At 41.4% G+C, this 58,273-nt stretch overlaps 1 protein-coding gene across 1 annotated transcript; it reads right to left on the minus strand.

Moving 5' to 3' along the window:
• LOC109837298 lies at positions 13,106 to 33,646 on the minus strand. The gene is made up of 9 exons (XM_020405488.1): positions 33,604 to 33,646; positions 33,511 to 33,525; positions 15,278 to 17,923; positions 15,022 to 15,195; positions 14,866 to 14,925; positions 14,595 to 14,792; positions 14,268 to 14,516; positions 14,042 to 14,191; positions 13,106 to 13,971 (listed from the first exon to the last, which is right to left on the minus strand). The coding sequence occupies exons 1-9, from the start codon at positions 33,644 to 33,646 to the stop codon at positions 13,229 to 13,231; spliced, it is 4,278 nt and encodes a 1,425-aa protein (XP_020261077.1). The 3' UTR covers positions 13,106 to 13,228.

Here is a 58,273-nt window from a genome sequence, read left to right on the forward strand (position 1 = left end):
GTCCCCTTTCGATAAACGAAAAAACTCCCTTCTCTTTCTCTTTGGTCAAGCCTTCCCATGGTTATAGCCGAAGTTGAAATTTCACTTCGATAAACAAAGAACCCATTTTCAGTTTAGATAACCCATCCTATAAAAGGCAAGTTTATCTAAATTTTTCAGACTCTCGGAGTGGACACCCCACTTTTAGTTTCTTCTTCACTGGAAATAGAATATAAAATTCTTCCTTTCCAGAATCAAGGAATAGAATATAAAATTCTTCCTTCCTTGTTATTCGGGTTTGCCTTCACCCTAAAAGAAGACCGGGAAATAGAATATAAAATTCTTCCTTTCCCGCACCAACCTTTTCTAAGAATCTATCAATCTAGGATTCATCCTAGGAAGTTTATCCCGAATCCTAAGCAGGGATAAGTCTGCGCCTAACACGCGCTGCCGGTTTAGTCTTTTTCCGCACAAAAAGACACCAGAATTAGATTCTGGGGTATTCTATCCTAAAACCTAAGTAAGGATAAGTCTGCGCCTAACACGCGCTGCCGGTTAGTTCTTAACCGTTAAAAAGAACACACCATCACATATTCAACATTGTGGCAGGTCGTTATTAATAACACCAAAATCCATGCTTTACACGCATGGGGAATTTCATCCTGAATCCTAAGAAAGGATATGCCGACGCCTAACACGCGTCGCCAGTTTAGTCTTTTTTCGCAGAAAAAGACACCAGAGTTCGATTCTGGGGTATCTCATCCCGAAGCCTAAGTAGGGATAAGTCAACGTCTAATACACGTTGCCGGGTAGCCTATTCCCGTAACAAATGGTAAAGCCTATGTATTCAACATCATAGCACAAAGTCTAAGAGAATTCACTCTCTTAGCACAACGTTACATGCGGAACGGATTTAGACAATCCGCATGCTAGCCCGACTCAAACGGTAGTCGGTAAAGGCTAATCAAACCCGTTGAAGGCTGGGGGTTAGCCAAAAATCCTAAAGTCAACACCTAACACGTGTCGCCGGGTAGCCTATTCCCGTAACAATGGCGAAGTCTATGTATTCGACATCATAGCACGAAGTCTAAGGGAGTTCATTCCCTTAGCACAACGTTACATGCGGAACGGATTCCGACAATCCGCATGCTAGCCCGACTCAAACGGTAGTCGGTAAAGGCGCATCAAACCCGTTGATGGCTGAGGATTTGCCAAAAATCCTATAAATACGAAAGTCACTGACGCATCAGCTTCTTTAGTTGGTCTCGTGACCTGAGCAACATACGACGTTCAAAACCCTAAGGTCTACACCGGACAACGCGTAACCTTAGGTAGCCAGTCAACGCGTTGCGATCAAAAAATCAACGTACGACGTTCAAAGGATGGAACTGCAGCCTCGACATCCTCAGGTGCTGGTGCCGCTGATTTTCCCTTCGAACCACGAGTCTTCTTTGGAGACATGGTGAAATCAACCTGGAATCAAAGAAAATTAGGGTTTAGAGATGAAATCTCGAATTAAATAGCAAAATAAACATGAAATACAAGGGATAGGCTCGGTTCTTACCAGGGGAGAATAGAATCAAGTTTGATCAAGGGAAAAGATCAAAATCAAAGAGAACTCAAAACCCTAGATCTTAAAACCCTAGGTTTTGTTTGAGCAAACGCAAAGATGAAGAGGTGGAAAGGGGAAAAACCAGAAAAAATCCTTTTATAGGGTTTTGGAAGAGGTTTCGAACTCAAAGAGGCGGGGAAAGGTGACCCGAAGAAGCCCAAACGTCAGAGTTATAATCTGACTGGCCGAAGCGCTGCGCGGCACTCGACACTGTCGCGCTCGAGCGCGACAGTCTATGTTGCCGCGCTAAAGCGCGACAGTGTAAGCTGCCGCGGCAGCTAACACACCATGGTTCACTCTGGCATGTATAAATACTGTGCATGCACGATAATTCTTCGACGTTTGAACACATACATCTCTTGCTGTATTTGGAATACACATCTGAACACTCCGATGAGTATATGAGTATAAACTGCATCTCCTTGAACCTCCCAACGGGTACATGAGGTTAAACTGTTTCCCGAACACTCCAATAGAGCATATGAGTATAAACTATTTCTCCATTCTTCAACAACAGTTCTGATTCAAGACTTCGACGACGGGCACGCGATAAACGCAGCACCGGAGGAATCTTAGCTATTCTACAAAGCATTGAGTAGACTAAGAGATAAAGAAGTCAAGGATTGAAGCCATTCACAGACCATTCTACGCAATTTCCTCAACAAAGAACTGGAGAAATTGCAGGGAAAGCCTATCATATCCAAAGTGTCCCAGACTCCTCTCTAAAAGAAATGATGAGTCTGAGATACTTTGGAGGGGGTATCTGTAGGCGTCAAAAATGCTTATAGACATTCAAACACCATGCAAGACAACATAGAAGAACGATATACACGTCATCAGACAGCACTGTGGCGCTGCAGCCAATGGTGTCGCGGCTTAGGCGCGGCAATCCAAAGCGTCGTGGCTAAGGCGCGGCAGACCAAGGCGCCGCGGCTATAGCGTGGCAGACCAAGGCGCCGCGGCTATGGCGCGGCAGACCAAGGTGCCGCGGCTTAGGCGCGGCGGCCTATAGTGTCGCGGTTGTTATAAGAGGATGACGTGGCAGTTATAAGACAGTTATTTGATGATTTTTTGAAGCCCACGTGGCAGCATATCAAAGATAGAACGTGTGCTGACGTGGAAAAGCGGTTAAACCACGAAAAAGGTGGTTAAAGTTCGTGGGAGAGTAGTTTTGAGCGCGATGGAACGTGCTCATAACCGTCTCTTTGGCCGCGGCAGCCTATACTGCCGCGCCAATAGCCGCGGCAGTGTAGACTGCAGCGGCCAAAGAGAAAACGGCCAGTCAGTTATTTCGCCTCCGTTTCAACTGTGGTGCACTGAGAGCCCTATAAATACCTCCCTAGGCACGAATTAAAGGACAGAGAGCATTTTTGGAGCAGAAGATACTTGAGTCTTTGGTGATTTTGAGAAAGAAAGAGAGAATTTTCACCCTCTGACAAGCATCATTTGGTGAATCCTAGAGATCTAAGCTCAGACTTGATCTTTGGAAGAACGGACATCTTACATCGATAAGATATTCGTTTTCAAATCTTTACTTCGATAAACGAAGGAGAGATCCTTAAACAACCTCTCGATCTACGAATCGGTGGTCCACGAACTAAAGCATTCCCGGCACAGGCAAAGTCCCACAAAAGCAGGAGTTGATAAACAATTTCTGTGTTATTTTCTCGAGAGTTGTATTTTCTTTTATTTTCATTGTAATTCTTTGTAAACGATCGAAGTTTTAATGGAATCTGCAATGGAAACAACTTTCGCTGAAAACAAACTGGCGACCACAGTGGGAGCCAGCGGCCTCGCTGCCGAGGCCGCAGTGTCGCAGCCGATTAAGATCATCGTCACCGAAGAGATCGAATATGAATTCGATCAGGCAAAATACGAGGAGTATATGTCATCCTCGTCATCAAAATCCTCCTCACCCCGCAAGTGCAGGAAGATTTCTTCTCCCAAGAAAGTTCCCGAGTCTTCAGTTCCAATGAAGACCGCAGGTAGAGATTCTTGCCAAGTCATTGCAAAAGAATCAACCTGCGACATCTCTGTTCCGAATGACCCTTCACCAGTTCAAGGGTCCTTAAACCAAGATGCTCCGGTATTGACAAAGAGAGCTCGTCAGAGACAACGTCAACGCCGCGCTCGTCAATTGGCTAAGGCCATGCAACAGACCGACGGGGTCCATTATTACACGGACCTAAAGTCGAGGAATCAAAAGATGGTTCAGTTGCCCCAAAGGCAAAATAATCACATCTCTGCACAGCTTACGACAGAGGAATGGACTCTGGTCAAAAGAGCCCGTTCTACCCTGAAGGAGCGTATACAAAGGCGTCAAGCAAAAGCTGCTCACGCTCGTGCCCTTCGTCAACAAGTGCAGGAAAACAAAAAGGAAGTGGTAGATGGAAAACCACAAAAGAACTGTAGAGTTTGGGTTCCCAAAAACGAGAACACCCAAAGAATACAGAGGAAGTCAGTCTTCAACCGCGGCAGCACAGACTGTCGCGGCTCATCATATAACCGCGGCAGCACGTACTGCCGCGGCTCATCATATAACCGCGGCAGCCCATACTGCCGCGGCCCATCAAACAACCGCGACAGTTATGGCTGCCGCGGCAAAGAGAAGGTCAATGAAGACCCCATTTCAACTCCTTCAGCATCCGTCCCAAGCCCGTCTGCTGCGTCACCAGTGAAGATTCAGGACAAGCCGGACATATTGAAAGTCAAACTCACAGAATTAGATCTCCTTAGTTTGGCATTTGATAATCAGGGCAAAGCCCCAACCAAAGAGCAGTCAAACCCAGCAAGTAAACCCTTAGTGGTTTCTTATACAGGGGGTCGTAAACATCCTCCTGTCAGAACTGCACAAGTCCAGAACGAGAGAATACCAGTTCATTCTCGTCTAGGACCGATGATGACACCATTCCCGCAAGGGGGTGGATTTAAAAATCCAACCTTGGATCGCTCAGAAGCGACAACAAGTCGTCCTGCGCACGTTAACAAGGTTCAGAAGAAAGAGATAGGTTGCTCAAATCGTAACAACGATGAGCTGTACTATCAGAAAAATAACTCAAGAAAAAGAGTTGTACAAGAAAACGAGTCTCACTGCTCCTGTGAGAGACTCATCAAGGCAGTGCTGACAGAATGCGGATGCTCTAAAGCGAATTCAACAAGAGTCTCCGTATTTCAAAGACTTTCAAGTGAAACGTCAAGACCCAAGATGAGACGTTTCAACAAGAAGAAACCGGCAGTCCGACAAGATGAGTTCCCTGAGGTCACTATTAATATGACCAACAAAGGGAAGCAAAAGTCAGTCAATCCCGACCCTGATTTCTCTCCAGGGGGGAGAGTTGAGCGGGGTCTTTCTCAAAGGATGGCGCGGTTACAAAGAAGAGCCAACCTACGACGAGACTACAGGAAAATGCACGAGGGGCTATCTTCAGATGAAGAAATGTCAGATACTTGTTCAGCCATTGCATCGGACGATACCGCATCCAGTGTTGGACAAGCCAGAGAATCATTTGCAATTACGCCAGACCAATTGGCTCACATGCTGCAAGAAGCATTGGCTAAACAACGCGAAGAAATCAGAGCTGAGTTCAAGACTGAGATGGAGTTGACTATGCAGCAAATGCGGGATTTGCAGGTTCAGCAACACCAACCGGAATCAAGCCAAAGAGCGGAATCCAGTCGGCGTAATGAAGAGGATGAGACGATATTTGAAGATCATCCTCTAGATAAAGACAACTCCGGAAGCGATCCGACCAAGTCAGCCACTCAACCTCCACAGATCTATTTGAAGAAAAGCGAGGAAGAGGACAAGAAGATGCACGATCTTGAGAGCAAAGTCAACGCTTTGATGACGGCTCAAGAAGTGAAGAAAACGGGCATTCCATACCCGTACCCGAGGGAGTGGGACCTGATTCCTTATCCCCAGAAATTTAATTTGATTAACTTTACTCCTTTTGATGGCAGGGGTTCACCAACTCAGCACTTGATTTATTTTAAGTCGCATCTCGGCGCAATATCCGGGAACGAAGCCCTGATGGTTCGGTCATTCGTGGGGACCCTTCGCGGGCCTGCCTTCGATTGGTACCGACGTCTTAAGCCCGGGAGTATCACTAGCTGGGAGGATATGGAAGAACTATTCCTCACCAACTTCTTCGACGACGACACAGAAGTCTCGATCGGCACGTTGTTGGACGAAAAGCAGAAGGACGGGGAATCTGTTGATGTCTTTGTCAAGCGATTCCGGGACAAAGCAGTGAACTGCAGAGATCCACTTACTGAGGAATTTATTCTACAAACATGTCATAATAACCTGTCCTTGGATGTATTAGAAGTGGTAGGGGTTGTTCACTCTAAGACTTGGAAAGAATTGAAAATGAGGGGTGAACAGGCTGAGCGCTTTCTCAAGAGAAAGAATTTGGAGAGAGGTTTGCCACCAGCCAATAATCAGAATCAGAAGCAGAACTTTAATCCTCGAGGCAGAGGAAGAGGGTCGGTGGCCGCTGTCGATGCACATCAAACGTCACAACAGCCACCGCAGCAACAACCGCAACAATCATCCTTCCAGTTGGCGCCAAGCCAGAATCAACAGCCTCAGAAACAGTTTAAGAATTCTGAGCCCAGATTCCCGAAGGAATACTCTTTCAAAGATGATGAAGTTCCGGTCATCTTCAAATACTTGTTAGAGAACAACAAGATCAAGCTTCCACCGGTCACAAACCAAGAAGAAGCAACGAAGATCAATGACCCAAAATATTGTGCATACCACAGAAGGGTCCACCATCCTACTAAGACATGTTATGTCTTAAAGGATAAAATACAAACATTAATTGATGTTGGTATTGTGACGCCGAAGCCAAAGGAGAAGAAGGTAGGCGCAAACGCGGTCTCTATTAGCTTCGGATCGGTTCCTTTGTCCTGGTTTCAAGCCGAGCCAGTATCAAAGGTCAAGATGCAAACCATCAACGATGACCCTCATGGACAGCGCCAGAAGGGGCTCGTATCTCACACAGCCCCCAACGGCGAAATCCTTTGGGTTCATCCGGATTTGCTTGAAGATGAACAGTGGACGACATCCAAATCAAAGAAGAAGTCAAAAAACAAGGGAAAAGAGAAGTCCTGTTATGGAGTCTCAGCAATCCCCGAGAAGAATGATGAACGGATAGCAGCTTTATCCCTTTCTGATGAGGAGCAGGAAGTTTTCGCTACACGAAGTGGAAATGAATACCATTACAAATATCCGGAAACTTCTAACCCAAACGCTACAACTTTGAAAGAGTTGGGGATAGCTACAACTCCTCCAGTACCTGCTGAAAAGCCGCAACAACCGGCTAAGCAAAAGGAGAAGGAACCTCAACCCAAAGAGGTTCAAATTCCGAAGCAGTCTCGTTTTAGTCGACCGATTGGACGAGACAAACCGGAAAGCTCGAACGCACCATATCGTTTCGACGTTATGGCTCAGCTGGCTAATATCCCAGCAAGAATCACATTGTACGAGTTGCTGCGCCTCTCGAAGGAAACCAGGGAAGCTTTACAAGAAGCTTTGGCTGATTCTGAGGTATTCCTCACTCAGATCAAGCCAACTCCCGAAAAGCCAGAGTCATCAGTACAGCATTGCAATCTGGCAGCCACAAAATTCCCTTGCATCGCTTTCACAAAAGAAGATATGCAAGTTAGGAATTCGAAGCATGATAGGCCTCTATATTTCACCGGATATATTGGCTCGAGCATGGTCAACCGGATCCAAGTCGATCCGGGTTCCGCTGTTAGCATCATGCCACTTCGATTGATGTACCACCTCGGAATTCCCGCTAACAAGTTAGCCTCTACAGGAACGGTTATCTATGGTTTCAACACAAGCGGGTCACGACCGTTGGGAAAAATCCGGGTGAAGTGTCAACTCGGAGATCTGAAGTCTGAAGTCACCTGCTATGTGATCGATGCGGAGACTTCCTATAACTTACTGTTGGGTCGTCCATGGATCCACGGTAATCTTATAGTTCCCTCCACCCTCCATCAGTGTTTGAAGTATGTCGACACTAATGAGGAGGTCAAGACGGTGGTCGCGGATAAGCAACCATTCAAGGGGTTAGAAAATTACTTTACTGACTCCCTTCTTTATGGTGCCGAATCCGAAACTGAACCATCGGCCCATGGCACGGACAGCGGAGAAGAAGCTGATACCGAAGCCGGGTTCGATTATAGTGAAGGTCTTGTACTAAATGACATTGAACCTCTTGTAATCGATCTTGACGGTGATGAATCGTCGGACGAAAGTTGTAACTGGCAGCTTGCCGATGAAATAATAAAGGGTGATTTAGAGTATTTGCCTTGTCTTGATAATGTAATGCAGGAACTGTATAACAACCCTAATCTACATATGCCGCTTCGTTCGTCTTGTACGACGACGAAACGCCTCCAAGATTCATGCGGAACAACTGTAATCTTACCCGCAAAAGTATGGGGTGAAAAAGAGATAATCTTTGGAAAAGGGGAACTATCCCCTACTCCAGATCATTTCTTAGACAGTAATTCGGATGAAGAAAAACCCGGGCGACACTTCTCCCGGTATAGTTCTCAAGCGAATGACTATATGGCGAGTCAAGGCTATGACCTTTCACTTGGTGAAGGCCTCTATTTTGGTCAAGGTGTTAGGGTTCCACCCCGTCCTGCCTATGTACCAAAAGGAAAACCAGATAATTATTACAGTCGTAATAGGGGTCTGGGTTATGCCTCATCATCCGATGACGATTATGGCCAACGGATAATTAACCAATTAATAGACAGGAGTGGGCATTCATCTGACACTTCAAATTGGGATTCTGATGTAAGCATTGGAGAAAAATTCAAAAGTCTCATGTCAAACATGGCAACAGTCGATCCTTCTACAACAGAAGAAGACGATCAGTTGCCCACTTGGGAAGATCCTTGGACACATTACATGAATGTCCAATACGGGGATCGATTCGAGCAAAGAGAACCTCCTACTGAAGATAAGGTAGAGCAAGTTAATATGGGTGACGAAAATAATCCAAAACCTATATTTATCAGTGGGGATCTTCCACCAGACGAGAAAGATGAACTAATCGCCCTCATCCGAGAGTATATCGACGTGTTCGCTTGGAATTACGAAGATATGCCTGGACTCGACCCAAACGTAGCAATGCACACCCTTAATATAAAATCGGATGCTAAACCTGTCAAACAACAACAAAGACGGTTTCGGCCGCAAATTATGGAGGCAATAGAAGTTGAGGTCAAGAAGCTAATTGATTCAGGTTTTGTCAGAGAAGAACAACATCCCGAATGGTTGGCCAATATAGTCCCAGTTCTTAAAAAGAATGGAAAGATCAGAATCTGTATTGACTTCAGAGATCTGAATACCGCCTGTCCTAAAGACGATTTTCCCCTACCAATTACGGATGTCATTATCGACAACACATGCGGGTTTGAGAGAATGTCGTTCATGGACGGATTTTCTGGGTATAATCAGATAAAGATGCATCCAGATGATGAAAAACATACAGCATTCAGAACACCCCTGGGTGTTTTCTGCTACACTGTTATGCCATTCGGCTTGAAGAATGCCGGCGCTACGTACCAACGAGCGATGACGAAAATCTTTCAAGAGCACCTCCGGAAAACTGTCGAATGCTACGTTGATGACCTGGTCGTTAAGAGTCGCGATAAAAATGACCACATTAACGATCTGAAGACGATGTTCGAGCTTATGAGAACTCATCAGCTGAAAATGAATCCGACTAAATCCTTCCTTGGAATGTCGAGCGGTAAATTTCTTGGGTTCGTCGTCACTACAAAGGGTATTCATATTGATCCTGATAAGGTGAAAGCGATACATGAGCTACAACCACCGAAGAATCTTAAAGAACTCAGGGGGTTGCAAGGCCGATTGGCATATATCCGTCGGTTTATATCAAATCTTTCCGGAAAATGTCAACCATTCTCTAAACTTGCGAAGAAAGGCGTGTCATTCGTTTGGGATGAAGCATGCCAAAGGGCATTCGAAGATATTAAGAAATATCTAGCGAATCCTCCTATTCTCGTTGCACCGAAATCGGGCAGACCGTTTTTGATTTATGTCAAAGCGACGAGCCATTCGTTAAGTGCATTACTTGCACAAGACGACGATAACGGTCACGAACAAGCTGTGTATTATCTGAGTCGTACATTGGTAGGAGCTGAGTCTCGTTATCCGATAATTGAGAAGGAATGCCTCGCTTTGGTATTCGCGATTCAGAAAATGCGACATTATTTAGTCGGACAGACGATTTATGTCATTTCCAACATAAATCCCGTACGAGTATTCATGACCCAACCGGCTTCCATGAATTGGCGGTTGGCTAGATGGGCCTTACTCCTATCGCAATATGACTTGTACTTCAAGCAACAGAAATCTGTTAAAGGACGAGCTATTTGCGATTTTTTGGCGGAAAACCCTACGAAGGATGTAGTCGAATTGTACGACGATCTGCCAGATGAAACTCACGAAGTTAATACCACCTCGCATCAACAAGTGTGGCAATTGTACTTCGATGGGGCTTCTCGATCAACCAACGTGGCAAGTGCACCCGGATGTTCTAAAATTTCCTCAGGTGTGGGGGTCGTTTTAGTTTCCCCGGAAAAGCACATCTTGCCTAGAGCATATTCACTAACTGAGCCATGCTCTAATAACGTGGCTGAATACAATGCATTAATAATCGGACTTAATTTCGCCAAAGAACTGGGGGTCGAATACCTCGAGGCTTTTGGAGATTCTCAACTGGTAGTTAATCAAATACGAGGGGAGTATGAAGTCAGAAATCGAGACCTGATTCCATACCACCAGGTGGCCATCGAGATGGCAAGCTCGTTTGAAGAATTTTTTATCGAGTACGTTCCGCGTCTCCAAAATGCATATGCAGACGCATTGGCAGCATTGTCAGTATCCTTGGCTCAACCTCCCAAAACAGAGCAATTGATTACAGTGAGGACTCACCAGCTTATTGTCCCAATCTACGATTCGAATGCCAAAGAGGTTTACTCAATAGGAGTTGAACCTGAAGTTCGAGATTGGCGTTTTCCTATTATCGACTATGTCTTACATGGTATATTACCTGAAGATGTAAGAGAAAGGGAATCGATTCGACGAAGAGCACCGAGATTTTATTACAATGCCGCAGCGCAAATGTTGTATCGACGATCGTATGATGGTCTTTTACTCCGTTGTCTATCCGGAAAAGAAGCGGAACAAGCACTCAAAGAAGCGCATGATGGAATATGCGGTGCACATCAGCCCGGTCCTAAGCTCTGTGATCGACTTAGGAGAATCGGGTATTACTGGCCAACTATGGTAAAAGACGCAGTCGACTACGCACGAAAATGTGAAGCGTGTCAATTACATGCGAATTATATGCACATACCCCCTGAGTATCTACATCCTTCGGCGACATCATGGCCGTTTGAGACATGGGGAATGGACATTGTAGGTCCTATTTTTCCGCCTTCGGTTAAAGGGGACCGTTTTATTTTAGCAATCACCGATTATTTCTCGAAATGGGCAGAAGCAGTTCCACTTAGAGAAGTAAAGACGACTAATGTCATCAAATTTATCAAACACCATATCATATATCGATACGGTGTGCCAAGGCGAATAGTACACGACAACGGTCCTCAGTTCGTGAGCAACGCATTCATCAAGTTCTGCGGTAAATTCGGGATTAAGGACGTTTCGTCAACCGCTTATAATCCTACAGCTAACGGACTGGCCGAAGCTTTTAACAAGACTATCATCAAAATTCTGGCGAAATTGGTGAAAACCAATAAACGAGATTGGGACGACAAACTCGGCGAAGCTCTCTGGGCTTATCGTACGACCGTCCGCACGCCTACAGGAGCCACCCCGTATGCTTTAACGTATGGGTGTGAAGCCGTTCTTCCATTGGAAGTGCAGATTCCTTCTCTCCGTATCGCTCTCGTAACGGGAATGACGACGGAAGAACATCATCAGAAACGTCTCGAGGAATTAGAGATATTAGATGAGAAACGCTTGGAAGCTCAACAACAGATCGAGTTTTATCAAGCTAGAATTTCTCGGGCTTTCGATAAAAAAGTCCGACGACGAAGCTTTAAAGAAGGAGATTTAGTTCTCGCTGTTCGAAGACCTATGATTCTCACTTCTAAGAAGAAAGGCAAATTTGAACCTAAATGGGAAGGACCGTTTGTAGTAGAAACAGTCTACTCGAACGGTGCCTATCGCCTGGTTACTCAGGATGGCAACAAATTGATGATGCCAATCAATGGAAAGTTCCTGAAAAAGTATTATCCGTAATGCTTTCAGGATAACTTACGTAAAACGGGAAGTTTCTAGAAAATCCTATATGGGATATTTCAGGATAACCCGATATCAGTTGATTATTTTAAATGAGAACTGATTATGCGAATGATACGTTCTTAATTGTTATGAAAATAATTAGGAACCTTTTACTACTTTTGTTGAGATGAGATTTAATGACAAGTTAATCTTTCCTCACAAAACCCTGTAATGTGATCATGGAAGATGAGATTCAATAATTTATAATTTCACGCTATGAAACCTCCACCGGTCGGATTGAGCAATCATCGTCAGTCGGTGTCAGTTGACAAATTATTTCATGTTAAATGTTTGAAATCAAAATTTCCCATCGAGTAGTTCGTGCAAATCAACGAACTCATTGTTATTTGTACCCTATTCCAATTTCTCACCTGGTCAAACCTTTAAATAGTTAAGACCAAAACCAAAATCCCCTCTCGATTCCTTCCATGAACGAGAGATCCTCAAAACTCCCACTTGGTCAAACCTTACTACAGTTAGGACCACAACCAAAATCTCCTTTCGATTCATTTTGCGAACGAAAGATCCACTTTCGAATTGAGTAATCAAACCTTACGACAGTTAGGATTATTCAGGTCAATCCAGATTCTCTAAGTGAAGATCCCACTTCGAGTTTCTTTTGCTCCAGGAGATAGAATATAAAATTCTTCCTCTCCAATTCTGGGTTTATCTCTACCAACAAACAAGAGACCAGGAGATAGAATATAAAATTCTTCCTCTCCAATTCCGGGTTTATCTCTACCAACAAACAAGAGACCAGGAGATAGAATATAAAATTCTTCCTCTCCAATTCTGGGTTTATCTCTACCAACAAACAAGAGACCGGGAGATAGAATATAAAATTCTTCCTCTCTGATTTCGGGTTCGTTGTCCTATATAGGAAGCGCAACCTATTCACACTTTAAAATCCATATCACATGGGGGATGTTATCTCTATCCCTTATTAGAGATAAGCCTACATCTAACACATGTAGCCTACATATTCAATATGATAGTTCAAAGCCTAAAAGAGTTTAATTCTTTTAGCGCAACGTTATATGTGAAACGGACTTAGATAATTCACATACTAGCCCGACTCAAACGGTAGTTGGTAAAGGCATATCAAATCCGTTGATGGCTGAGGATTTGCCAAAAATCCTATAAGTATTATGACTATTTATTCTAAACAAGAATGAGTAATCATAATAAAATCTCAATAAAAAAGAAAAGTTCATTGTATTAACCAAAAGAGTTCAAGCAAAGCAGCACAAAAGAAAAGATGCATGTTTTCAAAATTACAATAATTTGTAATGACGGAATTCATCTTCTAATTTAGAAAGCTTTGTCGCGTAAGCCAATTCGAGCTCAGGTATCAGTTTGGCTTTAAATTTTCTTTCATCGATACTTTGAATTCTGGCAACCTCTTGTTCTTTGTCATCAAAAGTCTTGTTCTGGAAATTAAGTTGCCGGAGTATATCCACCTCAGCTTGAGTTACTTCTGCTAGATCAGACTCCAAAAATTCGCAAGCATCCTTAGCTTCGGCAAGTCGTTTCTCTAACTGGGCTACCTCTGTCCGACGTGATTCCAAATCACGATACAGGTCTACCTTGATTTGAGCTTTCTTGGCAGCACTCACCCGGAGTTGATCAATGCGAGTCTTCAGTGTTTGAAGTTCGGATTCAGCGGATTTCTGAGAATCACGCCATGCTTGTAGCCTCAGGTCCATTTCGGAAGCGATGTAAGAAGGTGCGCCATCAACTCGAAAGTTCTGTAACTGTTCAATGTGTTGTTTAAGATCGACCAAATAAGCTTCTATGGAGTTAGATAATTCGGTGCACCCCTGTTCTTTAATTCCTGATACATGGCGATCGAGAGACTTCCTGAAAAGTTCAAATGGTGAACCTTTAAGAAGAATCCGATCGACCATGGCGTTTAAGAAATGAACGAAGCTTTGGACGTCAACACAGAGGGCAGCTTTGTCCGGATCTTCATCTGCCAATAAAACTTGAATCCGCTCGGACAATGAAGAAGAAATAGCTGCAAAGAGAACAAATAAGTTAAGTACAAGAATATGTACGCTCGCTGGAAGAATTCACGACCGAGTTACCTTGGCTTGTTGAGGTCAGAGCAGATTCTATAACAACAGGGATCTGTTCAGGAATAACGATCGTCGGTTGAGTTACTATAGGAGACGGTTGTTCACCTGAAACACCTGATGGCTTCGGATCCAAAGCGACAAAATCTTGAGGAACAAGTTCTGTCAACGAGAAAAGGATGAATGATCACTCCGCAAGTATTAATCCAACTTCAAAGCACGATTAGACAAAACGTACCAAGCTGAGTCGAAGCGGCAGGGGGTTGTTCTCCCGCTGTATCCTTTGACCCTCCTACTTCATGATCCACTAGAGTCGGAGCAGAAAGCACAACAGGTTCAGCTTCGACAATAGCGGAAGTCGGGGGAGCAGTGACTGGTGGTTCAACTTCAGCTGGGGGACTTGCCAAGAGTAAGAAACCCAGACCTTCAGGTTGATCACATTCACCGATGACGGTAGACGCATCAACTTCGTTAGTTGGTCCTACGTCTAAAATTCTTATTTCAGTCCTTCAAGAACAATAACAGATGAAAGTACAGTTGAAAACTGGAGTCTAAAAGGGTATACCTTTTGATGCATCTGCTTCAGCTGAATCAACTCGAGTAGTTGGTCCTGCAGTAGCGGATGGAACCGGATTTGATAGTATATCGGAGATCTCCTGGTGTACATCTTCAGAAATGTCAAGATCGAAGTCTCGCTCATCGAAATCTCCGATACCCATATCATGGGTAAGTTCGATATCTCCCGGTTCGTCGACTGTGATGTCTGTTAAACAGAAGAACTCGTCAACACATATACAAGAACTATCAAAGAATCAAAACAAATAAAGTGAGATTACCTTCAACAATAGTTGCGGGATTAGCAGCGCTACTACCCGCACTCACCTCCTTTAGTTTAACTAAAAGAAGATAAAGCGCACAAGTTAGTAGGAGAGGAACACGTTCTGATTCACTTATCTTCCGAAAATGTCCCCCAAAGGAGAAAACATCAGTACCTGTATCTGCGGTTGGCGAGGTCGATGTGGTGGCTGGAGGAGGAACAATGTCCATATGAAGGGGTTCCTCGTTCATAGCCTTGTGCACTTGTTCAGTGAAGCTAGATTCATCAACATCCATTAAACCCGGAGAAGAAGGCTTGGGCACGATTTCCCCTTCCTCTTCTGATTCAACTGCAATGATAAAAGAATAAATGCGACGCCTTATTCAAAAAAGAAATAAGATAACAGAAAGGAGATGAAGATGAAACTTTACCCCTTTCATCAACTGGAAGATCCTGAGTAAACTTCTCCTCAAATAACGGAGAAAGTTGGCGTTCCCGATGAGCCGTCTTTTTAATCCTCTTCGAGGCACGAGAATCTCGAGGAACCTCGGAGCTTTCATGTCGAAACTTGGTACGTAATTCGGTTCCTTGAGTCGGCTGAGGTTGAACCTCAGAAGGAGCAGTAAGCCGAGATCTTTTCCTGTTAATAAGCGGGGCAACCTCTTCTTCCTCTTCTTCTGCCTCTCCCTCCTGAGAAAGCCATCTCAAGGTCATCTTGTTGGAGGACGACAGGGGAATGTTCTTTTCCTTCATTTGTATACCTTTTGAAGGAGCACCGGGTAATTTGGGCGAAGAAGCTCGACGAGTCCTGTGAGCCACGGGAGACAAAGGTACATCACCCTCTGCGTCGCCTCGGGTCTCATCCTCTTCGCTGGATGTCTCGAAGTCGTCGCTCTCTTCGGAATCAGCTACCTGTTTTCCTTTACGAGAAGACGTAGCGGGCTCCTTTCCTTTTTTTGATACAATTCTCCGAACTACAGCCTCGGATTCCAGTTCGTGGAGCTTCTTCTTCGCAAGAGGAGTATTGGCGGCTAAAATCCACCGGCAGTAGAGGAAGGTTAAGTAAAGACCAGGCTCAGCGACAGGCAAACTAAATCGAGCTCCGGTACAGCCAGCAACATTCCAGAACCAGGCACGTACCCCATCAATAAGGCCTCCGCAGTTTATCAACCATTTATTGGGATTCCCGATATACAATTGATCGTAGCCGAATTGTCGCGCAAAACGGCAAGGAAAATAAGGCTCAATCCTGCAAATGTTCTTCGATCGAAAAACATTATAGCCTGGGCGAATGTTCATGAGCCAATGAAAACTACCCGTATCGAGAGAGGTCCTGTTAGCCCCAGGCATTTCCTCGTCAACAAGCGTGTCATTATAGGCACCAGAAAACCGAGGGAAACACTTATAGAATTCCCAGCATTTGGCATTCTTGAATTGCCTCACACGGTCAGTCCATGGTCGGGAAGGATATAACCACTTACATCCTTCTAAGAGCTGCAGCAAGGGGATTTCTGGATCAGACGCATCAGGCGCTGACATCATGTCCGATCGATGGAGAACTAGCCACGCCATCAAATAGGTGTACGGAAATTCGACGCTCGACAAAGGAATCTTAGTTGAAGGCTCGGCACCCACTTTGGTAAAGGTGTTGGCTAGGTTACGCAAACCGCTATGGAGGTCAGCAATCATAGCAGAAAGAAGAGATAACCTGCCTCTGACAACTAGTTGCACGGCGGGAAAGAGAACTTCAAGAGGAAGCGCCTCAGAAGACTGATGCGGCACTACACATCTCTTTAGCCAAATGGCCAGATAACCGGAAAGAAGAGTTGCAGGCTTCATTCTCTTTGTGGCTTGCCACAAGAAAGTGTTGAACTTGGTGCCCTTAAGAAAACCACCTTCAGATGACTCAGTTCTGTAAGACTGAGCATTAATCTTCGTGATTAGCTGGTTGACGTCAGAAGGGGTCAGAATCGGTGATTCACAGACTTCTTCACCGGTCGGGCTCTCAAGGTTCTGAAATAGGTAGTCGGCGAACTGTTTTAAACTGACTCGAGCCGCCTTCTTACTCTTCACTTCAATCTTGGCTATCGCTATCTGATAATGACAAGTTAACTCCCAGAGGATGTCATAAGCAGGAGAGCAGGCCTTCTTCATTTTCATCAACTGACGATTATTAGGAAAATATTCTTGGTAAGGAGTATTCCCCAATGGCAATCCGGATACCTTCATCATTTCGTGGAGCGGAAGCCCTAATTCCCCATACTTGGTAAGAAAGGTATTGGTCTCCGGAATATAAGACTCGAACAAAGCCATAAAATGATCTGCACTCACTGGGAGACCATGCATACTAGCTCGGATTGGAGCATATAATCCCAAATCCCGCAACTCCTGATCCCAACGATGGAGTACGTATTTGGTCATCCTAGCCCACCATTTGTCAGGAAGAGAATGAACCCATCCATAACACCTGAATCTTGGAATGGGAAGTTCTCGACCAACCCGAGCGAGCCTATTCTTTACGGTGTTGGCCCTTATCATCAGTTCGTTTTGGGGCCCACCATCTGGTCCAAATATACCAGGGTGAAGACCACGAACATCAGGCCTACCGACAGAGCCAGGAGCGCTAATGTCTTTACCAATGTAGCCACAATGAACGTGCTCATGGTCTTCTGTCAAGCGCCACGTCATTTCCCTCGAAACAGCCAAATTCCTCAATTGCAGAAGGGAGTACTGTCGAGGGAATGGAGGAAGGAATAAAAAAGAACCTTCATGTTCATTCAACCAGATTTCAGAGCCAAGGCAAAGTTTGTCTGGATCTTCTACCGAATCTCCGAACAGATAATCAGTCTTCTTCAACGGTTCAGTAGAATCTCGAATTGGAGTTAGGGGTGAATCAGTCAAAAGAGCGCGCAGGGTACGACGACCTCCCTCACGAACCAACTCTGGAATACTATTATCACGACCCTCACTAAACTGGCGGGCTTCTCTAACCAAGAAGTCGCCGTTGAAAGAGGCATGAAGAGTACCGCTTTGACCTGGATCCTCTCTATCAGAGAAGGCCACAGAAGGAAAGGGGACTGCAAAGAAAGGTTGGAAAACAGTTGGACCAAAAAGGCTAACAGGCGAGAAAACCCGCACTAAGCAGCCGCGACAGATGTGGCCGTCGCGCGTTACCGCGGCAGCATACACTGTCGCGTTCAGGCGCGACAGCACGAGTTGCCGCGGTAACTGAGCAGCGGCCTTTGATATTGAAAAGACACGAGTTCGACGAATACCCGTGTCTTAACTGTGGTACATGCCTTGATTGAACAAGGTATGTGTTTTGAAGCGTCAATCCCCTCGGTGGGGGATGTCAACTCTTCCCGAATGCCTCTCAACGGAGACAAACGAGGTTATATGCACAAAATCAATAATTTCAGACGAAGAGAAGTTGAAGAAGCTTACCCCCCAGAGAAGGAATGGCGGTCTCGACCTCATCAGGAGTTGGTGCTGTTGATTTCCCCTTCGAAACACGAGATTTCTTCGGAGACATGATGAAAACTGTCTAAGAAACAAAAATAATTAGGGTTTTGGTAAAATCCCAAATAAGATACCAAAATCAAACTCCACAACACAACCTAAGGGTGCGGTCTTACCAAGGATCAAAGTGAACAAAGGCTGGAAGATGAAAAGACCGGAGAAAAGGCTCGAAATCAGGAAAAAACCCTAAACCCTAGATCTTAAAACCCTAGGTTTTGTTTGAGCAAACGCAAAGATGAAGAGGTGGAAAGGGGAAAAACCAGAAAAAATCCTTTTATAGGGTTTTGGAAGAGGTTTCGAACTCAAAGAGGCGGGGAAAGGTGACCCGAAGAAGCCCAAACGTCAGAGTTATAATCTGACTGGCCGAAGCGCTGCGCGGCACTCGACACTGTCGCGCTCGAGCGCGACAGTCTATGTTGCCGCGCTAAAGCGCGACAGTGTAAGCTGCCGCGGCAGCTAACACACCATGGTTCACTCTGGCATGTATAAATACTGTGCATGCACGATAATTCTTCGACGTTTGAACACATACATCTCTTGCTGTATTTGGAATACACATCTGAACACTCCGATGAGTATATGAGTATAAACTGCATCTCCTTGAACCTCCCAACGGGTACATGAGGTTAAACTGTTTCCCGAACACTCCAATAGAGCATATGAGTATAAACTATTTCTCCATTCTTCAACAACAGTTCTGATTCAAGACTTCGACGACGGGCACGCGATAAACGCAGCACCGGAGGAATCTTAGCTATTCTACAAAGCATTGAGTAGACTAAGAGATAAAGAAGTCAAGGATTGAAGCCATTCACAGACCATTCTACGCAATTTCCTCAACAAAGAACTGGAGAAATTGCAGGGAAAGCCTATCATATCCAAAGTGTCCCAGACTCCTCTCTAAAAGAAATGATGAGTCTGAGATACTTTGGAGGGGGTATCTGTAGGCGTCAAAAATGCTTATAGACATTCAAACACCATGCAAGACAACATAGAAGAACGATATACACGTCATCAGACAGCACTGTGGCGCTGCAGCCAATGGTGTCGCGGCTTAGGCGCGGCAATCCAAAGCGTCGTGGCTAAGGCGCAGCAGACCAAGGCGCCGCGGCTATAGCGCGGCAGACCAAGGCGCCGCGGCTATGGCGCGGCAGACCAAGGTGCCGCGGCTTAGGCGCGGCGGCCTATAGTGTCGCGGTTGTTATAAGAGGATGACGTGGCAGTTATAAGACAGTTATTTGATGATTTTTTGAAGCCCACGTGGCAGCATATCAAAGATAGAACGTGTGCTGACGTGGAAAGCGGTTAAACCACGAAAAAGGTGGTTAAAAGTTCGTGGGAGAGTGGTTTTGAGCACGATGGAACGTGCTCATAACCGTCTCTTTGGCCGCGGCAGCCTATACTGCCGCGCCAATGGCCGCGACAGCGTAGACTGCAGCGGCCCAAGAGAAAACACATGGTCGGTTATCTTGCCCCCGTTTCAACTGTGGTGCACTGAGACCCCTATAAATACCTCCCTACACACGAAATAAAGGCAGAGAGCATTTTTGGAGCAGAAGATACTTGAGTCTTTGGTGATTTTGAGAAAGAAAGAGAGAATTTTCACCCTCTGACAAGCATCATTTGGTGAATCCTAGAGATCTAAGCTCAGACTTGATCTTTGGAAGAACGGACATCTTACATCGATAAGATATTCGTTTTCAGATCTTTACTTCGATAAACGAAGGAGAGATCCTTAAACAACCTCTCGATCTACGAATCGGTGGTCCACGAACTAAAGCGTTCCCGGCACAGGCAAAGTCCCACAAAAGCAGGAGTTGATAAACAATTTCTGTGTTACTTTCTCGAGAGTTGTATTTTCTTTTATTTTCATTGTAATTCTTTGTAAACGATCGAAGTTTTAATGGAATCTGCAATGGAAACAACTTTCGCTGAAAACAATTCTCTTGTGTCAGATTTCTCGACTGATGATTTTGATGAGGAAGGTTTGCTTGTGGACACTCCTATGCTCCACTTCATGTATGGCTCTCCTCAGATTAATGACCATATGCCTGAGGATATGTTTCCTGAGTCTACACTCCCTAAGAATCCCGAGGATGGTTCTTTTGAAGGTACGTGCCTCTTCTCAAGTTAATTATAGGACTAACCAATTTTTGACTAATGCAGCTATAATGTGATGCATTTGAGCATTCCGTTTTGTGTTTAACAGGAGCTTTTGTCGAGACTGATCCTGTTGAGCCGGCTGTGAGTCCAACTACACCAGTTGATACATCCACAGCCGTTACACCTCCACTACCCCCAGTGACTCGAGGGGAAGGAGGTATAAATTAAGCAACTGAGAAGTGTCATTTATTTCCTTATTAAGGCTTTTGACGGATTTCTCCTTTTTGCGTAGGGCTTTCTTCTCGGCTTCATGTCCTTGTGAAAGAGTTATTATCAGACAACGATCTAGAGAGGATCGTCATCTGCATAGAAGTCCGCTCCTTCTTCTCCTTTGTGAATGCTATGATTGGCAAACTCTTCCAGTCATCTGCATAGAAGTCCGCTCCTTCTTCTCCTTTGTGAATGCTATGATTGGCAAACTCTTCCACGACAGACTTTTCCTTCACCAGTTTAAGCCATTCCTTGATTCTAAGATAAATTCAATAAGGGATGCAGGATACTCGGATCTGGCTAAGGCTATAGTTGATGATCTTGACTGCCTAGAGCATGAGCTTCGGATGTTTCGCGAGCTCCGGAATGCAGGTGCCTCTTCATTAATTGCTGTCGAGTTGGATACTCGCTTACAGACATGGCACGATAATCGGATTTTTGCTGAGCTCGAGATCCAGGTGCAGCGGGGCCGGGTAGACCGAGTTGAGGCTAACCTTGCTATTAGATCATCCTCACTCGTCGAGCTTGATTCTTCCATTACCTCTTGTGAGACCAAGATAGACCAGCTCCGAAGAGAACTCCGTGAGGAAGAGGAGACTTTGAGTATTCTTCAGATGATGAAGATACAGGATCAGCAAGCCCATACTGCTTTATCTGATGAGTTGAAATCCCTAAAGCAGAAGCTGGTTGAGACAGAGGAGATTGCTGTGAAGACTTTAGCCTCCACTGAAGAGTCCATCAGAGCCGAGTTGCAGGATGAGCTTAGGCAAGCTTATGATGAGAAGCTGTCAAAGTTTAGTCAGCAGATTTTTAGCCATGGGCTTGATGTATGATTTCATTTGCTGAATACTTTGACTTTTGATTCTCTTAGTGGAACTGGTTTTTATCTTTATCTTTATTATGATTCCTCATTCCGTTTGAAATGATTGACCATAATACTCATAGGATTTTTGGCAAACCCTCAGCCTTCAATGGGTTTGATAAGCCTTTACCGACTACCATTTGAATCGGGCTAGCATGCGGATTGTCTAGATCCGTTACGCATGTAACTTTGTGCTAAGAGAGTGAATTCTCTGAGACTTTGTGCTATGATGTCGAATACATAGACTTCGCCATTGTTACGGGAATAGGCTACCCGGCGACACGTGTTAGGTGTTGACTTTAGGATTTTTGGCCAACCCCCAGCCTTCAACGGGTTTGATAAGCCTTTACCGATTACCGTTTGAATCGGGCTAGCATGCGGATTGTCTAAATCCGTTCCGCATGTGACGTTGTGCTAACGGAATGAATTCCCTTAGACTCGCTGCTACGACTTCGAATACGTAGACTTCGCCATTGTTACAGGAATAGGCTACCCAGCAACGTGTATTAGACGCCGACTTATCCCTACTTTAGGCTTCGGGATAAAATACCCCAGAATCGAACTCTGGTGTCTTTTTCTACGGAGAAAGACTAAGCCGGCGACGCGTGTTAGGCGTCGGCATATCCTTTCTTAGGATTCAGGATGAAATTTCCCATGCATGTAAGGCCTGGATTTTGGTGTTATTAATAACAACCTGCCACAATGTTGAATATGCGGATATGTGTTCTTTTTTTTACGGTTAAGAACTAACCGACAACGCGGGTTAAGCGCAGACTTATCCCTGCTTAGGTTTCAGGATAGAATACCCCAGAATCAAACTCTGGTGTCTTCTTCTTCGGATAAAGACTAAACCGGTAGCGCGTGTTAGGCGCAGACTTATCCCGGCTTAGGATTCGGGATAAACTTCCTGGGATGAATCCTAGATCGGCAAATTCTTGGAAAAGGTTGATGCGGGAAAGGAAGAATTTTATATTCTATTTCCCAGTCTTCTTTTAGGGTGAAGGCAAACCCGAATACAAGGAAGGAAGAATTTTATATTCTATTCCTTGATTCTGGAAAGGAATAATTTTATATTCTATTTCCAGCGCAAAAGAAACTAAAAGTGGGATCTCCACTCCGAGAATCTGGAAAATCTAGATAAATTTACCTTTTATAGGATTGGTTATCTAAACTGAAGATGAGTGTTTCATTTATCGAAGTGAAATTTCAACTTCGGTTATAACCATGAGAAGGCTTAACCAAAGAGAAAAAGAAGGGAGTTCTTTCGTTTATCGAAAGGGGACTCTGAACTGAAAGTGGACCTCTTGTTCATGGAAAGAGTCATGAGGGCCAGAAAGATACTTTTGGTGGACTCACTATCAATTGAAATTGATCAGTGAGGGATTTTGGTGGTAAAAACGATTTTGGGTTATCCTCTAGGATATTAAACGTAATATTCTTCAAGGAACTTCCCGGTAAATGGGTTATCCTGAATGTACTAGGGATAGTACTTTTTCAGGAACTTCCCATTTATTGGCATTAATTGCATGTCGTCCTCTTGAGTAATCAGGCGATATGCGCCGTTTGAATAGACTGTGTCTATTATAAACGGTCCTTCCCATTTGGGTTCGAATGTGCTGAGAATAAGCAATATCTTATTTCCAACCCTTTTGATTAATATCGGGTTATCCTTAAGAACATCCTGTATGATGTCCTCCAGGAACTTCCCGTTAGATCCAAGCGCTTTTCATCCAACCTTTCGAGTTCTTCGAGACGTTTCTGATGTTGTTCTTCTGTCGTCATCTTAGTCACGAGGGCGATCCGAAGGGATGGGATTTGGATCTCCAATGGTAGCACAGCTTCACATCCGTATACCAACGAATATGGGGTAGCTCCTGTAGGTGTGCGTATGGTGGTACGATAAGCCCAGAGGGCTTCACCGAGTTTATCGTCCCAGTCTCGTTTATTGGTCTTCACGAGCTTTGACAGGATCTTAATGATCGTCTTGTTAAACACCTCAGCTAATCCATTCGCAGCGGGATAATAAGCTGTCGACGAAACATCTTGAATCGATCACCTTTGACTGAAGGGGGAAAAATAGGACCGACAATGTCCATACCCCATGTCTCGAACAGCCAAGACGTTGTTGACGTGTGTAAATGCTCTGGTGGTTGGTGCATATAATTTGCATGTATTTGAGAAGCATGACACTCTCGGGCGTATTCGATTGCGTCACGAACCATTGTTGGCCAGAAATATCCCATTCTTCTGATGCGATCATACAGTTTGGGACCGGGCTGATGCGTACCACATTCTCCTTCGTGTGCTTCCTTAAGAACTTCTTCTGCTTCTTTGTTCGAAAGGCATCGGAGTAACAAACCATTGTACCCTCTACGGTATAATGTATGGGTCTCGGTATTATAGAAGAATATTGGTGCTCTTCGGCGTATTGATTCCCTTTCTTTTACATTCTCGGGCAAAATACCATATTGGACGTAGTCAATGATAGGAAAGCGCCAATCTCGGGACTCAGACCCAATTTGAGTTAAATTCACCTCCTTGGCGGTTATGTTTCTATCATCTTCCTCTTCAATATCCATATCGTATATGGGTATGCAGAGTTGACGCGTCCTTACTGTGACTAATAGTTCGGTTTCGGGGGGCTACGCAAGTGATACCGCTAGTGCTGACAGTGCATCCGCATAAGCGTTCCGGAGACAAGGGATATATTCAATAAAGAATTCTTCAAAAGAATCTGCCATTTTGATGGCCTCCTGGTGGTACGGGATCAGGTCTTGGTTCCTGACTTCATACTCTCCACGGACTTGGTTGACTATCAATTAGGAATCCCCAAAAGCTTCGAGATATTCGACCCCCAGCTCCTTGGCAAAACTGAGTCCAATGAGAAGCGCATTGTACTCGGCTACGTTATTGGAACATGGACTAGTTAATGAATAACCCCGAGGCATCACATGCTTCCCCGGGGAAATTAAGACAACTCCAACTCCGGAGGAGACTGTAGAACATCCGGGGGTTATTGCCCTATTAACTACCCTCGAAGCACCATCGAAGTATAACTGCCATACTTGTTAGTGCGATATAGTGTTAACCTCGTGGGTTTCATCCGGCAAGTCATCATATACTTCTGCCGTATCCATTATCGGGTTTGCCGCCAAAAGATCACAAATCGCTTGTCCTTTGATCGACTTCTGTTGTTTGAAGTGCAAGTCATATTGGGACAAGAGAAGGGCCTATTTCGCTAACCGCCAATTCATAGAGGCCGGTTGCGTCATAAATACCCGAACTGGATTAACGTTAGAAATTGCGAATACCAATGCGAGGCATTCTTTCTCAATCATCGGATATCGAGACTCGGTGCCTATCAAGGTCCGACTTAGGTAATAGACTGCCTGTTCGTGACCATTATCATCGTCTTGTGCTAGTAAGGCACTTATCGAGTGGTTCATCGTCTTGAGATAAATCAAGAACGGTCTACCTGATTTTGGCGCGATGAGAATAGGAGGATTCGTCAGATATGTTTTGATATCTTCGAATACTTTTTGGCAGGCGTCGTCCCAAATAAATGACACCCCTTTCTTGTTTAATTTAGAGAATGGTTGGCATTTCCCAGAAAGATTTGAGATGAACCGCCGGATGTAAGCTAACCGCCCTTGCAACCCTCTGAGCTCTCTTAGATTTCTAGGGGGTTGCAGTTCATGTATCGCCTTCACCTTATCGGGATCGATATGTATACCTTTAGTGGTGACGACGAATCCAAAGAATTTTCCACTGGACATTCCAAGGAAGGATTTAGTGGGGTTCATCTTCAATTGATGACTCCGCATGAGATCGAACATCGTCTTCAAGTCCTTGATGTGATCTTCTTTGTTGCGGCTTTTTACAACCAAATCATCAACGTAGCACTCGACTGTTTTCCTGAGATGTTCTTGGAAAATCTTAGTCATTGCTCGCTGGTACGTGGCGCCTGCATTCTTTAGACCGAAAGGCATCACCGTGTAGCAAAAGACACCGAGGGGAGTTCTGAACGCTGTATGCTTCTCGTCATTTGGATGCATCTTGATTTGGTTATATCCTGAAAAACCATCCATAAAAGACATTCTCTTAAATCCGCATGTATTGTCGATAATGATATCTGTGATTGGGAGAGGAAAGTCGTCTTTTGGACATGCTGTATTCAGGTCCCTGAAGTCGATGTAAATCCTAATTTTACCGTTCTTCTTCATGACTGGAACAATATTGGCTAGCCAGTCTGGATGTTGCTCCTCTCGGATAAATCCCGATTCGATCAATTTCTTAACCTCTGCCTCAATGGCTTCCATAATCTGTGGACGAAACCGTCTTTATTGTTGCTTGACAGGTTTGGCATCCGACTTGATATCGAGGCGGTGCATTGCCACATTGGGGTCGAGCCCTGGCATATCTTCATAGTTCCACGTGAAGACGTCAATATATTCCCTGATGAGAGCAATTAATTCCTCCTTCTCATTTGGGGGGAGACTATCGCTGATTAATATAGGCTTTGGTTTGGCCTCGTCACCCATGTTAACTTGGACTATTTTATCCTCAGTGGGGGGTTCTCTCTGTTCGAACCTATCACCATACTGCATATTCAGGTGATGAACCCACGGGTCTTCCTATGTTGGCATTTGATCATCGTTCTCCATTGTGGACGGATCAGCTGTAGCCATGTTCGCCATTAGGGCTTTGAATGCTTCCCCCAGACTTGTATCGGAATCCCATTCCAAGGAATCTGACGGATATCCATCCTTGTATTGTTCAGATGATCGGTCATTGATTAACCAGCAATATTCGTCTTCTGAAGAAGATTCATACCCTAACCCTCATCTGTATTTATAATAATCATCGGGTTTCCCTTTTGGTACATATGCCGCTTTGGCTGGAATACGAGGACCTCGATCGAAGTATAGACCTTCTCCGAGTGTGAAATCATATCCCTGTTTTTCCATGAGCTTGCGCGCTTCCGGACTATACTTAGATAAATGCCGACCAGGTTTGTCATCATTCTCATCTTCCCTTAAGAAATGATCTGGTAATGGAGAGCCCTCTCCTTTACCGTAAATCACTTCTCTTTCGCCTCCTATTTTGGTAGGAATGACCAAGGTTGTTCCGAAAGAATGCTGGAGGCGTTTCTTTTCTATATAGGACGATCGAAGCGGCGCATATAAATCGGGATTATCATACAATTCTTTTATCACATCATCAAGAGACAGGGAGTACTCTAAATCGTTATTTATTTCATTATTGGCAAGTTGCCAGTTACAACTGCCCTCTGACGATTGTTCATCGTCAAGGTTGATTACAAAGGGTACAATGTCGTTTAAAACATAACCTCCATTGTAATCAAATCCGGCTTCGGTATCAGCTTCTTCTCCGCTGTCCGTGCCATGGATCAAGCGAAGCGGCATAATACTCACAGCGGAACCCGGATCCACTTGGATTCGGTTGACTTTGCTGGAGCCAATGTACCCAATGAAATATAGGGGTCGATCATGGTTCGAATTCTTCGTCTGCATATCCTCTTTGGTGAAGGTAATACAGGGAAGGTTTTTAGCCGCTATATTACAGTGCTGAATTGACAGTTCTGGCTCTTCAAGTGCCGGCTTGATCTGGGTAAGGAACACTTCTGAATTGGCCAATGCTTCTTGCAATGCTTCCTTGTTTCTTTGGACAACCGTAGCAACTCATACAATGTTATCCGCGCTGGAATGTTAGCCAGTTGAGCCATAATATCGAAGACATGCGGAGTGTTCGAGCTTTTCGGTTTATCTCTTCTAATCGGACAGTTGAAACTAGACTGCTTCGGATTCTGAACCTCCTGGGGCCTCTTTTCTTTCTGTTTATCAACCGGCTGTTGTTGAGCTTCTTCAACCGATCTAGGAGTCGTAATCACCCCCAGCTCCGTGAGAGTTTTGGCTGGTCCCCATTTAGTCACCCCCTGCTCAGCTAACTGATCACTAGGTGATGGGTAGTTGAAGTGATACTCATTTCCGCTTCTAGTGGCAAAGACTTCTTGTTCTTCTTCGGAAAGCGGGAAGGTAGGAGCTTTATTACCATCTTCTTCAAAGATCGCGAAGGTAGCATTGCAGGACTTGCCTTTACCCTTTCTGGTTGAGGAAGTCGTCCACTGATCGTCTTCAATTAGGTCGGGATGAACCCAGAGGATTTCGCCGTTTGGGGCTGTGTGTGGCACAATTCCTTTTTGGCGCTGTCCATATGGGTCGTCATTCACTGTCTTCATTCCAACTTTGGTAATGCGTTCTGGTTTAAACCATGCTGTGGGCACTGATCCAAAGCTAATTGACACTGTATTTGCTCCGACATTCTTGGACGGCTTCGGGGTTATGACACCTACATCAATTAACGCCTGGATTTTTTCCTTGAGATGGTAGCATGACTTCGTAGGGTGATGGACCGCTCTATGGTATGCGCAATACTTCGGATCCGTCACTTTGCTAGCCCCTTCTTGATCCACGATCACTGGCAGCTGGATTTTGTTATTCTCCAACAGGTACTTAAAGATGTCGGGAACTTCGTCATCTTTGAAGGAGTACACTTTAGGAAACCTCGGCTCCGAAGATTTCTGCTTCTGAGGCCGTTGTTGCCATTGTGACCGAGATTGTTGTAGCGCTTGTTGCTGCGGCTGTTGCTGAGGTTGCAATTGGAAAGTTTGATTAGCATCAACTGCATTAGCATATGCCTTACCTTTCCCTCGTGGGACGAAATTCTGTTGTGGAGCATTCGTTGCCTGTTGGCCTCTTTCTGCCTTCTTCCTTCTGAGGAATCGCTCAGCTTGCTCTCCTCAGACCTTCAAATCCTTCTAGGTTTTGGACGGTGCTGTCCCCATTGCTTCCAACACGTCCAACGCGAGGTTGTTGTGGCAAGTCTGGAGAATGAACTCCTCAGTGATCGGGTCCCGACAGTTCATCGCCTTGTTCCGGAACCTTTTTACGAAGGTGTCAACCAATTCCCCGTCTTTTTGTTTCTCGTCCAGCAACGACCCGATGGATATCTCGGTGTCGTCATCGAAGAAGTTAGCGAGGAATTTAGTCTCCATGTCGTCCCAGCTATTCACGCTTCCTGGCTTGAGGCGACGATACCAATCGAAGGCAGCTCCACGAAGAGTGCCAACGAAGGACCGTACTATTAGAGGCTCATTACCAGAGATAACCCCCAGGTGTGATTTGAAATAAATCAAATGCTGAGTGGGTGAACCCATCCCATTAAACGGCATGAAGTTAATTAGATTGAACTTCGCTGGATAAGGGATTGATTCCCATTCTCTTGGGTATGGACAAAAAATACCCGTCTTCTTCATCTCTTGAGCGGAAATCAACGTATTGATTTTGCTCTCGAGGTTTTTGATCTTCAAGCTTTCACCTGTGTTTTCGCTAGCATTATCGTTACCACCCCCTGCATTGATAGGAGGATGATTGGCATTATGAGCTTCATTCACATTTGTGTCTTCATCTTCCAGATTAACCTGGTTACGACGACTTGGCTCGCCTTGCTGGTTCGTCAATGCTTGGATTTGTTGGTCATGCATTTCTCTCATATTCTGCATGGCCATCTACATTTCGAACCTGAAGCTCTCCTGTTGTTTAGCCATGGCTTCTTCAAGCATCTTGGCCACTTGTTCCGCACTTATCATAAGTGCCTCGCGGGGTTGTCCCTCGCTGGATACCATATTATCTGATGCAACCGCCGAGCCGGCATCTGATTCTTCATCTTCTGAATGTAATCTTGTCCGAATCCTACCGTAAGTTGCTCGTTTGATGGTTCCAGACTGCTAACGGGTTATACGCCGGGGTGCTTTCAGAATCGACTCGAGATTATCCCGTGCCGATGTCCCTTTGCAAGTCATATTAGTGGTGACCCTCGAAAATTCTCCGTCTTCTACCATCGTTCTTCTTCGTCGGAAACGCCTAGGCCTTGGTTTAGGCGTTTTGGTACTGAGTCTTTCGAAAACCGAAACTCTTTCAGGAACTGTCTTGATGCAGTTACACTCAACCGAAACTCTTTCAGGAACTGTCTTGATGCAGTTACACTCAGACAATACTACCCGAATGAGTTTGGAACAGGGGCATTGAGTTTCTTGTTCTCGAGGACTTCTTTTCCTGGTTTTACTCGTACCCCCAACATGATAGTACAACTCGTCTGCTTGAAGGTCGGAGTAATCTATCGTGTGTTGGCACGACTTCTCAGGTATAACACTATCGTCATCAAACGACAATGTTTTCTTCTGAGGGAGAACTGCCTTCTTCGGGCTTTCAAAAGTCACGCGCCTCGAAACATGCCTTTGTGGGAGTGAGTTCTCAGCGGGCTCCTGGACTTCAATGCGCAAATTGGTGCGCGTAGCTGTCCTGATCTCTTTGTCATGTTGAGGGTGGCGGCGACCCCCAGCATGTTGAGTTGTTCGGGGCTTCTTCATCGGGCCCAAACGTTCTTGAACTGGAGCTTTGCATTGTCCATCGGGAAGTGGACCGAGGCGCTCCAAAACTGACTTCTTTCTTCGGGATGATTCTGCGTGATCTCCCGGAGTAGCCATGGGAATTATCGGCGATTTATAGTTTTTCGCTGGAGGTTGAACTTTTGCTGGAGGTTGCAATAGTTGCTTTTTAGTCTGAATCGCCACTTCAGACTTCGGCCTCCAGACTTGATGGGTTGGTGGCGGCTTCTTTGCCACCTCCTTCTGCAATCTTCTGCGGGCTTCCTGGACTTGAGCCCGTGCTTGCGCTGACAGTGCGCGGCACTTGCGAATGCGCTCTTCAAGCGTTGAACGATTCCGTTTAACACGGACCCATTCATTCGTTGGCGGCTTGGAGGAGCTGCCATTCATTGTTTGTTGAGGCTGTTTGCCTCTCCTGTTCTTCAGATCCACGTTGTAGCGGATCCCGTCCGTGGACTCCATCGCTTTTGCGAGTTGCCGCGCCAAGCGTTGACGTCGCCTCTGGCGGGCTCTCTTCGAGAGAGTCACAACGCCCTCAACGGTGGAGGCATCGGCGAGAACAGGGTTGACCTGGTTGGAGGTCGGCGGAACTTCACCCGATGCAACTTTGGCGTCAATTGGGGTGAGAGCTTTGTTGGCGTTCTGTACTTCTTCATACCAACGAATCTTTCTCCTGGAGGAGAACTTCTTGGACTTGCGGGGGGAGGTGTATCCGGACGAGGATAACAGATACTCCTCGAACTTTTGCTGGTCGAATTCATACTCGACCTCCTCCTCGACTGGGATTGAGATCCGCGGCTGCGACGCAACGATCTCGACAGCGAGATCGGTGGCTCCCACTGTGGTCGCCATCCGCGGCTGCGACGCAACGATCTCGACAGCGAGATCGGTGGCTCCCACTGTGGTCGCCAGATTGTTCACGGAAAAAATTGTTTTCTTCGATTCCATTGCTTTCTCAAGTAATAGTTTATCGATTACAAAAGATCCGGTCTTTTATAAGATCCGGTTACAACAAGATCAAAAGAAATAAAAATTACAACTTTCCTTATTTGTCGAACGAATCGCGAGATCCTGTTTTGCGGTCTCTCACTTGTGTGGGTTCTTCGCCTGCGTCGGGGTTAATCCGTGGACCACCGCGAGATCTTGATCCGGTCGGATCTACACGGTATGACGGGTGTTATTTCACGAAGGAAATAACAGCCGGGGGTACTATTTCACCAAGGAAATAATAGCCTTCTCGGGATCAAAAACCAAGTTTTGATCCGGAGTATTACCGTGTGGATCTTAGATCTGATCTTTCTCTCTCGAACTCCTGCCTTTTTTGACGTGGATGCTCGCTAAGAACCAGATCTGAAAATGTCCAAGTCTTCAAAACTCCAAAACTCCAAGATTCAGTTCTCAATCCGGCAGAGTTTCGGCTCCAAAAGTTCCAACCCCTTGAAAATGAGATCTTATTCCTCTATTTATAGCATCTGAAAGCGGATCTGGGCTCAGATCTGGGCCCAGATCTGAGTGTGGCCCGGCCACCGAGCCACCCCTGGGTGGTCCCGGCCCACGACGCCACCATTTTGAGGTGGCTCGGCCACTGAGCCACCCTTGGGGGCTCGGCCACCGAGCACCCTTGGTGGCTTGGTTTTGCGGCCGGGTGTTCGCCGTTGTGTCCGTTGTCCGGTTTTACGGTGTTTATCCGAGTTTTATTGTTGATCTGGACTCTGATTTGACAGTCGGATCCGATATGGCAGTAAATCGCGTTCGTCATTGATCTGAACTCTGATTTGGCAGTCTGGATCCCAATATGGCAGTAAATCTGGCTTCGTCGTTGATCTAAACTCTTAATTTGGCAGTCCGGATCCCGATTTGGCAGTAATCCGCCTTGGAGTTCGAGTTCGAATCCGTTATACAGTTGGATGACTCGTTAACTCACCGAACCGTTAGCTTAATTCCGCACGCGAGTGGATGTATTCCGTGTTTGCGTGCGTTCGTTAGCCTCGTCGCCTCGTTAATCCGCTTCGTTGCGTGTCACTTGGCTTCGGTGTTTGCGGATTAACACTCGTGTTTAGATACGTCACCCGATGGTTCGTTGGTTTGTCGAATCGTCGTGCCGAGCTTTGTTAAGTGACCCATAAGCAGTTTTATACGCCTACAAATTGTTCTTGTGTTTCTGTTATCCTCTTCTCAATCCACCTTTGATAATTCCGCGATCAAAGGGCTCGCACGGCGACTTGTATCAGTGTGTTCATCAAAATCCCGGACCTTAGCTTCATGATTGACTTCTTCTTCAGTGGCTCCTCATCATAACCAACCAAATCATGAGCGTGTATATTATATATATAATATAATATATATATATATATATATATATATATATATATATATATATATATATATATATATATATATATATAATATATATATGTATATGTGTGTGTGTGTTGTGTTATATTTAATATATATTATATATATAATATATATATATATTATATATATATATATATAACTATATATATATATAACAATGCGGTCGTTAGCCTCGTCGAGCCTCGTTAATCCGCTTCGTTGCGTGTCACTTGGCTTCGGTGTTTGCGGATTAACACTCGTGTTTTAGATACGTCACCCGATGGTTCGTTGGTTTGTCGAATCGTCGTGCCGAGCTTTGTTAAGTGACCCATAAGCAGTTTTATACGCCTACAAATTGTTCTTGTGTTTCTGTATCCTCTTCTCAAATCCACCTTTGATAATTCCGCGATCAAAGGTGCTCGCACGGCGACTTGTATCAGTGTGTTCATCAAAATCCCGCGACCTTAGCTTCATGATTGACTTCTTCTTCAGTTGCTCCTCATCATAACCAACCAAATCATGAGCGTGTATATTATATATATATATTATAATATATATATATATATATATATATATATATATATATATATATATATATATATATATATATATATATAATATATATATGTATATGTGTGTGTTGGTGTGTGTATAATAATATATTATATATATATATATATATATAATATTATATATATATATATATATATTTTAATATATATACATATATACATATATATATATAGGAATCCATATCAAGTGGAAGCCAACTTTACCTTCAGCCATGGCGACGAGTTCTGTAGCTCTGGCATTGGTACTCGCTTGTTTTAATTTCTCTAAAATAAGATGAAGCACAAAAACCATTAGAGGAGGTACGCACTCCGATTCACTCATCTCTTAAAAATATCCTCCGAATGGGAAAATACTTGTACCTGTGCTGGAAGCCGTTAGAGTGACTGTGATAGGGGGCTTGAGTTGAACCCCGAACTCTCAAGCAGGCCCTACGTCGACAAGCTCATCAGCTATTGCCTTGTGCATTTGCTGGACAAAACTTTGCTCCTCGGTACGCGTAAGTTCGGGAGAATAGGGTCCGTATGAAATCTCACCTTCTTCAAGGTCCCCTATGAAAACAAAGTGCAAAATAAGTTCAACAAATCTAAAAACAACATAGTGGAATAAAGGTGAAGACGAAATATTACCTCCTTCCACAACATGAATATTGTGGATCGGCTCGTCTTCCATTACCGGTAAAGGGGTACGTCGTTGGTGCATGACCACCTTAGTCCTTTTTGACGGATGCGCTTCTCCCAGAGTATCAGATCTCTCATGGCGATATTTTGAATGTCATTCAGCTTTTGGGGAAGCCTGAGCTTGAGCTTGAGCAGGAGTCGAGGATCGAGGTCTCTTTCTTCTGATAAGAGGCATTGTATCTCTTTCTTCCTCCTCGTCCTCGCTGTGGTATCTAACTGTCATCTGATTAAGATAGGTTAAGATAACCTTTTCCTTCATCTTTTTAGGAGCTCACATTGATTTAGGCTGATCTACATGGTGAGTCATGTGAGCCACAAGAGAGCTCTCATCTCCCCCTGGAAAGAAAGATTGTGGAAGACCCGTCATATTATCTTCATCATCATTCCCGGTTCCTGCACCTTCAGCTTCACCCTCCTCCTTAGATGTTTCAGCCATATCAGTGAAGAGTTCCTCCTCACTGTCATCAGAATTAACAATTTGCTTTCCATTACTAGAGGATCCAATTGGCTTTTTCCCCTTCTATGGCAACACGATTTCTAAACTGCTTCAGTAGCAAGTCTGGACGCAGTCTCCACTTCCTACTCTAAAATTCTCTTCTTCTTTGTGGTAGTGTTAGCGGATATGAGCCATTTGCAGTACAAGAAGGTCATTTGTTAACCAGGCACAGCTGCAGGAAGGCTAAACTGGGCATCAGTGCAACTACTTATACTCCAGAACCAGGCCTGGGCACCATCAATCAAACATCCACAGGTCTTCAGCCATCTGTTCGGGTTACCTACGTATAGTTAGTCGTAACCAAACTAACGGGCAAATCTACAGGGCAAATACGACTCAATACTATAAACATTCTTAACCTTGAACACTCAATAACCAGGACGAATATTTATCAACCATCTAAAACATCCCACGTCCAAACTAGTCTTGTTTCTTCTCGGCTCTTCCTCATCCTTAAGCATATCAATATAAGTTCCAGAAATTTGAGGAAAGCACGGAAAAAATTCCTAACACTTGTGGACTATGAACTACCTAGACACTTCATGCCATTGCCTAACTGACCATTTACACCCTTCTAGGATCTGTAACAATGGAAGATCTAGGTCTTCAACTTCAGGCACTGGCATCATATCGGGCCGGTGAAGGACTAATCATGCCATTAAATAGGTGTAAGGAAATTCTATTTTTGTGGTTGGGATCATACTCGAAGGTTTCTTCCCTTCTTGTGTGAAAGTGGTGGCCAGGTGGCGAAGCCCACTGTGAATATCTGCAATCATGGTCGGGAGCAGAGAGAGTCTACATCCAATTGCTAACTAAACTACGAGATATAAGACCTTAATTGGTAATGCATCGGAAGGCTGGTAGGGGAATACACACTTCTTCAACCATATTGCCAAATACCCAACTAAGAGAGTCGATGGCGTAATCCTTTTCTGAGCTTGCCATAAGAAAGACTCAAATTTGGTGCCCTTGGGGAATCCTCCTTCAGCTGAATGAATGGTATATGACTAAGCATTCATTTTCACCAACAACTTATTAATCTCAGATGGGATTAGAGGTGGCAATTCACACACTTCATATCCTGAATGGATCTCAAGATTCTTAAAAAGATAGTCCGCAAACTATTTTAAGCTAACTTGTGAAAGTTTCTTCTTGGCTTTTACATCCGTCTCAGCCATGTCAATGTCATAGTGACAAGTCAATTCCCACAAAATATCATGAGCTATGGTGGCTATTTCCCTCATTCGGCTTAACTAACTGACTGTTGGGAAATATTCTTGGTAAGACAAATCCCCCATCCGCAAATCGGACACTTTCATCATCTCATAGAGAGGAAGACCTAGTTCTCCATTTTTAGTCACGAAAGTATTGGTATCTTGGTTGTAAGTCTCAAATAAAGCGAAGAAGTGGTCAACACTAATCGGTAGGCCGTACATGCTAGCTCGTATGGGGATAAATAATCCTTTATCAGATAGCTCCCTTCCTTAACGGTTGAGTACATAACTTGTCATTCTTGTCCACCACCTATCTGCGGAAGAGTGGACCCATCCAAAGCACCTAAATTTCTTAACCGAAAGCTCTCTCCCCAATCTAGCTAAATGGTTCTTTATGGTGCTCGCCTTAATCATCAGCTCATTATGAGGCAAATTGTCCTGGCCTAATATACCTGGATGAAGCCCTCTAACAGAATTCCTATCACTTTAGCCTAGGGTCTAAGCATCCCTACCAATAAACCCATAATGCACATGCTCGTGATCTTTCGTCAGCCTCCAAGACATCTCTCTAGTCACTGCTAGATTTCTAAGATGAATAAGGGAATAATGCCGAGGAATAGGAGGTAGATAACTAAATAGTCCATCGTGCTCATTCAACCACTACTCTGGCTCACATGAAAGCTTCTTGGGATCTTCTATAGAGTCTCCAAACATATACTGGGACTTCCTTGAATGTTCATTCGAATTCTGATACTTGGCCAGCAGAATGTTAGTAATCAGCTGACGTAAAACACGACGACTCTCTTGGTGAATGAACTCGAGAACGTCCTCTGGACAATCAGCATTAAATTGAGGAGCCTCTTTAATAAAAGGACTCCCATCAAAAGAAGCATAGGCAATGCCACTTTGACCGGTCATTTCTCTATCAGAAAAGGCCATGGATGGGAAATTGTCTAAAAAAGGAAAATATATCCATTGGAATGTAGTTAAAAGGATATCTTAAGGCAAAACAAGGATTCGAACTCATCCCGTAAACCCACGAAATAGAGTCACCACCTTGTGTTGCTGAGATGATTTCAGTTATTTCATGCACGAGAGGCAACGTACATCATCGTGTATAAGCATTGCGACGACATACCCCTGCCTAATAAAGTGCGAGACAATATAAAATCACCCATTTTGCCTTGAGATGTGTTTTGACCAAGCAAAACAATATCTTTTTTGACCAAGCAAAACAATATCTTTTTAGCGTCAATCCCCATAAAGGAGGATACCGGCTCTTCACGAATGCCCAGCAAAGAAAGGAAAACGAGGACATAGGTAAAAATTCTAACTTTTGAATTAACAAAAGTTAAGGGATATCACTTCAATATAAAGCGATGGAGGGATCCTCTCTCTTAGCCGGTTGAGATGTCGATCCACCTCGAGGAACGCGAGATCTCTTGGGAGACATGGTAAAAATGCAATTTTTAACTGAAAATCCTACAAAAAGTTAGGGTTTTAGGGTTAAAATCAAACAAAATCATGAAAATATCCAAGATATGATCTAGGGGATCAGTTTTCATCAAGAATCAAGGAAAAAATAAGCTTGGATGAAAAGAGATTGAAGTAGAATGAGTTACCATGAAGAACAAATTCAAAACCCTAGTTGAAGGACCCTTTCAAGCAAGATCCAAACCAAAACTAAAGGCAAAGGAAGGAGAAGGTTTTGAAAACCTTTTTAGAGGAATTTTGAATGCAAAGAGGTGGCTTGAAGTGGTGGAAAAAGCCTAAGTATCAAGCTTAAAAAGCCTTAGAAATCGGCTTTCCGCCTTCGTGCGAGACAGTCGACACTATCTCGCACTACCGAGATAGTACGACTGTCTCGGATGTGCAGGATAGTGGAAACTATCTCACACAAAGTCCTAGTTCTACGAGTCCTCGGGTTTCGTTTGTGTGGCATCCTCGACCCATTTTCAGTATGTTTCGACACTTCAATGAGTATACATGTATAAACGGCATCTCCTTAAACCTCCAATGGGTACACGAGGTTAAACTGACTCCTGAAAACTACGATGATTACACAAGTATAAACTAATTATCCATGCTCTAATGCCTTAAGAGCTTAAACTATGTAGACTCTAGTTATGTATGAGTATAAGCTGTGTTTACGCCGCGACGAAGACCAATTCCAGTCAACGCGTTGTAATGAAAGCCGACGCCGGTCAATACATCCATAATTTCGCCAAAATATGGCTCAGAAAAAAAAATCCAAGTCAAAGGATAGTTCTAGGGAGTTCAATCATGATTCAGATACAAAACTCCTGATGAAGATGATCATTTCAACATCAATCCAACGATATAGGCTAATTCATATATCAACACGCCAGTCTCAGTTCAAGATTTCGACAACGGTCAGACGATAAATGCAGCACCGAAAGAATTTTGGTTATTCGATAAAATACTAGATCAACCAAAAGCTGAGGAAGTTAACGAATTGAAGGCTAGACATATCATATCCAAAGTATTCTAGCCTCCTCTATAAAAGAATAAGGCTGAAATACTTTGGAGGGGGTATCTGTAGGCGTTAAAAATTACCTATAGATTACTAAACACAGCTCGAGATGAAAAGAATGTGATAAACGTCATCATCTGAGTCAAAAAGGATCACCCGATACAAGGAATGCACAAAAATGTAAAACTACGAGGAAGCGTGGAATTTCTGAGGTCAAGAAAGTGTCTACGAAACTACAAAGTTGCTCATTGTTTCTGAGATAGGGAATGTGTCTCAAAAACTATGAGACAATCTATAGTTTTCGAGACACGAAAACTATCTCAGAAACTATAGGAGAGTTTCACACTACCGTTGATAATTTTCTTGGGTTTTGAACGGTCCACGTAGCTTCATAACTACTAGGGATCGTGTGTGAACGTGGGAGGATCACTACAAATAAAAAGCACGCTCATAACTGCAGAAATAATGACATTTAAACATAGGAAGTCAGTTACAAAATGGACTGGCTGAACTCCTTCTTCTGAGACACAGAACGTGTCTCATAAATGAAGGATGTTAGTTGGGTTTTGTTTTGACTTTCTACCTTCAGTAACTACTTCTAGTGATTATAAATGCTTCCATATCACCCATATGCACGGAAACCAAGCAGATTCTAGGCAGAGACTTGAGGTTTTTTGGTAAACTTTGAGCAAGAGAGAGAGAGTCTTGCATTGTTTTCAAGGCATCTTCAAAGTCTTCGGCATTTCCTCGAGATCTAAGCTTTGACTTTATCTTGAGAATAGTGTTTTATCTTACCTTGTTGAGATATCCACTTCTGTCCTTATTTCTAAAATGAAACATCGATCCTAAGCCTTCTTCGAATCAACCTGGATCTGTGAATCGGTCGTCCACGGGCTAACGCACCCCCGACATAGGCAAAGATCCTACACAAGCAGCGAATGATAAACGTTCCTGCGTGCGTTTCTAGGGAGCCCTCTTAATCTTGTTTTATTGTAAAGAGAAGTTTTACAAAGCACAAAGCTCACTCTTTTGTTTCCATTATAATCGACAAACGTTTGTAATAAATTCTGTAATAAAATTTGTTCCCGACACAAACAATCCAAGTATGGCTTCAGATGCTAAATGAACTACTAAATGCAGCATAACATCAAAAATTGAAGGTGGAAAAATCTTCTCAAGTTTACATAACATAAGTGGAATCTTCTCATTAATTTCCTTTAGTTCATCCACCCTTAATGTCTTGGCACATAATATAGTGAAGAATATGGAAAGTTCAATAATTGGTTCACACACTTTTGCAAGAAGAAGGCCACAAATCGATACAGGAATCAAGCGCTATAAAAAAATGTGACAATCATGACTCTTTAACCCCAAAATCTTATGCACTTTAAGGTTTACACATTGAGAAATATTGGATGAAAATCCATCTGGAACTTTTAACTCCTTTAGAAATCGACAAAATTTGTTTTGCTCTTCTTGGGATAAAGTATAACAAGCTGCTGGCATCATAAGTTTATCTCCTCTCTGGATTGGATGTAAGTTCGGTTTTAAATCCATTGCTTGTAAATTGAGACGAGCTATGATATTATCCTTTGTCTTCCCTTTAATGCTCATGATTGTTCCTAGCAGACTATCACAAATATTCTGCTCAATATGCATGGCATCTAAATAATGTCGCAATAAGAGGGTTCTCTAAAATGGAAAATAAAAAAAGTACTTTCCTTATTTCAATTATCTCCCCGTCTTTCGTGTGATATTTTTAGTTTCTTCTCAGGATGATTGGTCAAGGTGGTCCCTATAAGATCTTCCACCTGCTTAAGGATGTCATCTTCGGTCAGCTTCGGCGCTACATACTCTCTCCCTAGTGCCATCAAATGATTTCTTATTCTTTCTCCAGCTGTGATTTTCATCAAGATAACGATGATGTCTCATATAGCTCTGCTTGCCTCCATTAGATAACCTGATAGAGTGAGTGTGCTTATTACAACAAGAACATACTAATTTCCTCTTAGTACTCCATCCAGATAAATTTGCATAAGCAGGAAAATCATTAATAGTCCAAATTAGTGATGCACGTAAAATAAAATTCTTTCTGAAAGATACATCATATCTTCGAACGCCTGAGGCCCATAACTCCTTTAGTGCTTCTATCAATGGTTGTAAGTAGGTATCAATAGCATCTCCAGGACCAGCTGGACCATGAATGAGCATAGATAAAATAAAATTGGATTGCTTCATGCACATCCATGATGGTAAGTTATATGGTACAAGTAAAACAGGTCATATGCTATATGAAACTTTTGAATTTGTGAAAGGCTGGAAACCATCCCTTGCAAGACCAAGCCTAACATTTCGGGGCTCTTCGGCAAAGCTTTCATATAGCTCATTAAAGTTTTTCCAAGCCTCAAAGTCAGCTAGATGCCTCATCACTCCATCCTCAACTTGTCTTTCATGGTGGCATCTCATATTAGACTCTATCTTCGAAGATATGTAAAGCCTTTGTAATCGTGGCTTAAGAGGAAAGTATCGCAATATCTTTTGTGGTATTTTTTACCATTTGCCTTATGCTTGATGACTTTTCCATGTTTATTAAGTTTTCACCTAGAAGCACCACATCTCTGACACGTATCAAGACCTTCTTCACTTTTCCAAAACAACATGCAAGAGAATGGACACAAATCAATTTTTTCATATGATAGGCTAAGGTCTCGGATCAACTTTTTGGCCTTGTCATACGAATTAGGCAGTGTTGATTCCCTGGCAATAGCTACTCATCAAAAACTAGAGCAACATTATGAATGATTTATTGCACCACCTATTTAGGCTCTTTATGTGCAGCAGTTTTACTAAGGCAAATAACTTTGAACATTTAGAGCCTCATACAAAGGTTTCTCATAGTCACCTAAAAGACCGTTGAATTATTTTGCATGTCCATCTAGTTCCTGCTCAAGAATATCCCAACTTAACGTAGCATCAGGTGCAACAACGTTAGCTGAATTGTAAAATAAATCTCCAATCATTTCATACATTTCATCGTCAGTCTGGCTTTCTTCTGCCATTTCTTCTTATTCTGCATCAGACTTCGATATGGACTCACTCTGTCTTTCACTGTGATGACACCAAAATCTATAGTTTTTAATAATTATATGAACAATTAAGTGGGTCCTTACTGACTCATGATTACTAGACGTCATATTACTACATTTAACACATGGGCATCGAATTTCAAAGTTGACATCCTTTTGATTGAAACTATCCAACAACTTCTCATATGCATAGTCTAAAAACTTATCAACCCCTTATTCATATTTTGGATCAAGTCTATCATCATCTACTAGGTCCATCCAATATTTATTCGGTGTCATTTCAAGCAATATACTAAAATTTCCTAAACAATATTTCAACCTCGTCAAAAACTAAACACAAAGAAATGCTTAATTTTATTTTGAGACTCATATGTTCAGATGTAGGGCCATTCAGTATCTAAAGGAAAAGAAGTTCACCTATATATGGTGTCATTTAGAAACTATTTATTTATGTAATCATTGGTCAACGTGGAACATATATAAAAACACCCTCACAATGTTAGAATTGGTGTAATGCATAAAGCAAACATAGTCAACAAGATATCATGTAGGATTACAAATAACATTAATTCACATGTCTTTATATCAAGTTATTAAATAATTTGGTATGAAAATACATGCACTCTACCATAGAAAACCTTATTTCACATGATTAAATATTACCATATAACAAATTAGTAAATATAACAAATTAGTAAAAGAACTCATTTTCCTTTCAAAGCACATGTGACGTAAGAGCTAGGATTATAACTAATAAAACGAGTCCAAGCTTGACAAGTATGTTTGAATAACTAAAGAAATAATCATTTGAAATGCATGTAACTTAAGTAAATACCACATATGATATATTGGTTTTGAAGTCATATTAATTTTTTTGTAGGAACATCAAATAGAAGGTGGACAAGCTTCAAATGAAGGAAGGAAACAAATAGCACCAACGCGGACAAGAAGTAAGAGCGATGATATTTCAAGGAGGAATAATCTTAAAGTTATTGCACTTAAATACCATATAATTTCCCTTACTTTACACTTGTATACCCGCAATTATTTTTGGCAACACTTATTTACCCTAATGTAAATTCAGACTTATATACCCTTGCTTGTATTTGGAAAGCATTTATATGCCCGAAATTTTTTAAAACTTACACTTAAATACTCTAAAGTTTTTAAAAATTACACCTAAAAAGTAAAAATTTTTTATTACTAGTTTAATTCCTTAAAAACTTATGTTATTATTATCTATTTTAGTCCCTTTACTGTAAATTATAAGTTTTATACATGTGCGTGTTCCAATGAGAAGAGCACGACGAGAAAATGCTCGTCATTAGAAACAAAAAAAGTTAATTGTAGTTAAATACCTTATTGTTTCAACTATGATGTACTTATATAACCATATACTTATTTCTGGTAGCTACCTTAAACTTTTTAAAATTTTCACATGTATACCCTTTCTAATTTTTAGTAGCACTTATATACCCTACAGTTTTTAAAACTTACACTAAATCAACATAAAGTTTATAAAGGTGGATCTTAAATATCCCAAAGTTTTTAAAATTTATAGATAAATACCCTCAAATTTGCATAGGGCAAGATAGTTCAGTGTTAGTTTTAATAACTTTAGGGTATTTAAGTGTAAGTTTTCAAAACTTTAAGGTATACAAGTGCTAATGCAACAAGTGAAGGTATACAAGTGCAAATATTTAAACTTTATGGTATAAAATGCTACCAAAAATAAGTGAGGGGAAATATAGGGTACTTAAGTGCAATTTATACCAAACAAAAAGCTATAGGGTAGTTTTAGTATAGGGTACTTTATGACATAAGTGCAAATTAGAGGAAACTATATGTACTAGAATGCAATAACAACAAACAAAAATGGTTGTCTTATGTTACCGTCGAGCATGGGGTGACTATGGGGCTGGGGCGATGATGTGGGGGTGGTTGGACTACGCTGGCGCTGGGGCAGCACTAGGACAATGCAGACTCGTCATTAGGACTGGGACATAAATGGTGCTTGGGTGGCACTTAGTCGACGCTCGGGCTGCGCTGAGGCAACGGGCGGGTGACGCTGCGGCGACGCACTTGATGATTGGCAAGACTAAGGAGATGAAGACAACGGGAGTTAGATAACTAGGGACATTAGATCAAAATTTTAATCCAGGGTTTATTTTATTAAATAGTTGCGGTTAGAGGGAGGTTTGGGTTTCGGGTTTTTTATATTATTTTGATTAGTACTCCTATTAAGATTAGGAGTTATGATTAATGAAGGTAATAGACTCATTCTCCTTTTAGGAGGCCCAATAATAATGGTATTAGAACCAAATCAATAAAGGGAATAGAAAACAGTTATCACATCTCACATCATTACTCTCATGTTTGTGATAACTCGATGACGGTTTTTAAAACCGTCGTTATTTTACACACATTAATGACAGTTTAATAGTCCTTTCACTAATTTTGGTCATTAAAGACCTGATTTCTTGTAGTGAGAGATTTTGAGAGGGAGTAGAGCTTTTTGTTTTTAGAAGACAGAAGAGAGAAGGCTTTTCTTTTCGTTCCTATGTATTACGAACTGATAGAGGCAGTATTTATAAGGTTTTAGAAATTGTAACCTGTTTAAATTCCCCACTGGAAAACAAATCACGTTCGCTAAATTCGTGAAGTCGTTCGCACGTTCTCCAAAAACGTGCGCACGATCTAGCCGTTGTTAATTGCCGAGTCAAAAGAAAAAGGTAAAAATAAAGATGAAAAAAATCAAAGAAAAAATAAAAATGTAAAAATCAAAACAAAAATTCGAAAAAACGGCGAGGCGGGCGCGCAGGCACGCGTGTGTTATCCAAAGCCCAAACAAATTGAACACTCAAAAACACCCTCCTTTTTGGAACCCTCAAGGGGTAAAGAGGAGAACCAATTTAAACAATCACTCATACACTAAATTAGTCCATGTGGGACTATTGTTTGAAGACAAATTATCTTTTCTCCCTCTACTGTAGATAACACAGCCAACAGTTGCACAGAAGTTACCATAATCAAGACATAATTTCTATAAGCTCAACCTTGGTTGTGATGCCAAAGTCACCTTGAAGATTTATCATTTGGCGATGTCTTGATATTTCGTCTCTAGCGTCTTGCGTTGGTAAGATTTCACCCTAAATTGGAGCTCCTACCCCCCTGCTCGGATGCTTCATGATTCTCGCTGTAACGAGGGTCGTTGTGGCTAGCTCAACCTCTCTTGTGTGGCTAGAGAGATTCTCGTAACCCAAATCAAAACATATCTTCTTAATTTTTTTATGTTGAACCTGATATTTGGCGTGTCCTCCTGTTGTTCTTGAGCTCAACCCGCAGCTCTCCTAGAAGGAGCTGGCTGGTGCACCCCTCGTCTACAAGCGGATATCGCCATCTCATACGTGTCACTTGTCAGGGACCAGACATGACCATGATTTGTTTTCCACCTCTCTACAAGCCAGATGCAACATATGTGTGTTGTTCCCGTGCCCACTCGCACTAGATCTCTTATTGGTCTCACCTATCCTTGAGTTCCCGCACTTAACTTGTCAATAAATACATCAGTATTCACTGCAGCTTTCCTCCTGGACATTGCAAGTGATAAGATGCGTGTTTAAATCAGAAAAAAAGGGAAAAAAAAAGAAAAAGAAGGAAATTATCAGAAGTGACTGCCCCCATGACATTTATTTGATGCTTAGGTTAAAGTCTTGATGTAAGAAAGCAAGCAGCGTGTTTTAAGATTCCAGATATTGTGAATTATGTTGAGATACATAGTCTACACTATTGACTAAAAGTATTTACAATAAATGTAGATAATCAGGCACACGTAAATGTAGATTTGTCAATTCGGATAAATTATCCAATCAGGATTTCGGCTTTAAATCTGCACAAACACAGATAAAAAGGAAATTGTTTGGGGTTATTGTGAGACATCATCACTCTTATGCTTTTGTCTGGATGATGACAAAAACTATCAAGACTTGTAGGGTTTCGATCGTGTGTTGAGAATAAATCTCATTGATACTCACTTGACTATATCCAAACTCAATTAGCTGATGTTCAATAATATATAAATAATCGTAATTTGTACATGACCAAAAGTAGACATTTTGTGAATAATATTATTTATTGAGTTGAGCTTGCATCGGCCTAAATGAGTAGAAGATATTTGTCCATCTTATACAAATCAAAATTTAACACTTACCCTATTCAGTTATTATTAAAAAAATATTAGCAAAAATCTTGATTTATCAAATCTATGCGATAGTTGAAAATTTTGACAGGTGGATGTTGGATTTAAATCTAATTAAATCTATTTGTGGGCACAAATATTTCATCAATGTGTATTGCTATCATTAAAGATAACCCACTTCAAGTGATCAATCAATTTAGGTTAATGGGTATTTAAATGAAATATGAGCTAAATGTGCAGATACCAGGTTGTAATTATAATTTGATGATGGGCCAAATTATAAAAGTACAACAACTGTAAATGAGGGGTTATGATCCCTAATCTAGGGTTATTTTGTGCCAGCTTAAATCCTAATAACTAGCTGGCAGAGATCAGGAACAAAAAATGGGCGGTTATGTGCTGTTTAGCAGGCGATTTTATTTCTGCTAAACTATGCTCCCGCCGTGATTTGAGATGGCAAAAAAGGGGGAAAATAATGGGAAAAATTACTAAAAATTAGATTTAGTGCATCAAATTCGAAATCTGTTCTTCCTCTTGATTCTGATGCTGGATCGATTGAAGAGGATCATGAATTTTTGCAGGAGATGGGATCAACAGGACCTAAAGGAGAGCGGAAGAAGAAACTAATGGCAGATATCTTGAATGATTCTACTTCAGGCTCATGTAGGAATCTAATTTCTCCTTTGGCGATTGATGTGGCTCAATCTGAAGGCAACCGCAATCCAGGTTCTTCAAATTCTTGCAGATCTGGTAAGGTTTCATGGGCTGATGAGGCTGAAATTGGTATAGATTCTTATAAAGATCAATTAATCTTGAATTCTCCTAGATCTGCTAACGTAAATCTGATGAGCAATTCGAGATCAGTTCTTGATGATTTGATGAGCAATTCGAGATCAGTTCTTGATGATTTTCCAGTTCCTTTGAAATTAAATGAGAACGATCTTGATGATACTAAAACTGGTAAATTGAATACAAATGCTTTTGTTGATCCCGAACATCACATAGATAATGGGAAGAAACCAGAATTTCCTGACCCAGGCAACAAGAAAAGCTGGGTTAGTCTGTTTGCAGACAACAGGAAATCTGGAAATGGTATGAATTTGAACTTTGTGGTTCCTGAGAATAATGAATTTGTGACTTTTAGTGAAGAGGAATGGAATGAAGGTAATGAAAGTTGGCAATTCTCTTTAATTGGTCAAGTAATAGGCTTAAATGTCAAATTTAAAGCCATGGAAAATTTTGTTCAAAAAGCTTGGGCTCACTGGTCAGTTCCTAAACTCTGTTTACTTAAGCCTGGACTGTTTCTGTTTAAATTCAAGAATAAAATGGAAATGGAGGATATTCTTATGAATGGCCCGTGGTTCTTTGGCTCTAGACCTCTTTTACTGAAAATTTGGAATAATGATGATGACCTTGAAAGGATAAATGAGCATGTATATCCTCTGTGGATTCAGCTACCTGGGCTAAGGCTTAATTTGTGGAGTTCAAATGCTATTAGTAAGATTTCTAGTCATGTTGGTAAGCCTATTGCTACAGACAAATTAACTGCCAGTAAACAAAGACTTGCTTATGCTAGGGTCTTGGTAGAGGTTCATATGCCCTCTCCTCTTCCTGATATTATTCCAATTCATGGACCAAATGGTAGGAGTTATAATCAAAGAGTGATCTATGAATTAAAGCTAAAGTGGTGTGATAGTTGCAAGATTGTGGGGCATGATACAAAATTCTGTAAAAAGTGCCCTATAACTCAGAGGTGGGTTCCAAAAGTTATATCTGGGAATAAGGATGGGAAAACTGATATTTCAGGATATCATGTTCAAGCTCAGAAGGGGGAAGGTATCAGTTTGCAAGCCTCACAAATGGATAAAGCAGAAGATGTGTCTATGAGCCAAGCCAAAGTTGTGCATGTTGTGCATGTTCAGGTACAAAACTCTGATGTTGTAAACACTGGGACAGACTTGGTGGGAGAAAAGAACTCAAATTATGTGCAAGCTGTACAGGGTCTTGGGAGTTCTTCTGGAAATAAAGGCAGTTGCTCACAAAGAGTAAATCATGTGTATGCTCTGAGAAATATCAGGACAGGACCAGGACAAAAATCTGGCCTCAAAATGTTTCCAGCATTAGAGAATTCTTTTGCTCATCTTATGGGAGATGACCCCTCTACTGTGGATTGGGGGGGAGGTACAATTTCATGAACTTCTCCTTTTGGAATATTAGAGGACTAAATAAGTCCTCTAAGCAACATGTAGTTAAGCTACATATTCAACAGTATCATCTTTCTTTCATGGCTCTCATTGAGACAAAAGTAAAGGCATGCAAGCTTCCAGTAATAACCAAAAAAATTGCTAGCAATTGGAACTGGTTTTCTAATGATTTTAACTCTTGTAAAGCAAGAATTATGATCCTATGGGATCCAAATATATTGGATATTCAGGTTGACAGTTATTCTCCTCAACACATCACATGCTCAGTTAAATCTTTAGATGAAAGAATTGATTGTTGCATTCCTTCCATATATGGATATAATCAGATTGATAACAGGAAATCTCTCTGGTCAGAGCTAAAGCAGATTCATCAATCTATTGGTAATAAACCATGGATCATATCTGGTGATTTTAATGCTATAACTGGAAGTGAGGATAAACTTGGTGGAGCAGTGGTTACAGATGCTGAAACAATTGATTTCAGTAACTTCATTGGCAGCTGTCAGCTCTCTCACCTGAAAACCGAAGGTTGTTTTTTCACTTGGAATAACAAACAAGAGGCTAGTTCCAGGGTATGGAGTAGACTGGATAGAACTCTGGTAAATGATGCATGGCTAAATTTTCACAACTCTAGTCATGTTGAATACTTGCTACCTAATTGCTCAGATCACTCCCCAGCTTTGGTGTCTATATATGATGATTGTGTGCAAGGGAAAAAACCATTTAAATTCTTCAAGATGTGGATCAAACATGACAGCTACTTACCCTTAGTCACTTCTATTTGTCAAACTCAAGTATCAAGCTGTTCAATGTATTCTATTGTTAGCAAATTGAAAAAATTGAAGACTGCTCTCAAGGATCTCAACAAAAGAAGTTATTACAATATCAGTGAACAGGTTAACAGAGCAAGAGTTAATTTGGAGAATGCTCAAAGAATTTTACATTCTGATCCTCTAAATCCTGACTTAATTGCTCAGGAAAAATTCTGTGTTACTACACTCAATAAGCTATTGGATTGTGAACTGTCTTTCTATCAGCAAAAATCCAGAATTCAGTGGTGCTTACAGGGTGACAGAAATACAACCTACTTTCATTCTGCTATCAAAGCTAAAAGGAATCTCAATAGAGTTTTGGTGTTATACAACAGGGCGGGGGATAGAATCACTGATGGAGGTATGATCATTCAAGAGCTTCTTGATTTTTACAAGAATCTTATGGGCTCAAGTACACTAACTGCCAAAACTGATAAAGATATCATCAAAAATGGTCCCTGTTTAAGTAAAGCTCAAGCAAATACTCTTTCCTCTGCTGTTACCAGTGATGAAATTAAAAATACAGTTTTTTCTATGGATGATAACAAAGCTCCGGGGCCAGATGGATTTGGTATGTCCTTCTATAAATCATCTTGGAGTATCATAGGTGATGAGGTAAATAAGGCCATCTCTGAGTTCTTTCAATCTGGTAAAATTATGGGAGTGATCAATTCTACTTCTATCACTTTGATTCCTAAAGTGAAATGCCCTAAGACCCCATCTGATTTTAGGCCTATTGCTTGTTGCAACTGCCTCTATAAAATAATTTCAAAGATCCTCTCTAACATGCTAAACACTGTAATGGGTTATCTAATAAATGAGGCTCAATCTGCATTCGTCAAAGGTAGACATATCTCAAGTAATATTTTGCTTGCAAATGAGCTTGTGAAGAGCTACAATAGGAAACACATATCTCCAAGAACTATGCTGAGTATTGACATTAAGAAGGCCTTTGATACTATAAGTTGGAATTTTCTACATGAGATGCTTGTAGGCCTTGGTTTTCCTGCAAATTTCATAAATTGGATTATGGTATGTATCTCTTCAACTAAATATTCCATATCATTGAATGGAACCCTTCATGGTTATTTCAAAGGAGAGAGGGGTTTAAGACAAGGTGATCCGTTATCACCTTACTTGTTTAATTTGGGTATGGAGTATCTTTCCAGGAAATTGGAGGGTCTTAAGGATAACAGGGAGTTTAAATTTCATCCTGGCTGTGCTTTGTATAGGATCACACATCTGATATTTGCCGACGACCTCCTTCTTTTCTCCAAGGGTGATCCTCACTCAGTGAAACTCCTTCTTGATTGCTTCAAGGATTTTAGCTCAGTATCAGGTCTGGAAGCAAACAAAGATAAATGCAAGGTCTTCTATGGAGGTGTTGATGACATTACTAAAGGGCACATTGAAAGGATCTTGAATTTTACTGAAGGTGTATTCCCTATCAAGTATTTGGGGGTTCCTCTGATCTGCAGAAGATTATCATATCATGACTATTCTCCTTTGATGAACAGAATATCAAACCAGTTCCAAGCTTGTTTGAAAAATAGAATGCTATCCTATGCAGGCAGACTGCAAATTATCAAAAGCATCATTCTGGGCATCCAAATCTATTGGACATCAAACTATGTTCTGCCTAAAAAGGTCTTGCAGGAAATTGATAGAATGTGTAGATCTTTCTTGTGGGGGAAATCAGAACAGACTCAGAAAATGCATCCTATCTCATGGGACAAAGTCTGTCTAAGCAAGAAACAAGGAGGTCTTGGCATATATTCAGCTCCTATATGGAGTATGGCTTCAACTCTTAGAACTCTATGGCTCATTCACTCAAACAAAGAAATTCTTTGGATCAAATGGATTCATGGCACATATCTAAAGCAAAATAATATTTGGAATGTTCAAGCAAGAAGCAGAGATTCTTGGATGTGGAAAAGCATTCTGAAAGTCAGAGATAAAGCCCTGAGACTTTATGGTGGTGCTAACAACTTGATACAAATATTTCAGGAAAGTACCAGAGATTCAAAAATCAAGTTTTCTGTTCTATACTCTGTTCTATCTCATGCTGGCCCGGTTGTGCCATGGTATAAAATTGTGTGGGAGACATCATGTTTACCCAGGCATTCATTTACTAGCTGGCTGGCAGCTCATGATCGATTGTCCACACTAGACAGACTGATCAAAAGGAAAATTGTGAACGAAAACATTTGTTGCTGGTGCACTGGCACTGAGAGCAGGAATCATCTATTTTTCGAATGTCAATTCTCAAGGGAAGTTTGGCTACTGATCATGGACTGGTTGCAATTCAAGTGGAAATCTTGTAACTGGGAGTTGATTATGAACTGGTATGGTCTAAGATTGAGGGGAAATGGCTCTAAGCAAAAAAGTTAAAAAAATAGCTCTAACTGCATCAATCTATGGTGTCTGGTGTGAAAGGAATAGTAGAATTTTCAAACAAGAACTGCATCAATCTATGGTGTCTGGTGTGAAAGGAATAGTAGAATTTTCAAACAAGAAATGAAGACTGCAGATCAATTGTTCAAGGAGATCAAGTTCATTATTCTAATTACTATACTCAATGGTTCATTTTCGACAGAAGAAAAGGAATGGATAACTACCTTGTAAATTCTTGAGGATGTGAGATGTTAGATGTTAGTGCATTCTCAGTTCAAAAAAACTGAGCTGTGTTGTAAAGAAATTTTCATACTTGGAAGATGAATAAAATTTTCATTGACCAAAAAAAACATACTCTATTCTTTTATCCTCATCTAAAGAGATTCTTAAGGAGATACCCTCAAGATTAGAAGATCATCAAAACCCTAATTCAGATCTGTGTAATGGATTCGGGTATAGCTTCCACTCTTATTGTTTTAATCTCTTTGAATTAATCACGGCTATTAGATCGGTTTAAGTACCAACAAGGGGTATCAGAGCCACTGTGATTATTTTTTGGGATTTAAGATTGAAATTAAGGTTCTTTTGAACTTAATTTGTTAATTAAGCATTGTTGCACGGATGAACAGTAAAGTTCATGCTTTGACTTGATCTTCTTTGTCGTTTGGTTGATCTGGATCAAATTCTTGATCTAGGCGTTGTTCCAATTCATTTCTTTGTTCGATCTGGATTAAAACTTGGATTGTATACGAAATTACAAAATTAAGTGCAACAAATTTGATCCAGATCGTGTAATAAAATTTGGTTCTTTGTTCGTCGACCGCTGTGCTTCTCGCTGGCAATGTTCGTTGGCAGCCCCACTATCAAAGGAAGACAGTGGCGACGATATTAGGAAACCATAGGGTTTTCGAAACCCTGAGGTGCAGGAGCTTAAGCGTTAGCGGTGGCGTTTCAAGATCTAAACCCTAAGGGGTGAAGGAAATTAGGGCTTGAGGACTTACCTGGACTGAGGCAAACCTCGTCGGCAATTTTGTAGGCGAGGTTGGATGTTCACTTCTGTCAAACTTCGGTTTGATTCTAGCGAACTTTGGTTTGCTTCAGACGAACCTCATGTTCGATTTTACCGAACTTCGGTTCGAACATTAGGCGAACCTCGATGTTGCTTTAGTCAAACTTCGGTTCGAATTTCAGACGAACCTCATGTTCGATTTTAGACGAACCTCGTGCTCAAAATTTTAGGCGAACCTCGTGTTCGAAAAATCAGGCGAACCTCGTGTTCGAAATTTCAAAAGAACCTCGTATTCGAAGAATCAGGCGAACCTCATATTCGAATCAGGCGAACCTTGGGTTCAATTCAAGCGAACCTCAGTTCGAAGTCAAGCAAACTTCGTGTTCGCTGCGGACGAGCTTGGTCTCGATTTAGGTGAGCTCAACCCTCGACTTCTGGCGAGCTCGGAGGTTCGTCACGAGCGGGCTCGATTAGGGTCGCAGGCATGCTCGAAGAGACCTATTTCTGGCAAGCTTTGAAAAAGAGCTTTTGAATTGAAGGCACGAGTTTCTGGCTTGCGTTTGGGATAGAAAAATAGGGCACAAGGCTAAAGCCCACTTAAGATATCTCATGGGCTTGTAATTAATTTTGTTAAAATCTATTTAAGTTAGGCCAAAGCTCATTTAAGTTTTGGGTCTGTGATTAAAATACAGATTATTTGATTTTATCAAATAATTATTAAGTTTTAGGTCTGTATTATTTTTTATAGGCCTTTCAATGCTTAATTAAAATAGAGAAATCTATTTTACTCAAGTAAATTTCAGACTTTGGTTTAATTTAAATTAAATTGTTTAATTTGAATTAAATTTGGTAGTTAATCAATTATTTAATTCAAATATTATGACACTAAGGTATCAATTTTTATCTCTCATTCCAAATGATTAATTGAAACAAGAAGCTGCCAAAGTAACATCTCTTGTGTAAATTGTTCATGAGAAATGTTAGATGGTTGTGTGTATGTTTACGTATAAATATTTAATCAGCCTAAAGTAAGGTTAATATTTATTTAGACTGCATACACATCTGCGATGATAAAAGTGTGATAATTGTAAGGTTTACATGTGAATAATGAATCGATCCAAAGATAGTTTTATTATTTGACACGTATTATTATCAGTGTTTGATCATTGCAACAAGATATCACTTTCAATTAATATTACTGTCCAAAGACTTGACATTAATGTTTTGCAAGATATCTTGAGATGGGATTTGTCATTATTTGGATTTTATTGATTACTAATTATGGTTAATAATGTAAAAAAAAATCTTTTGTTTATTTCAGCTAATGCATCTGTTGTAACAATTTCTGCTAACATCAATTCAATTCTTATGCTTAATGGGACAAATTTTAAGGTTTGGAAAGAGAACATTTTAATTGTTCTTGGTTGTATGGATCTAGACCTTAGATTAAGAACTGAACAACTCTATGCCTCTCAATGCGAATAGTACTCCTAATGCAAAGAAGGAGTATGAGAAATATGATTGTTCAAATCGCATGTGTCTTATGATCATTAAGCGCGGCGTTCCAGAAAGCTTCAAGGGCATAGAATCCGAAGGGATTACTAAAGCTAAAGTTTTCCTTGCCAAAATTGAGAATGTTTTGTAAAAAATAATAAGGTAGAAACAAGCACGTTTTTAGCTTGCTTGATTTCGATGAAGTATAAGGGCAAAGGAAATATCAAAGAGTATATTATGGAAATGTCTCATATTGCTTCAAAATTTAAGGCACTTAAACTCGATCTATGCGATGAGTTGCTGGTGCATCTGGTTCTGCTCTATCTTCCTACACAATTCAATCAATTTAAGGTTAGTTATAACTACCAAAAGGAGAAATGGACTCTGAATGAGCTCATTTCATATTGTGTGCAAGAAGAAGAAAGGTTGAAGCAAGATAAGACTGAAAATGCTCATTTAGCTTATGCCTCTAAGGATAAGGGTAATAAAAGAAAGAATGATAATGAAGCTGTTAAGAGTACTGTTCAGAAGAAACAACATAAGGATGATCAGGGTTGTTTCTTCTACAACAAGTCGGGATACGTGAAGAATGATTATACCAAATATCACGCCTGGCGTGCTAAGAAGGGTATGTTCCTTATTTTGGTCTGTTCTGAGGTTAATTTAGCTTCAGTACCTAGAAATACTTGGTGGTTAGACTCTGGTACTACTACTCACATAAGTGTTTCTATGCAGGGCTACCTGAGCTATTGAAAGCCAAGTGATGTTGAAAGATATATCTTTGTGGGCGACGGACAATCGGTAGACGTAGAAGCAATTTGGGACTTTAGCTTGTTATTAGGAACTGACTCATATTTAGATTTAAAAAGATACTTTTGTAGTACCGTCTTTTAGACGGAATTTGATTTTTATTTTTATATTGGATAAATCAGGTTATTCTTGTTCATTTAGAAATAATCAATTCAATTTATCTTTTAATTTAAATATTGTGGGAACTGGTTACTTGAGTACTTATGACAACCTATATTTACTTGATACAATTGCTACTTATAATAAATCCTTGCATATAGAATCACGTGGTACTAAGCGTATATTAAATAAGAAAAATTCAACGATATTATGATATAAGCGCTTGGGTTATATCTTAAAAAGTAGAGTTGAGCGTTTTATGTTTGATAACATTTTGGATTCCCTTGATTTTTCAGATTTTGATGTATGTGTTGAATGTATCAAGGAAAAACAGATCAAAGTTAAGAGATTAGGTGCCAACAAATTTTCAGAAGTCTTAGAATTGATACATACAGATATTTATGGGTCATTCCCTATAGCATCTTGGAATGGTCAATAATATTTTATATCATTCATATCACTCACGTTATGGGTACCTATATCTCATTCATGAGAAGTCTAAGTCTCTGGATATGTTCAAAGCTTTTAAAGCTGAAGTTGAGAATCAACTCAACAAAAGGATTAAAACAGTTAGATCTGATCGTGGTTGTGAGTACTACGGTAGATATGATAGTTCAGGTGAATACCGTTCAGGATCATTTGCTAAATACCTAGAGAAAGACGATATTATACCATAGTATACACCATGCTAGGGTCACCAAGTATGAATGGTGTAGCTAAAAGTCGAAACAGGACTCTTAAGGATATGGTAAGAAGTATGATTGTTCATTCTTATTTATCAGAGTCACTTTGGGGTAAAGCATTAAAGACAGTAGCTTACATTTTGAATAGTGTATCAAGTAAAGAAGTTGCTAAAACACCTTATGGGATTTGGACTGGTCAAAAGCCCAGTTTGAAGCATTTACATATTTAGGGATGTCCAGCTGAGACAAGGATTTATAGGCCAAATAAAAAGAAATTGAACTCTAAAACAGTTAGCAACTATTTTATTGGGTATTTTGAACGCTCTAGGGGCTATAAGTTTTATGATCCCATACTCAGGAATATTTTTGAGATAGTAACAATAATATTCTTTGAGGATGTTGAGTTTGGAGAGAGAAGTAAGGTTAGAAACATTGCTTTTGAGGAGTAATTAGCTTCAGACCCAATCCGTACAGTTACTTTTGACAATATTTAGATTCCTATACCTGTTATTGATCAAGAAATAAATCTAAGACATCAAGATGATAATGTTGAACAACTCCTTGTTCCAGAAGAACAAACTCAATAAACTCAAGAACTAGTGTCATTAAGGAGATCCACAAGAGAAATGAGAAATGCTATTATGGATAATTATATTGCATTTCTCCAAGAACATGAGAAAAATAATAGAATGTTGGAAGATGATCCAATCAACTTCCTTCAGGTTATGAAAAGTTCTAACTCTCAAAAGTGGATTGATGCAATGAATAAAGAGTACAAGTCTATGCAAGACAATAAGGTTTGGGAACTTGTTCCATTGCTAGAAGGTGCAAAACCAATTGGTTGTAAATGGATATTTAAATTCAAGCAGGATGCAAATGGTAATGTGGAAAGTTATAAGACACGTCATGTAGCTAAAGACTTTACTCAAAAGGAAGGCATTGATTATACAGAGACTTTCTCTCCGGTTTTATCGAAGGACTCTTTTAGAACAATCCTGCCACTTATTGCTCACTTTGATCTTGAGTTACATCAGATGGATATTAAGACAGTGTTTCTCAATGGCGACATTGATGTAATAATTTATATGGTACAACCAGAAAACTTTGTGTAGGAGACCCGAAGAATATGGTTTGCAAATTAAGAAAATCTATCTATGGACTCAAGCAAGCTCCTCATCAATGGTATCACAAGTTTCAACAAATATTTATCTCGTTTGGTTTTGAGATGAATATTGTTAATGACTATGTATATCATAAGTTCAGTGGGAGTAAGTATATTTTTCTGGTTCTATATGTCAATGACATATTATTTGACACTAATGATATAGGCATGTTGCACGAAACCAAGAGATTTCTCTCAAAGAATTTTGAGATGAAAGATCTTGGGGACGCCTTTTTATATTAGGAATTCAGATACATCGAGATCGTTCTCGAGGTATACTTGGATTATCATAAAATAGCTAAAACAATAAAGCACTCAAAAGGTTTGGTATGCAAGATTGTAGACCAGGTAATACCCCTATTTCTAAAGGAGACAAGTTTAGTCTCAACCAGTTCCCTAAAGGTAGCCTTGAAATTCAAGAAATGCAAAAGATTCCTTATGCTTCAGTTGTGGGAAGTCTAATGTATTCTCAGGTGTGTACGCGTCCGGATATTGTGTATATTATTAAGATGTTAGACATATACTTAAGCAATCCTAGTATGGATCATTGGATAGCAGTCAAAAGGGTTATGAGGTATCTTCAGAAAACAAAAGACTTTACTCTCACATATAGAAAATCAGAACAATTGGAGGTCATTGCGTACTCTGATTCTGATTTTTCTAAATACCAAGATAGCAGGAAGCCTACATCAGGCTATATTTATATGTTAACAGGAGGAGCTATATCATAAAAATGTCAAACAGACACTTGTAGTTTCCTCCACTATGACAGCAGAGTTTGTAGCTTGCTATGAGACATCCAATTAGGGAATATGGTTGCGAAATTTTGTCACTGGATTGTGCATTCTGTAAAAGATTAAAAAACCAGTAAAGTTATTTTGTGATAATAAATCAGCAGTGATTTATTCCAATAACAACAGGAGCCCGACTAAGTCAAAACATATTGACATTAAGTTCTTAGTTTTGAAAGAAAGAGTACAGAGTGGACATATATCCATATAGCAGATCCTCTTACTAAAGGATTACCACCCAAGGTCTTTCATGAGCACAGTGCTTATATGGTGTGGTATTATTTAAGAATATCATGATTTAGTGGGAGTATGAAGTTTTTAGTGCTTTATGTTAGGTTATATTATCTGATCAAAATAAAAAATTCAGTTTATACACTCTGTTACATTATGTTTGAGGTTGACCTCACTAAAGTTTAAGGTAGGACCAGTTGAAAATAGACATGTGCAGATCACATTACATGTAATTTTTATGGGACCAGTTGAAAATAGACATGTGCAGATCACATTACATGTAATTTTTATGTTACACATCCATGTTTGATCTATGTCATTTGATTGTATTGGTATATATGATCATTGATGGGTTTAGTCACGATAAATATGACGAAGACTGTTTTGATCCTATATTGATATACTCAATGAGCGAGATTGTTTAGAAATACCCTTATCAGTGATAGCTATTTTTTGAGCTTATAAGGTTACACACACTTTAAGGAAATATATGGTGCTAAAGTGCGAGATTACTAGATTTAAATCTAATTAAATCTATTTATGGGCACATATGTTTCATCAATGTGTATTGCTATCCTTAAGAATAACCTGCTTCAAGTGATCAATCAATTTGGGTTAATGGATATTTAAATGAATCATGGGTTAAATGTACAGATATCAGGTTGTAATTATAATTTGATGAGGGCTAAATTATAAAAGTACAACAACTATAAATGAGGGGTTATATAATGGTCCCTAATTTAGGATTAACATTTTTTATTCTCTTATCCCCATCTAAAAAGATTCTTAAGGGGATACCCTCAAGATTAGAATATCATCAAAACCCTAATTCAGATCTGTGTAATGGATTCAAGTATAACTTCCGCTCTTATTGTTTTAATCTCTTTGAATAAATCACGACTATTAGATCTATGTATTAGATCGGTTTAAGTACCAACAGTGGATGCTAGCGCAACACTTATTTTATTAAAATAAATTATAAGTATGATGTAATACACTATTGACACATTAGTGCACTATATCCGAATCCTCTCGCACATGGCTAAATTAATCAAGTGGATTAAGAGATAATCTCGTCACAGATCGGTAGATAGTGCTTTATATGGAGGTATGATGGTTGGACACGTGAACTTTTTGTCGTCTTGCAGAATTGGCGTACATGTTTCGGTACATGTTTCGGACTCATTCTTTGGATGTATTATTTTAAGGGAAAGTTTCTTTTAAGGGCATGGGTTCATCTAGAAAAGTAGCGGCATTTGGCTATCTTTTTGTGGGAGTGGGGCAAAGGTGAGCGGGAGAGAATGACTTTTTGTGGCAAAATTTGCTATCTTTTTGTGGGAGTGGGGGCAAAGGCGAGCGGGAGAGAATGGCTTTTTGTGGCAAAATTTGATACCAATTGGGATCTGTGAGAGGGGTGATGATGATGGGTCAAAATGACAGGG

Source organism: Asparagus officinalis, chromosome 1 (assembly GCF_001876935.1).
Source record: "Asparagus officinalis chromosome 1, Aspof.V1, whole genome shotgun sequence".
Taxonomy (NCBI): Eukaryota; Viridiplantae; Streptophyta; class Magnoliopsida; order Asparagales; family Asparagaceae; genus Asparagus; species Asparagus officinalis.

Bases quoted from the DNA above. Each gene is read 5' to 3' on its own strand.
- LOC109837298 (XM_020405488.1), bottom strand. From the start codon at position 33,646: ATGGAAGACGAGCCGATCCACAATATTCATGTTGTGGAAGGAG. The intron at 14,926-15,021 runs GTACTGATGTTT...ATCTTCTTTTAG, and splicing joins CTCGCCAACCGCAGATACAG to TTAAACTAAAGGAGGTGAGT. The intron at 14,793-14,865 runs GTAATCTCACTT...TCTGTTTAACAG, and splicing joins TCCCGCAACTATTGTTGAAG to ACATCACAGTCGACGAACCG.